Consider the following 68,823-nt stretch of genomic DNA (forward strand, 5'->3'; position numbering starts at 1 on the left):
GCAAAGAAGGCCGGACAGTGGCAAAGAAGGGGCGGAGAAGTGCGGAGAACACAGGACAAGGGCAAAGAGGGGCGGACAAGAGCAAAGAGGGGTGGGCAAGGGCAAAGAGGGGCGGACAAGCGCAAAGATGGGCGGACAAGGGCAAAGAGCGGCGGACAACTGCGAAGAAGTTTGGACAAGAGCAAAAGGGTCGGACAAGCGCAAAGAGGGTCAGACAAGGGCAAAGAGGTGCGGAGAAGTGCGGAGAATACGGGACAAGGGAAAAGAAGGGCGGACTAAGGTAAAGAGGGGCGGACAAGGGCAAAGAGGTGCGGACCAGGGCGGAGAATACGGGACAAGGGCAAAGAGGGGCGGACAATGGCAAATAGGGGCAGACAAGGGCAAAGAGGGGCGGACAAGGGCAAAGAGGGGCGGACCAGGGCGGAGAATACGGGACAAGGGCAAAGAGGGTCGGACAAGTGCAAAGAGGGGCGGACAAGGGCAAAGAGGGGCGGACAAGGGCAAAGAGGGGCGGACAAGGGCAAAGAGGGGCGGACAAGGGCAAAGAGGGGCGGACAAGGGCAAAGAGGGGCGGACAAAGGGAAAGAGGTGCGAACAAGTGCAAAGAGGGGCGGACAAGGGCAAAGAGAGGAGGACTACGGCAAAGAGGGGCGGATAAGGTCGAAGAGGTTTAGACAAGGGTAAAGAGGGTCGGACAAGGGCAAAGAGGGTCAGACAAGGGCAAAGAGGGTCGGAGAATTGCGGAGAATACGGGACAAGGGCAAAGAGGGGCGGACAACGGCAAAGAGGGGCGGACAAGGGCAAAGAGATGCAAACAAGTGCAAAGAGGGGCGGACAAGGGCAAAGAAGGGCGGATAAGGGTAAAGAGGTGCGGACAAGGGCAAAAAGTTTTGGAAAATAGCAAAGAGGGGCGGACAAGTGCGGAGAATATGGGACAAGGGGAAAAAGGGGTGGACAAGGGCAAAGAGGGGTGGACAATGGCAAAGAGGGACGGACAAGGACAAAGAGGGACGGACAAGGGAAAGAGGGCAGACAAGTGCAAAGAGGGGCGGACAAGGGCTAAGAGGTGCGGAAAGGGGCAAAGAGGGGCGGAGAAGTGCGGAGAATACGGGACAAGAGCAAAGAGGGGCGGACAAGTGCGTTAAATTCGGTAAAACGGCAAAGAGTGGCGGACAAGGGCAAAGAGGGGCAGACAAGGGCAAAGAGGGGCTGACAAAGGCAAAGAGGGGCGGACAAGAGTAAAGAGGTGCGGACAAGTGTGGAGAATACGGGACAAGTGCAAAGAGGGGCGGACAAGGGCAAAGAGGCGTGGAGAATTCCGGAGAATATGGGACAAGGGGAAAGTGGGGTGGACAAGGTCAAAGTGGGGCGGAGAAGGGCAAAGAGGGGCAGAGAAGTGCGGAGAATACGGGACAAGGGCAAAGAGGGGCGGAGAAGTGCAGAGAATACGTTCCAACTGCAAAGAGGGGCGGAAAAGGGCAAAGAGGGGCGGACAAGGGCAAAGAGTGGTGGACAAGGGTAAAGAGGGTTGGATAAGGGCTAAGAGGGGCGGAGAATTGCAAAGAGGGGCGGACCAAGGCAAAGAGGGTCAGACAAGGGCAAAGAAGGGCTGACAAGGGCAAAGAGGGGAGGACAAGGGCGTAGAATGCGGAACAAGTGCAAAGAGGGGAGGACAAGGGGAAATTGGGGCGGAGAATGGCAAATAGGGGCGGACAAGGGCAAAGAGGTGCGGAGACTTGCGGAGAATACGGAACAACGGCAAAGAGGGGCAGACAAGGGCAAAGAGGGTTGGACAAGATCAAAGAGCCACGGACAAGGGCAAAGAGGGGTGGAAAATCCGGAGAATACGGGACAAGGGCAAAGAGGGGCGGACAAGGGCAAAGAGGGGCGGACAAGGGCAAAGAGGTGCGGAGAAGAGCGGAGAATACAGGACAAGGAGAAAGACTTGCAGACAAGAGCAAAGAAGGGTGGACAAGAGCAAAGAGGGTCGGACAAGGGCAGAGTGGGGTGGACAAGGGCAAAGAGGGGCGGACAAGGGGAAAGAGGGGCGCACAAGGGCAAAGAGATGCGGACAAGTGTAAGGAGGTGTGAACCAGGGCAAAGAGGGGCGGACAAGGGCAAAAAGGGGCGGAGAATTGCAAAGAGGGTCGGACAAGGGTAAAGAGATGCGGACAAAGGCAGAGAACAAGGGAAAGGGTCAAAGAGGGTCGGACAAATGAAAAGAGGTCGGACAAGTGCAAAGAGGGGCGGAGAACGGCAAAGAGGGGCGGAAAAGGGCAAGAGGGGCGGAAAAGGGCAAAGAGGGGCGGAAAAGGGCAAAGAGGGGCGGAAAAGGGCAAAGAGGGGCGGACAAAGGCAAAGAGGGGCGGACAAAGGCAAAGAGGGGCGGACAAGTGAAAGGACGGGCTGACAATGGCAAAGAGTGACGGAGAAGTACGGAGAATACGGGACAAGGGCAAAGAGGGGCGGATAAGGGCAAAGACGGACGGACAAGTTCAAAGAGGGGCGGACAAGGGGAAAGACGGGTGGACAAGGGAAAAGATGGGCGGCCAAGGGCAAAGACGGGCGGACAAGTGCAAAGAGTGATGGAGAATTGCGGAGAATACGGGACAAGGGCAAAGAGGGTCAGACAAGGGCAAAGAGGGGCGGACAAGGGAAAAGAGGGGCGGAGAATTGAGGAGAATACGGGACAAGGGCAAAGACGGGCGGAGAATGGCAAAGAGGGGCGGAGAAAGGCAAAGAGGAGTGGACAAGTTCAAAGAGTGGTAGACAAGAGCAAAGAAGGGCGGAAAAGGGCAGAGAGGGTCGGAAACAGCAAAGAGCGGCGGACCAGGGCAAAGAGAGGCGGACAATGGCAAAGACGGGCGGACTAGGGCAAAGAGGGGCGGACAAGGGCAAAGACGGTCGGACAAGGGCAAAGACGGTCGGACAAGGGCAAAGAGGGGCGGAGAAGTGCGGAGAGTACGGGACAAGGTCAAAGAGGGGCGCACAAAGGCAAAGAGGGGCAGAAAATGACAAAGAGGGGCGGACAAGGACAAAGAGGGGCGGACAAGGGCAAAGAGGCGCGGAAAAGGCCAAAGAGGGGCAGACAAGGGCAAAGAGGGCAGACAAGGGCAAAGAGGGGCAGACAAGGGCAAAGAGGGGCAGACAAGGGCAAACAGGGGCAGACAAGGGCAAAGAGGGGCAGACAAGGGCAAAGAGGGGCAGACAAGGGCAAAGAGGGTTGGACAAGGGCAAAGAGGCGCAGAAAAGGCCAAAGAGCGGCGGAGAAGGGCAAAGAGGGGCGGACAATGGCAAAGAGGGGCGGACGAAGGCATAGGGCTCATATAAGGTCAAAGAGGGGTGAACAAGTGCAAAGAGGGGCGGACAAGGGCAAAGAGGAGAGAACAAGGGCAAAGAAGGGCGGACAGTGGCAAAGAAGGGGCGGAGAAGTGCGGAGAACACAGGACAAGGGCAAAGAGGGGCGGACAAGGGCAAAGAGGGGGGGACAAGGGCAAAGAGGGGCGGACAAGTGCGGAGAATACGGGAGAAGGGCAAAGAGGGGCGGACAAGAGCAAAGAGTGGCGGAAAATACGGGACAAGAGCAAAGAGGGGCGGACAAGCTCAAAGAGGGGAGGAGAAGGTCACAGAGGTTCGGAGAAGGGCAAATAGGGGCGCACAAGGGCAAAGAGCGTCGGAAATGGGCAAAGAGGGGCGGACAAGTGCAAAGAGTTTCGGACAAGAGCAAAGAGGCGCGGACAAGGGCAAAGGGGGTGGACAAGGGCAAAGAGGGGCGGAGAAGTGCAGAGAACATGGGACAAGGGCAAAGTGGGGCAGACAAGTGCAAAGAGGGGCGGACGAGGGCAAAGAGTGGAGGAGAATACGGGACAAGGGCAAAGAGGGTCGGACAAGGGCAAAGAGGGTCTGACAAGGTCAAAGAGGGCAAGAGAAGGGCAAAGAGGGGCAGAGAACGGCAAAGAGGGGCGCACTAGGGCAAAGAGGGGTGGAGAAGTGCAAAGAGTGGTGGAAAAGGGCAAAGACGGGCAGACAAGTGCAAAGAGGGTCGGAGAAGGGCAAAGAGGGGCGGACAAGGGGAAAAAATGGACAGACAAGGGCAAAGATGGGCGGAGAAGTGCGGAGAATACGGGACAAGGGCAAAGAGGGGCGGAGAATTGCGGAGAATACGGGACAAGGTCAAAGAGTGGGGACAATGGCAAAAAGGGCGTACAAGGGCAAAGAGGGGCGGAGAAGGTCAAAGAGGGGGGGAATAGGGTGGAGAATACAGGAGAAGGGCAAAGAGTGTCGGAGAAGTGCAAAGAACATGGGACAACGGCAAAGTGGGTCGGACAATGGCAAAGAGGGGTGGAAAATGCGGAGAATACGGAACGAGGGCAAAGAGGGGCGGAGAAGTGCGGAGAATACGGGACAAGGGCAAAGAGGGGAGGAGAATTGCGGAGAATACGGGACAAGGGCAAAGAGGGGCGGACAAGTTCAAAGAGGGGCGGACTAGTGTGGAGAATACAGGAGAAGGGCAAAGAGTGTCGGAGAAGTGCAAAGAACATGGGACAACAGCAAAGTGGTGCGGACAAGGGCAAAGAGGGGTGGACAAGATCAAAGAGTCGCGGACAAGGGCAAAGAGGGGTGGAAAATGCGGAGAATACGGAACGAGGGCAAAGAGGGGCGGAGAAGTGCGGAGAATAAGGGACAAGGGCTAAGAGGGGCGGACAATGGCAAAGAGGGGTGGGCAAGGGCAAAGAGGGGCGGACAAGCGCAAAGATGGGCGGACAAGGGCAAAGAGGGGCGGACAAGGGCAAAGAGGGGCGGACAAGGGCAAAGAGGGGAGGAGAAGGCCAAAGAGGTTCGGAGAAGGGCAAATAGGGGCGGACAAGATCGGAGAATACGGGACAAGGGCAAAGAGGGGCGGACAATGGCAAAGAGGGGCGGACAAGTGCAAAGAGGGGCGGACATGTGGAAATAGTGGCGGAAAAGGGCAAAGAGGGGCGGACAAGGGCCAAGAGGGGCGGACAAGCGCAAAGAGTGCCGGACAAGGGCAAAGAGATGCAAACAAGTGCAAAGAGGGGCGGACAAGGGCAAAGAAGGGCGGATAAGGGTAAAGATGTGCGGACAAGAGCAAAGAGGGGTGGAAAGGGGCAAAGAGGGGCGGACAAGTGCGGAGAGTATGGGACAAGGTCAAAGAGTCGTTTAGAACTGCGGAGAATACGGTACAAGGACAAAGAGGGGCAGAGAATTGCGGAGAATTCGGGACAAGGGGAAAAAGGGGTGGACAAGGGCAAAGAGGGGTGGACAATGGCAAAGAGGGACGGACAAGGACAAAGAGGGACGGACAAGGGAAAGAGGGGCAGACAAGTGCAAAGAGGGGCGGAGAAGTGCAAAGAGGGGCGGACAAGTGCAAAGAGGGGCGGACAAGGGCTAAGAGGTGCGGAAAGGGGCAAAGAGGGTTGGAGAAGTGCGGAGAATACGGGACAAGAGCAAAGAGGGGCAGACAAGTGCGGTAAATACGGTAAAACGGCAAAGAGTGGCAGACAAGGGAAAAGAGGGGCAGACAAGGGCAAAGAGGGGCTGACAAAGGCAAAGAGGGGCGGACAAGGGTAAAGAGGTGCGGACAAGTGTGGAGAATACGGGACAAGTGCAAAGAGGGGCGGACAAGGGCAAAGAGGGGCGGACAAAGGCAAAGAGTGGTGGACAAGGGTAAAGAGGGTTGGATAAGGGCTAAGAGGGGCGGAGAATTGCAAAGAGGGGCGGACAAGTGCAAAGAGGGTTGGACCAGGGCAAAGAGGGTCAGACAAGGGCAAAGAACGGCTGACAAGGGCAAAGAAGGGCTGACAAGGGCGTAGAATACGGGACAAGTGCAAAGAGGGGAGGACAAGGGGAAATTGGGGCGGAGAATGGCAAATAGGGGCGGACAAGTGCAAAGAGGTGCGGAGAATTGCGGAGAATACGGAACAAGAGCAAAGAGGGGCAGACAAGGGCAAAGAGGGTTGGACAAGGTCAAAGAGCCACGGACAAGGGCAAAGAGGGGTGGAAAATCCGGAGAATACGGGACAAGGGCAAAGAGGGGCGGACAAGGGCAAAGAGGGGCGGACAAGGGCAAAGAGGGGCGGACTAAGGTAAAGAGGAGCGGACAAGGGCAAAGAGGTGCGGACCAGGGCGGAGAATATGGGACAAGGGCAAAGAATGTCGGAGAATTGCGGAGAATACGGGACAAGGTCAAAGAGGGGCGGACAATGGCAAAGAGAGGCAGACCAGGGCGGAGAATATGGGACAAGGGCAAAGAGGGTCGGACAAGTGCAAAGAGGGGCGGACAAGGGCAAAGAAGGCCGGATAAGGGCCAAGAGGGGCGGACAAGGGCAAAAAGTTTTGGAAAATAGCAAAGAGGGGCGGAGAAGTGCGGAGAATACGGGAGAAGGTCAAAGAGTGGCTTAGAACTGCGGAGAATACCGGAGAAGGGCAAACAGGGGCAGAGAAGTGCGGAGAATACGGGACAAGGGTAAAGAGGGGTGGACAATGGGAAATAGGGGCGGACAAGGGCAAAGAGGGGCGGACAAGGGCAAAGAGGGGCGGACCAGGTCGGAGAATATGGGACAAGGGCAAAGAGTGTCGGACAAGGGCAAAGAGGGGCGGACAAGTGCAAAGAGGAGCGGACAAGGGCAAAGAGGGACGGATAAGTGCAAAGAGGGACGGAGAAGTGCAAAGAGGGGTGGACAATGCAAAGAGGGGCGGACAAAGGGAAAGAGCGTCGGACAAGTTCAAAGAGGGGCGGAAAAGGGCAAAGAGGGGAGGACATGGGCAAAGAGGGGCGGAGAAGTGCGGAGAATACGGGAAAACGGCAAAGTGGGGCGGACAATTGCAAAGTGGGGCGGAAAAGAGCAAAGAGGGGCGGAGAACACGGGACGAGGGCAAAGATGGGCGGACCAGGTCAAAGATGGCAGAGACGGGCAAAGTGGGTCGGAGAAGGGTAAAGAGGGACGCACAAGGGCAAAGAGGGGCGGAAAAGGGCGAAGAGGGGCGGACTAGGGCAAAGAGTGGCGGAGAAGTGCAGAGAATACGGGACAAGGGCAAAGAGGGGCAGACAAGGGCAAAGAGGGGCGGACAAAGGGCAAAGAGGGGCGAACAAAAGGCAAAGAGGGGCGGACTGGTGCAAAAAGGGGCAGACAAGGGAAAAGAGGGGCGGACAAGGGGAAAGAAGGGCGGAAAAGGGCAAAGAGGGATGGACAAGGGCAAAGAGGGGCAGAGAAGAGCAAAGAGGTGCGGACAAGGGCACAGAGGAGCGGACAATTGCGGAGAATATGGGACAAGGGCAAAGAGGGGCGGGCAAGGGCAAAGAGGGTTGGAGAAGTACGGAGAATACTGGACAAGTGCAAAGAGGAGCGGAGAAGTGCGGAGAACACGGGAAAAGCACAAAGAGGTGTGGACAAGGGCAAAGAGTGGCAGAAAAGGGCAAAGAGGGGCGGAGAATACGGAGCAAGGGCAAATAGGGGCGGACAAGGGCAAAAGGGCGGAGAAGGGCAAAGAGATTCAGAGAAGTGTGGAGAATACGGGACAAGTGCAAAGAGGTGCGGACAAGGGCAAAGAGGGGCGGACAAGGGCAAAGAAGGGGCGCACAAGTGCAAAGAGGGGCGCAGAAGTGCAAAGAGGGGCGCAGAAGTGCAAAGAGGGGCGCAGAAGCTCAAAGAGGGGTGCACAAGGGCCAAGAGTGGCGGACAAGGGCAAAGAGGGGCGGACAAGGGAAAAGAGGGGCGCATAGGGGCAAAGGGGGCGGACAAGGGCAAAGAGGTGTGGACAAGGGCAAAGAGGGGCGGACAAGGGTAAAGAGGGGCGGACAAGTGTAAAGAGGGGCGGACAAGGGCAAAGAGGTGTGGACAAGGGCAAAGAGGGGCGGATAAGGGCACAGAATACGGGACAAGGTAAAAGAGGGTCGGACAAGGGCAAAGAGGGTTGGAGAAGTGCAGAGAACATGGGACAAGTTGAAAGAGTGTCGGACAAGGGAAAAGAGGTGCGGACATTGGCAAAGAGGTTCGGACAAGGGCAAAGAGGCGCGGACAAGGGCAAAGAGGGGCGGAGAATTGCGGAGAATAGGGGACAAGGGCAAAGAGGGGCAGAGAGGTGCGGAGAATATGGGACAATTGCAAAGACGGTCGGACAAGGGCAAAGAGGGGCGGACAACGGCAAATTGGGGCGGAGAATACGGGACAAGGGCAAAGAGGGGCGGACAACGGCAAATTGGGGCGGACAAGGGCAAAGAGGGGCGGACAAGGGCAAAGAGGGGCGGACAAGGGCAAAGAGGGGCGGACAAGGGCAAAGAGGGGCGGACAAGTGGAAAGAGGGGCGGACAAGGGCAAAGAGGGATGGACAATGGCAAAGAGGGGCGGACAATTGTGGAGAACACGGGACAAGGGCAAAGAGGGGCGGACAAGGGCAAAGAGGTGCGGAGAAGAGCGGAGAATACAGGACAAGGAGAAAGAGTTGCGGACAAGAGCAAAGGAGGGTGGACAAGAGCAAAGAGGGTCGGACAAGGGCAGAGAGGGGTGGACAAGGGCAAAGAGGGGCGGACAAGGGGAAAGAGGGGCGCACAAGGGCAAAGAGATGCGGACAAGTGTAAGGAGGTGTGGACCAGGGCAAAGAGGGGCGGACAAGGGCAAAAAGGGGCGGAGAAGTGCAAAGAGGAGCGGACCAGGGTAACTGGGGGTGGACAAGTGCAAATAGGGGCGGACAAGCGCAAAGAGGGTCGGACAAGGGTAAAGAGATGCAGACAAAGGCAGAGAACAAGGGAAAGGGTCAAAGAGGGTCGGACAAATGTAAAGAGGGTCGGACAAGTGCAAAGAGGGGCGGAAAAATGGCAAAGGTGTGCGGACAAGAGCAAAGAGGGGCGGACAAGGGCAAAGAGGGGCGGACAAGGGCAAAGAGGGGCGGACAAGGGCAAAGAGGGGCGGACAAGGGCAAAGAGGGGCGGACAAGGGCAAAGAGGGGCGGACAAGGGCAAAGAGGGGCGGACAAGTGAAAGGACGGGCTGACAATGGCAAAGAGTGACGGAGAAGTACGGAGAATACGGGACAAGGGCAAAGAGGGGCGGATAAGGGCAAAGACGGGCGGACAAGTTCAAAGAGGGGCGGACAAGGGGAAAGACGGGTGGACAAGGGAAAAGATGGGCGGCCAAGGGCAAAGACGGGCGGACAAGTGCAAAGAGTGATGGAGAATTGCGGAGAATACGGGACAAGGGCAAAGAGGGTCAGACAAGGGGAAAGAGGGATGGACAAGGGAAAAGAGGGGCGGAGAATTGAGGAGAATACGGGACAAGGGCAAAGAGGGGCGGAGAATGGCAAAGAGGGGCGGAGAAAGACAAAGAGGAGTGGACAAGTTCAAAAAGTGGTAGACAAGAGCAAAGAAGGGCGGAAAAGGGCAGAGAGGGTCGGAAACAGCAAAGAGCGGCGGACCAGGGCAAAGAGAGGCGGACAAGGGCAAAGAGGGGCGGACAAGGGCAAAGAGGGGCGGATTAGGGCAAAGAGGGGCGGACTAGGGCAAAGAGGGGCGGACTAGGGCAAAGAGGGGCGGACAAGGGCAAAGAGGGGCGGACAAGGGCAAAGAGGGGCGGACAAGGGCAAAGAGGTCAGACAAGTGCAAAGAGGGGCGGAGAAGTGCGGAGAGTACGGGACAAGGTCAAAGAGGGGCGCACAAAGGCAAAGGGGGCGGACAAGTGCAAAGAGGGGCGGACAAGGGGAAAGAGGGGTGGAAAATGCGGAGAATACGGAACGAGGGCAAAGAGGGGCTGAGAATTGCGGAGAATACGGGACAATTGCAAAGAGGGGCGGACAAGTTCAAAGAGGGGCGGACTAGTGTGGAGAATACAGGAGAAGGGCAAAGAGTGGTGGAGAATTGCAAAGAACATGGGACAACAGCAAAGTGGTGCGGACAAGGGCAAAGAGGGGTGGACAAGATCAAAGAGTCGCGGACAAGGGCAAAGACGGGTGGAAATGCGGAGAATACGGAACGAGGGCAAAGAGGGGCGGAGAAGTGCGGAGAATAAGGGACAAGGGCTAAGAGGGGCGGATATTGGCAAAGAGGGGTGGGCAAGGGCAAAGAGGGGCGGACAAGCGCAAAGATGGGCGGACAAGGGCAAAGAGGGGCGGACAACTGCGAAGAAGTTTGGACAAGAGCAAAAGGGTTGGACAAGCGCAAAGAGGGTCAGACAAGGGCAAAGAGGGGCGGACAAGGGCAAAGAGGGGCGGACAAGGGCAAAGAGGGGCGGACAAGTGCAAAGAGGCGCGGACAAGGGCAAAGGGGGTGGACAAGGGCAAAGAGGGGCGGAGAAGTGCAGAGAACATGGGACAAGGGCAAAGTGGGGCAGACAAGTGCAAAGAGGGGCAGACGAGGGCAAAGAGGGCCAAAGAAGGGCAAAGACGGCCAGAGAAGGGCAAAGAGGGCCAAAGAAGGGCAAAGAGGGGCGCACAAGGCCAAAGAGGGGTGGAGAAGCGCAAAGAGTGGCGGAAAAGGGCAAAGACTTGCGGACAAGTGCAAAGAGGGTCGGAGAAGGGCAAAGAGGGGCGGACAAGTGGAAAAAATGGACAGACAAGGGCAAAGATGGGCGGAGAAGTGCGGAGAATACGGGACAAGGGCAAAGAGGGGCGGACAATTGCGGAGAATACGGGACAAGGTCAAAGAGGGGGGACAATGGCAAAAAGGGCGTACAAGGGCAAAGAGGGGCGGAGAAGGTCAAAGAGGGGGGGAATAGGGTGGAGAATACAGGAGAAGGGCAAAGAGTGACGGAGAAGTGCAAAGAACATGGGACAACGGCAAAGTGGGTCGGACAATGGCAAAGAGGGGTGGAAAATGCGGAGAATACGGAACGAGGGCAAAGAGGGGCGGAGAAGTGCGGAGAATACGGGACAAGGGCAAAGAGGGGCGGAGAATTGCGGAGAATACGGGACAAGGGCAAAGAGGGGCGGACAAGTTCAAAGAGGGGCGGACTAGTGTGGAGAATACAGGAGAAGGGCAAAGAGTGTCGGAGAAGTGCAAAGAACATGGGACAACAGCAAAGTGGTGCGGACAAGGGCAAAGAGGGGTGGACAAGATCAAAGAGTCGCGGACAAGGGCAAAGAGGGGTGGAAAATGCGGAGAATACGGAACGAGGGCAAAGAGGGGCGGAGAAGTGCGGAGAATAAGGGACAAGGGCTAAGAGGGGCGGACAATGGCAAAGAGGGGTGGGCAAGGGCAAAGAGGGGCGGACAAGCGCAAAGATGGGCGTACAAGGGCAAAGAGGGGCGGACAACTGCGAAGAAGTTTGGACAAGAGCAAAAGGGTCGGACAAGCGCAAAGAGGGTCAGACAAGGGCAAAGAGGGGCGGACAAGGGCAAAGAGGGTCAGACAAGGGCAAAGAGGGTTGGACAAGGGCAAAGAGGCGCAGAAATGGCCAAAGAGCGGCGGAGAAGGGCAAAGAGGGGCGGACAAGGGCAAAGAGGGGCGGACGAAGGCATAAGGCTCATATAAGGTCAAAGAGGGGTGAACAAGTGCAAAGAGGGGCGGACAAGGGCAAAGAGGAGAGGACAAGGGCAAAGAAGGGCGGACAGTGGCAAAGAAGGGGCGGAGAAGTGCGGAGAACACAGGACAAGGGCAAAGAGGGGCGGACAAGGGCAAAGAGTGGGGGACAAGGGCAAAGAGGGGCGGACAAGTGCGGAGAATACGGGAGAAGGGCAAAGAGGGGCGGAGAAGAGAAAAGAGGGGCGGAAAATACGGGACAAGAGCAAAGAGGGGCGGACAAGCTCAAAGAGGGGAGGAGAAGGTCAAAGAGGTTCGGAGAAGGGCAAATAGGGGCGCACAAGGGCAAAGAGGGTCGGAAAAGGGCAAAGAGGGGCGGAAAAGGGCAAAGAGGGGCGGACAAGTTCAAAGTGTTTCGGACAAGTGCAAAGAGGCGCGGACAAGGGCAAAGGGGGTGGACAAGGGCAAAGAGGGGCGGAGAAGTGCAGAGAACATGGGACAAGGGCAAAGTGGGGCAGACAAGTGCAAAGAGGGGCGGACGAGGGCAAAGAGTGGACGAGAATACGGGACAAGGGCAAAGAGGGTCTGACAAGGTCAAAGAGGGCCAGAGAAGGGCAAAGAGGGGCAGAGAAGAGCAAAGAGGGGCGCACAAGGGCAAAGAGGGGTGGAGAAGAGCAAAGAGTGGCGGAAAAGTGCAAAGACAGGCGGACAAGTGCAAAGAGGGTCGGAGAAGGGCAAAGAGGGGCGGAGAAGGGGAAAAAATGGACAGACAAGGGCAAAAATGGGCGGAGAAGTGCGGAGAATACGGGACAAGGGCAAAGAGGGGGGACAATGGCAAAAAGGGCGTACAAGGGCAAAGAGGGGCGGAGAAGGTCAAAGAGGGGGGGAATAGGGTGGAGAATACAGGAGAAGGGCAAAGAGGGGCGGAGAAGTGCAAAGAACATGGGACAACGGCAAAGTGGGTCGGACAATGGCAAAGAGGGGTGGAAAATGCGGAGAATACGGAACGAGGGCAAAGAGGGGCGGAGAAGTGCGGAGAATACGGGACAAGGGCAAAGAGGGGCGGAGAATTGCGGAGAATACGGGACAAGGGCAAAGAGGGGCGGACAAGTTCAAAGAGGGGCGGACTAGTGTGGAGAATACAGGAGAAGGGCAAAGAGTGTCGGAGAAGTGCAAAGAACATGGGACAACAGCAAAGTGGTGCGGACAAGGGCAAAGAGGGGTGGACAAGATCAAAGAGTCGCGGACAAGGGCAAAGACGGGTGGAAAATGCGGAGAATACGGAACGAGGGCAAAGAGGAGCGGAGAAGTGCGGAGAATAAGGGACAAGGGCTAAGAGGGGCGGACAATGGCAAAGAGGGGTGGGCAAGGGCAAAGAGGGGCGGACAAGCGCAAAGATGGGCGGACAAGGGCAAAGAGGGGCGGACAACTGCGAAGAAGTTTGGACAAGAGCAAAAGGGTTGGACAAGCGCAAAGAGGGTCAGACAAGGGCAAAGAGGGGCGGACAAGGGCAAAGAGGGTCAGACAAGGGCAAAGAGGTTTGGACAAGGGCAAAGAGGCGCAGAAATGGCCAAAGATCGGCGGAGAAGGGCAAAGAGGGGCGGACAAGGGCAAAGAGGAGAGGACAAGGGCAAAGAAGGGCGGACAGTGGCAAAGAAGGGGCGGAGAAGTGCGGAGAACACAGGACAAGGGCAAAGAGGGGCGGACAAGGGCAAAGAGGGGCGGAAAATACGGGACAAGAGCAAAGAGGGGCGGACAAGCTCAAAGAGGGGAGGAGAAGGTCAAAGAGGTTCGGAGAAGGGCAAATAGGGGCGCACAAGGGCAAAGAGGGTCGGAAAAGGGCAAAGAGGGGCGGACAAGTGCAAAGTGTTTCGGACAAGAGCAAAGAGGCGCGGACAAGGGCAAAGGGGGTGGACAAGGGCAAAGAGGGGCGGAGAAGTGCAGAGAACATGGGACAAGGGAAAGTGGGGCAGACAAGTGCAAAGAGGGGCGGACGAGGGCAAAGAGTGGACGAGAATACGGGACAAGGGCAAAGAGGGTCTGACAAGGTCAAAGAGGGCCAGAGAAGGGCAAAGAGGGGCAGAGAAGAGCAAAGAGGGGCGCACAAGGGCAAAGAGGGTTGGAGAAGAGCAAAGAGTGGCGGAAAAGGGCAAAGACGGGCGGACAAGTGCAAAGAGGGTCGGAGAAGGGCAAAGAGGGGCGGACAAGGGGAAAAAATGGACAGACAAGGGCAAAAATGGGCGGAGAAGTGCGGAGAATACGGGACAAGGGCAAAGAGGAGCGGACAATTGCGGAGAATACAGGACAAGGTCAAAGAGGGGGGACAATGGCAAAAAGGGCGTACAAGGGCAAAGAGGGGCGGAGAAGGTCAAAGAGGGGGGGAATAGGGTGGAGAATACAGGAGAAGGGCAAAGAGGGGCGGAGAAGTGCAAAGAACATGGGACAAAGGCAAAGTGGGTCGGACAATGGCAAAGAGGGGTGGAAAATGCGGAGAATACAGAACGAGGGCAAAGAGGGGCGGAGAAGTGCGGAGAATACGGGACAAGGGCAAAGAGGGGCGGAGAATTGCGGAGAATACGGGACAAGGGCAAAGAGCGGCGGACAAGTTCAAAGAGGGGCGGACTAGTGTGGAGAATACAGGAGAAGGGCAAAGAGTGTCGGAGAAGTGCAAAGAACATGGGACAACAGCAAAGTGGTGCGGACAAGGGCAAAGAGGGGTGGACAAGATCAAAGAGTCGCGGACAAGGGCAAAGACGGGTGGAAAATGCGGAGAATACGGAACGAGGGCAAAGAGGAGCGGAGAAGTGCGGAGAATAAGGGACAAGGGCTAAGAGGGGCGGACAATGGCAAAGAGGGGTGGGCAAGGGCAAAGAGGGGCGGACAAGCGCAAAGATGGGCGGACAAGGGCAAAGAGGGGCGGACAACTGCGAAGAAGTTTGGACAAGAGCAAAAGGGTTGGACAAGCGCAAAGAGGGTCAGACAAGGGCAAAGAGGTGCGGAGAAGTGCGGAGAATACGGGACAAGGGAAAAGAAGGGCGGACTAAGGTAAAGAGGGGAGGACAAGGGCAAAGAGGGGCGGACAAGGGCAAAGAGTGCCGGACAAGTGCAAAGAGATGCAAACAAGTGCAAAGAGATGCAAACAAGTGCAAAGAGGGGCGGACAAGGGCAAAGAAGGGCGGATAAGTGTAAAGAGGTGCGGACAAGGGCAAAGAGGGGTGGAAAGGGGCAAAGAGGGGCGGACAAGTGCGGAGAATATGGGACAAGTTCAAAGAGTCGTTTAGAACTGCGGAGAATATGGTACAAGGACAAAGAGGGGCAGAGAATTGCGGAGAATTCGGGACAAGGGGAAAAAGGGGTGGACAAGGGCAAAGAGGGGTGGACAATGGCAAAGAGGGACGGACAAGGACAAAGAGGGACGGACAAGGGAAAGAGGGGCAGACAAGTGCAAAGAGGGGCGGACAAGGGCTAAGAGGTGCGGAAAGGGGCAAAGAGGGGCGGAGAAGTGCGGAGAATACGGGACAAGAGCAAAGAGGGGCGGACAAGTGAGGTAAATACGGTAAAACGGCAAAGAGTGGCAGACAAGGGCAAAGAGGGGCAGACAAGGGCAAAGGGGGGCTGACAAAGGCAAAGAGGGGCGGACAAGGGTAAAGAGGTGCGGACAAGTGTGGAGAATACGGGACAAGTGCAAAGAGGGGCGGACAAGGGCAAAGAGGGGCGGACAAGGGCAAAGAGTGGTGGACAAGGGTAAAGAGGATTGGATAAGGGCTAAGAGGGGCGGAGAATTGCAAAGAGGGGCAGACAAGTGCAAAGAGGGGTGGACCAGGGCAAAGAGGGTCAGACAAGGGCAAAGAAGGGCTGACAAGGGCAAAGAAGGGCTGACAAGGGCGTAGAATACGGGACAAGTGCAAAGAGGGGAGGACAAGGGGAAATTGAGGCGGAGAATGGCAAATAGGGGCGGACAAGTGCAAAGAGGTGCGGAGAATTGCGGAGAATACGGAACAACAGCAAAGAGGGGCAGACAAGGCCAAAGAGGGTTGGACAAGGTCAAAGAGCCACGGACAAGGGCAAAGAGGGGTGGAAAATCCGGAGAATACGGGACAAGGGCAAAGAGGAGCGGACAAGGGCAAAGAGGGGCGGACAAGGGCAAAGAGGGGCGGACTAAGGTAAAGAGGGACGGACAAGGGCAAAGAGGGGCGGACCAGGGTGGAGAATATGGGACAAGGGCAAAGAATGTCGGAGAATTGCGGAGAATACGGGACAAGGTCAAAGAGGGGCGGACAATGGCAAAGAGAGGCAGACAAAGGCAAAGAGGGGCGGACAAGGGCAAAGAGGGGCAGACCAGGGCGGAGAATATGGGACAAGGGCAAAGAGGGTCGGACAAGTGCAAAGAGGGGCGGACAAGGGCAAAGAAGTCCGGATAAGGGCCAAGAGGGGCGGACAAGGGCAAAAAGTTTTGGAAAATAGCAAAGAGGGGCGGAGAAGTGCGGAGAATACGGGACAAGGTCAAAGAGTGTCTTAGAACTGTGGAGAATACCAGAGAAGGGCAAACAGGGGCAGAGAAGTGCGGAGAATACGGGACAAGGGTAAAGAGGGGTGGACAATGGGAAATAGGGGCGGACAAGGGCAAAGAGGGGCGGACAAGGGCAAAGAGGGGCGGACCAGGTCGGAGAATATGGGACAAGGGCAAAGAGGGTCGGACAAGGGCAAAGAGGGGTGGACAAGTGCAAAGAGGAGCGGACAAGGGCAAAGAGGGACGGACAAGTGCAAAGAGGGGTGGACAATGCAAAGAGGGGCGGACAAGGGCAAAGAGGGGCGGACCAGGTCGGAGAATATGGGACAAGGGCAAAGAGGGTCGGACAAGGGCAAAGAGCGTCGGACAAGTTCAAAGAGGGGCGGAAAAGGGCAAAGAGGGGAGGACATGGGCAAAGAGGGGCGGAGAAGTGCGGAGAATACGGGAAAACGGCAAAGTGGGGCGGACAATTGCAAAGTGGGGCGGAAAAGAGCAAAGAGGGGTGGAGAACACGGGACGAGGGCAAAGATGGGCGGACCAGGTCAAAGATGGCAAAGACGGGCAAAGAGGGTCGGAGAAGGGTAAAGAGGGACGCACAAGGGCAAAGAGGGGCGGAAAAGGGCGAAGAGGGGCGGACAAGTGCAAAGAGGGGCGGACAAGTGCAAAGAGGGGCGGACTAGGGCAAAGAGTGGCGGAGAAGTGCAGAGAATACGGGACAAGGGCAAAGAGGGGCAGACAAGGGCAAAGAGGGGCGGACAAAGGGCAAAGAGGGGCGAACAAAGAGCAAAGAGGGGCGGACTGGTGCAAAAAGGGGCAGACAAGGGAAAAGAGGGGCGGACAAGGGGAAAGAAGGGCGGAAAAGGGCAAAGAGGGATGGACAAGGGCAAAGAGGGGCAGAGAAGAGCAAAGAGGTGCGGACAAGGGCACAGAGGAGCGGACAATTGCGGAGAATATGGGACAAGGGCAAAGAGGGGCGGACAAGGGCAAAGAGGGTTGGAGAAGTACGGAGAATACTGGACAAGTGCAAAGAGGAGCGGAGAAGTGCGGAGAACACGGGAAAAGCACAAAGAGGTGTGGACAAGGGCAAAGAGTGGCAGAGAAGGGCAAAGAGGGGCGGAGAATACGGAGCAAGGGCAAATAGGGGCGGACAAGGGCAAAAGGGCGGAGAAGGGCAAAGAGTTTCAGAGAAGTGTGGAGAATACGGGACAAGTGCAAAGAGGTGCGGACAAGGGCAAAGAGGGGCGGACAAGGGCAAAGAGGTGCGGACAAGGGCAAAGAGGGGCGGACAAGGGCAAAGAGATTCAGAGAAGTGTGGAGAATACGGGACAAGTGCAAAGAGGTGCGGACAAGGGCAAAGAGGGGCGGACAAGGGCAAAGAGGGGCGGACAAGGGCAAAGAGGGGCGGACAAGGGCAAAGAGGGGCGGACAAGGGCAAAGAGGGGCGGACAAAGGCAAAGAGGGGCGCAGAAGCTCAAAGAGGGGTGCACAAGGGCCAAGAGTGGCGGACAAGGGCAAAGAGGGGTGGACAAGGGCAAAGAGGGGCGGACAAGGGAAAAGAGGGGCGCATAGGGGCAAAGGGGGCGGACAAGGGCAAAGAGGTGTGGACAAGGGCAAAGAGGGGCGGACAAGGGCAAAGAGGGGCGGACAAGGGCAAAGAGGTGTGGACAAGGGCAAAGAGGTGTGGACAAGGGCAAAGAGGGGCGGATAAGGGCACAGAATACGGGACAAGGTAAAAGAGGGGCGGACAATGGCAAAGAGGGTTGGAGAAGTGCAGAGAACATGGGACAAGTTGAAAGAGTGTTGGACAAGGGAAAAGAGGTGCGGACATTGGCAAAGAGGTTCGGACAAGGGCAAAGAGGCGCGGACAAGGGCAAAGAGGGGCGGAGAATTGCGGAGAATAGGGGACAAGGGCAAAGAGGAGCAGAGAGGTGCGGAGAATATGGGACAATTGTAAAGACGGTCGGACAAGGGCAAAGAGGGGCGGACAACGGCAAATTGGGGCAGAGAATACAGGACAAGGGCAAAGAGGGGCGGAGAAGTGCGGAGAATACGGGACAAGGTCAAAGAGGGGGGACAATGGCAAAAAGGGCGTACAAGGGCAAAGAGGGGCGGAGAAGGTCAAAGAGGGGGGGAATAGGGTGGAGAATACAGGAGAAGGGCAAAGAGTGTCGGAGAAGTGCAAAGAACATGGGACAACGGCAAAGTGGGTCGGACAATGGCAAAGAGGGGTGGAAAATGCGGAGAATACGGAACGAGGGCAAAGAGGGGCGGAGAAGTGCGGAGAATACGGGACAAGGGCAAAGAGGGGAGGAGAATTGCGGAGAATACGGGACAAGGGCAAAGAGGGGCGGACAAGTTCAAAGAGGGGCGGACTAGTGTGGAGAATACAGGAGAAGGGCAAAGAGTGTCGGAGAAGTGCAAAGAACATGGGACAACAGCAAAGTGGTGCGGACAAGGGCAAAGAGGGGTGGACAAGATCAAAGAGTCGCGGACAAGGGCAAAGAGGGGTGGAAAATGCGGAGAATACGGAACGAGGGCAAAGAGGGGCGGAGAAGTGCGGAGAATAAGGGACAAGGGCTAAGAGGGGCGGACAATGGCAAAGAGGGGTGGGCAAGGGCAAAGAGGGGCGGACAAGTGCAAAGATGGGCGGACAAGGGCAAAGAGGGGCGGACAACTGCGAAGAAGTTTGGACAAGAGCAAAAGGGTCGGACAAGCGCAAAGAGGGGAGGAGAAGGCCAAAGAGGTTCGGAGAAGGGCAAATAGGGGCGGACAAGATCGGAGAATACGGGACAAAGGCAAAGAGGGGCGGAGAAGTGCAAAGAGGGACGAACAAGGGCAAAGAGGGGCGGACAAGTTCAAAGAGGGGCGGACAAGGGCAAAAAGGTTTGGACAAGGGTATAGAGGGTCGGAGAAGGCCAAAGAGGGTTAGACAAGGGCAAAGAAGGTCGGAGAAGTGCGGAGAATACAGGACAAGGGCAAAGATGGGCGGACAACGGCAAAGAGGGTCGGAGAAGTGCAAAGAGGGGCGGACAAGTGGAAAGAGGAGCGGAAAAGGGCAAAGAGGGGCGGACAAGGGCAAAGAGGTGCGAAAAAGTGCAAAGAGGGGCGGACAAGTGCAAAGAAGGGTGGATAAGGGTAAAGAGGGGCGGACAAGGGCAAAGAGTTGTGGAAAAGGGCAAAGAAGGGCGGACAAGTGCGTAGAATACGGGACAAGGTCAAAGAGTCGTTTAGAACTGCGGAGAATACGGGACAAGGGCAAAGAGGGGCAGAGAATTGCAGAGAATACGGGACAAGAGCAAAGAGGGGCGGACAAGTGCGGCGAATACGGAAGAAAGGCAAAGAGGGGCGGACAAGGGCAAAGAGGGGATGACAATGGCAAAGAGGGGCTGACAAGGGCAAAGAGGGGCTGACAAGTGTAGAGAATACGGGAGAAGTGCAAAGAGGGGCGGACAAGGGCAAAGAGGTGTGGAGAATTGCGGAGAATATGGGACAAGGGGAAAGTGGGGTGGACAAGGTAAAAGTGGGGCAGAGAAGGGCAAAGAGGGGCAGACAAGTGCGGAGAATACGGGACAAGGGCAAAGAGGGGCGGAGAATTGCGGAGAATACGTTCCAAGTTCAAAGAGGGGCGGACAAGGGCAAAGAGGGGCGGACAAAGTCAAAGAGCCGCGGTCAAGGGCAAAGAGGTGTGGAAACTGCGGAGAATACGGAACAAGGGCAAAGAGGGTCGGAGAAGTGCGGAGAATTCGGGACAAGGGCAAAGAGGGGCGGACAAGGGCAAAGAGGGGCAGACAAGGGCAAAGAGTGGCAGACAAGGGCAAAGAGGGGCAGACAAGCGCAAAGAGGGGCGGACAAGGGCAAAGAGGGGCGGACAAGGGCAAAGAGGGGCGGACAAGGGCAAAGAGGGGCGGACAAGGGCAAAGAGGGGCGGACAAGGGCAAAAGGTTCGGACAAGGGCAAAGAGGGTCAGACAAGGGCAAAGAGGTGCGGAGAAGTGCGGAGAATACGGGACAAGGGCAAAGAGGGGCGGACTAAGGTAAAGAGGGGCGGACAAGGGTAAAGAGGTGTGGACCAGGGCGGAGAATACGGGACAAGGGCAAAGAGGGCCGGAGAATTGCGGAGAATAAGGGACAAGGTCAAAGAGTGGCGGACAATGGCAAAGAGGGGCAGACCAGGGCAAAGAGGGGTGGACAAGTGCAAAGAGGGGCGGACCAGGGCGGAGAATACGGGACAAGGGCAAAGAGTTTCGGACAAGTGCAAAGAGGGGCGGACAAGTGCAAAGAGGGGCGGACAATGCAAAGAGGGGCGGACAATGCAAAGAGGGGCGGACAAAGGGAAAGAGGTGCGAACAAGTGCAAAGAGGGGCGGACAAGGGCAAAGAAGGCCGGATAAGTGCCAATAGGGGCGGACAAGGGCAAAACGGTTTGGAAAATAGCAAAGAGGGGCGGAGAAGTGAGGAGAATACGGGACAAGGTCAAAGAGTGGCTAAGAACTGCGGAGAATACGGGAGAAGGTCAAAGAGGGGCAGAGAAGTGCGGAGAATATGGGACAAGGGTAAAGAAAGGTTGACAATGGCAAAGAAGGGCGGACAAGGGCAAAGAGGGGCGGACAAGGGCAAAGAGGTGTGGAGAAGGGCAAAGAGGGGCGGAGAATTGCGGAGAATACGGGACAAGGACAAAGAGGTGCGGAGAAGAGCAAAGACGGGTGGACAAGGGCAAAGAGGGTCGGACAAGGGCAAAGAGGGGCGGACAAGGGCAAAGAGGGGCGGAGAAGTGCAGAAAATACTGGACAAGGGCAAAGAGGGGCGGACAAGATCAAAGAGGGTCGGAGACGGGCAAGGAGGGTCGGACAAGGGCAAAGATTGGCGGACAAGGGCAAAGAAGGGCGGACAAGTGTTAAGAGGTGCGGATAAGTGCGGAAAATACAGCACAAGGGCAAAGAGAAGCGGACAAGTGCAAAGAGGGGCGGACTAGGCGAAAGAGGGGCGGAGAAGTGCGGACAATACGGGACAAAGGCAAAGGGGGCAGACAAGGGCAAAGAGGTTCGGACAAGGGCAAAGAGGGGCGGACAAGTGCAAAGAGGGGCGGACAAGTGCGGAGAATACGTGACAAGGTCAAAGAGGGGCGGATAATTGCGGAGAATACGGGACAAGGGCAAAGAGGGTCGGAGAAGATTGGAGAACACGGGACAAGGGCAAAAAGGGGCAGAGAAGGGCGGAGAATACGGGAGAAGGGAAAAGAAGGGTGGACAAGTGCGGAGAACACGGGACAAGTGCAAAGAGGGGCAGACAAGGGCAAAGAGGGTTGGACAAGGGCGAAAAGGGGCGGAAAAGGGCAAAGAGGGGCGGACAAGTGCAAAGAGGGGCAGACAAGGCCAAAGAGGAGAGGACAAGGGCAAAGAAGGAAGGAGAGTGGCAAAGAAGGGGCGGAGAAGTGCGACGAACACGGGACAAGGGCAAAGAGTGGTGGACAAGGGAAAAGAGGGGCGGACAATGGCAAAGAGTTGCGGACAAGTGCGGAGAATACGGGAGAAGTGCAAAGAGGGGCGGACAAGGGCAAAGAGGGTCGGAGAAGAGCGGAAAATACGGGACAAGGACAACGCGGTGCGGACAAGTGCAAAGACGGGTGGACAAGAGCAAACAGGGTCGGACAAGGGCAGAGAGGGGCGGACAAGTGCAAAGAGGGTCGGACAAGGGCAAAGAGGGGCGGAGAAATATAAAGAGGAGTGGATAAGGGCAAGGAGGGGCGGACAAGTGCAATGAGGGGCGGACAAGTGCAAAGAGGGGCGGACATGGGCAAAGAGGGGTGGAGAATTGCGGAGAATATGGGACAAGGGAAAAGAGGGGCGGAGAAGTGCCGAGAATATGGGACAAGTGCAAAGAGGGGCGGACAAGTGCAAAGAGGGGCGGACAAGTGCAAAGAGGGGCGGACAAGGGCAAAGAGGGTGGACAAGGGCAAAGAGGGGCGGACAAAGGCAAAGAGGGGCGGACAAAGGAAAAGAGGGGCGGACAAAGGAAAAGAGGGGCGGACAAGGGCAAAGAGGGGCGGACAAGGGCAAAGAGGGGCGGACAAGGGCAAAGAGGGGCGGGCAAGGACAAAGAGGGGCGGGCAAGGACAAAGAGGGGCGGGCAAGGGCAAAGAGGGGCGGGCAAGGACAGAGAACATGGGACAAGTGTAAAGAAGGACCCACAAGTGCAAAGAGGGGCGGAGAAGTGAGTAGAATAAGGGAGAAGGGCAAAAAGGGGCGGACAAGGGCAAACAGGGGAGGAGAATTGGAGAGAGGGGCGCACAAGTGCAAAGAGATTCGCAAAAGTGCAAAGAGGGGCGGACAAGGGCAAAGAGGGGCGGACAGGCAAAAAGTGTCGGAGAAGTGCAGAGAATACGGGCAAGGGCAAAGAGGGGCGGGCAAGGGCAAAAAGGGGTGGACAAGGGCAAAGAGCGGCGGACAAGGGCAAAGAGCGGCGGACAAGGTTAAAGTGGGGCGAACAAGTGCAGAGAATACAGGACAAGAGAAAGGGGGCGGAGAAGTGTGGAGAATAAGGGACAAGTTCAAAGAGGAGCTGACAAGGGCAAAGAGGGGCGGACAAGAGTAAAGAGGGGCAGACAAGGGAAAGAGGGGCGGACAAGGGCAAAGAGGTGCGGACAAGGGCAAAGAGGGGCGGACAAGGGCAAAGAGGGGCGGACAAGGGCAAAGAGGGGCGGACAAGGGCAAAGAGGGGCGGACAAGGGCAAAGAGGGGCGGAGAATTGCGGAGAATACGGGACAGGGGCAAAGAGGGTCGGACAACGGCAAAGAGGGACGGACAAGGGGAAAGAGGGGCGGTCAAGGGCAAAGAGGGATGGACAAGGGCACAGAGGGGCGGACAATTGTGGACAATACTTTACAAGGAGAAAGAGGTGTGGAGAAGAGCAAAGACGGGTGGACAAGAGCAAAGAGGGTCGGACAAGGGCAAAGAAGGGGCGGAGAAGTGCGGAAAATACGGCACAAGGGCTAAGAGGGTGGGACAAGTGTAAATAGAGGTGGACAAGGGCAAAAAGTGTCGGACAAAGTCATAGAGGGGGGGAGAATTGCAAAGAGGTTGGACAAGGGCAAAGAGGGGTAGACAACATCAAAGAGGTGCGGACAAGGGCAAAGAGGGGTGGACAATTGCAAAGAGGGGCGGACAAGGGGAAAAAACCGGCAGATAATGGCAAATACTGGCGGAGAATGGCGGAAAATATGAGACAAGGGCAAAGAGGTTCGGACAAGGGAAACGAGGAGCGGACAATGGCAAGGAGGGGCAGACAAGGTCAAAGAGGGGCGGACAAGGTCCAAGAGGGGTGGACAAGGGCAAAGAATGAAGGACAATGGCAAAGAGGGGCGGACAAGTGCAAAGAGGGTCCGACAAGGGCAAATAGGGGCGGACAATTGCGGAGAATACGGGACAAGGGCAAAGAGTTGCGGAGAAGGGCAAAGAGTTGTGGAGAAGGGCAAAGAGTTGCGGAGAAGGGCAAAGAGGGGCGGAGAATAGCGAAGAGGTGCGGACAAAGTGCAAAGAGGGACGGACTAGTGCAAAAAGGGGCGGAAAATGGAAAAGACGGGCGGACAGGGGCAAAGAGGGGCGGAGAAGGGCAAAAAGGGGCGGACTAGGGCAAAGAGTGGCGGAGAAGTGCAGAGAATACGGGACAAGGGCAAAGAGGGGCAGACAAGGGCAAAGAGGGGCGGACAAGGGCAAAGAGGGGCGGACAAGGGCAAAGAGGGGCGGACAAGGGCAAAGAGGGGCGGACAAGGGAAAGAGGGGAGGACAAGGGCAAAGAGGGATGGACAAGTGGAAAGAGGGGCGGACAAGGGCAAAGAGGGATGGACAATGGCAAAGAGGGGCAGACAAGAGCAAAGAGGGGCAGACAAGGGCACAGAGGGGCGGACAATTGTGGAGAACACGGGACAAGGGCAAAGAGGGGCGGAAAAGGGCAAAGAGGTGCGGAGAAGAGCGGAGAATACAGGACAAGGAGAAAGAGTTGCGGACAAGAGCAAAGAAGGGTGGACAAGAGCAAAGAGGGTCGGACAAGGGCAGAGTGGGGTGGACAAGGGCAAAGAGGGGCGGACAAGGGGAAAGATGGGCGCACAAGGGCAAAGAGATGCGGACAAGTGTAAGGAGGTGTGGACCAGGGCAAAGAGGGGCGGACAAGGGCAAAAAGGGGCGGAGAAGTGCAAAGAGGAGCGGACCAAGGTAACGAGGGGTGGACAAGTGCAAATAGGGGCGGACAAGCGCAAAGAGGGTCGGACAAGGGTAAAGAGATGCGGACAAAGGCAGAGAACAAGGGAAAGTGTCAAAGAGGGTCGGACAAATGTAAAGAGGGTCGGACAAGTGCAAAGAGGGGCGGAAAAATGGCAAAGGTGTGCGGACAAGAGCAAAGAGGGGCGGAAAAGGGCAAAGAGGGGCGGACAAGGGCAAAGAGGGGCGGACAAGGGCAAAGAGGGGCGGACAAGTGAAAGGACGGGCTGACAATGGCAAAGAGTGACGGAGAAGTACGGAGGATACGGGACAAGGGCAAAGAGGGGCGGATAAGGGCAAAGACGGGCGGACAAGTTCAAAGAGGGGCGGACAAGGGGAAAGACGGGTGGACAAGGGAAAAGATGGGCGTCCAAGGGCAAAGATGGGCGGACAAGTGCAAAGAGTGATGGAGAACTGCGGAGAATACGGGACAAGGGCAAAGAGGGTCAGACAAGGGCAAAGAGGGGCGGACAAGGGAAAAGAGGGGCGGAGAATTGAGGAGAATACGGGACAAGGGCAAAGACGGGCGTAGAATGGCAAAGAGGGGCGGAGAAAGGCAAAGAGGAGTGGACAAGTTCAAAGAGTGGTAGACAAGAGCAAAGAAGGGCGGAAAAGGGCAGAGAGGGTCGGAAACAGCAAAGAGCGGCGGACCAGGGCAAAGAGAGGCGGACAAGGGCAAAGAGGGGCGGACAAGGGCAAAGAGGGGCGGACAAGGGCAAAGAGGGGCGGACAATGGCAAAGAGGGGCGGACTAGGGCAAAGAGGGGCGGACAAGGGCAAAGAGGGGCGGACAAGGGCAAAGAGGGGCGGACAAGGGCAAAGAGGGGCGCACAAAGGCAAAGAGGGGCGGACAAGGGCAAAGAGGGGCGGACAAGGGCAAAGAGGGGCGGACAAGGGCAAAGAGGGGCGGACAAGGGCAAAGAGGGGCGGACAAGGGCAAAGAGTGGCGGACAAGGGCAAAGAGGGGCGGACAAGGATAAAGAGGCGCAGAAAAGGGCAAAGAGTGGCGGACAAGGGGAAAAAGGGGCGGACAAGGGGAAAAAGGAGCAGAAAAGTGCAAAAAGGGGCGGACAAGGGCAAAGAGGGGCGGACAAGGGCAAAGAGGGGCGGACAAGGGCAAAGACGGGCGGACAAGGGCAAAGACGGGCGGACAAGGGCAAAGAGAGGCCGACCAGGGCAAAGAGGGGCGGACAAGGGCAAATATGGGCGGACAAGTGCAAAGAGTGTCGGACAAGGGCAAAGGTGTGCGGACAAGAGCAAAGAGGGGCGGAGAAGGGCGGAGAACACGGGACAGGGTCAAAGAGGGTCGGACAAGGGCAAAGATGTGCGGACAAGGGCAAAGATGAGCGGACAAGGGCAAAGAGGGTCGGACAAGGGCAAAGAGGGGCGGAGAAGTGCAAAGAGGGGCGGAGAAGAGCAAAGACGGGCGGTCAAGGGCAAAGAGGGGCGGACAAGGGCAAAGAGGGGCGGACAAGGGCAAAGAGGGGCGGAGAAGTGCGGAGAATAAGGGAAAAGGGCAAAGAGGTGCGGACAAGTTTGGAGAATACAGGACAGGGGCAAAAAGGGGCAGACAATGTCGCAGAATACGGGACAAGGGAAAAGAAGGGTGGACAAGGGCGGAGAATACGGGACAAGGGCAAAGAGGGTCAGACAAGGGCAAAGAGGGGCGGACAAGGGAAAAGAGGGGCAGAGAATTGAGGAGAATACGGGACAAGGGCAAAGACGGGCGGAGAATGGCAAAGAGGGGCGGATAAAGGCAAAGAGGAGTGGACAAGTTCAAAGAGTGGTAGACAAGAGCAAAGAAGGGCGGAAAAGGGCAGAGAGGGTCGGAAACAGCAAAGAGGGGCGGACCAGGGCAAAGAGAGGCGGACCAGGGCAAAGAGGGGCGGACAAGGGCAAAGAGGGGCGGACAAGGGCAAAGACGGGCGGACTAGTGCAAAGAGGGGCGGACAAGGGCAAAGACGGGCGGACAAGGGCAAAGACGGGCGGACAAGTGCAAAGAGGGGCGGACAAGGGCAAAGAGGTCAGACAAGTGCAAAGAGGGGCGGAGAAGTGCGGAGAGTACGGGACAAGGTCAAAGAGGGGCGCACAAATGCAAAGAGGGGCGGACAAGGGGAAAGAGGGGCGGACAAGGGCAAAGAGGTGCGGACAAGGGCAAAGAGTGGCGGACAAGGGCAAAGAGGGGCGGACAAGGGCAAAGAGGGGCGGACAAGGGCAAAGAGGGGCGGACAAGGGCAAAGAGGGGCGGACAAGGGCAAAGAGGGGCGGACAAGGATAAAGAGGCGCAGAAAAGTGCAAAGAGTGGCGGACAAGGGGAAAAAGGGGCGGACAAGGGGAAAAAGGAGCGGAAAAGTGCAAAGAGGGGCGGACAAGGGCAAAGAGGGGCTGACAAGGGCAAAGACGGGCGGACAAGGGAAAAGAGGGGCGGACAAGGGCAAAGACGGGCGGACAAGGGCAAAGAGGGTCGGACAAGGGCAAAGAGAGGCAGACCATGGCAAAGAGGGGCGGACAAGGGCAAATATGGGCGGACAAGTGCAAAGAGTGTCGGACAAGGGCAAAGGTGTGCGGATAAGAGCAAAGTGGGGCGGAGAAGGGCGGAGAACACGGGACAGGGTCAAAGAGGGTCGGACAAGGGCAAAGATGTGCGGACAAGGGCAAAGAGGGTCGGACAAGGGCAAAGAGGGGCGGAGAAGTGCAAAGAGGGGCGGACAAGGGCAAAGAGGGGCGGACAAGGGCAAAGAGGGGCGGACAAGGGCAAAGAGGGGCGGACAAGGGCAAAGAGGGGCGGACAAGGGCAAAGAGGGGCGGACAAGGGCAAAGAGGGGCGGAGAAGTGCGGAGAATAAGGGAAAAGGGCAAAGAGGTGCGGACAAGTCTGGAGAATACAGGACAGGGGCAAAAAGGGGCGGACAAGGTCGCAGAATACGGGACAAGGGAAAAGAGGGGTGGACAAGGGCGGAGAATACGGGACAAGGGCAAAGAGGTGTGGACAAGGGCAAAGAGGGTCGGTCAAGGGAAAGAGGGGCGGAGAAGGGCAAAGAGGGGCGGACAAGGGCAAAGAGGGGCAGACAAGCGCAAAGAGGGTCGGACAAGGGCAAAGAGGGTCGGACAAGGGCAAAGAGGGGCGGAGAAGTGGAAAGAGGTGCGGACAAGGGCAAAGAGGGGTGGACAAGGGCATAGAGGGGAGGGCAAGTGCAGAGAATACGGGACAAGGTCAAAGAGGGTTGGACAAGGTCAAAGAGGGTTGGACAAGGGCAAAGAGGGGCGGACAAGGGCAAAGAGGGGCGGACAAGGGCAAAGAGGGGCGGACAAGGGCAAAGAGGTCAAACAAGTGCAAAGAGGGGCGGAGAAGTGCGGAGAGTACGGGACAAGGTCAAAGAGGGGCGCACAAAGGCAAAGAGGGGCGGAAAAGGGCAAAGAGGGGCGGACAAGGGCAAAGAGGGGCGGACAAGGGCAAAGAGGGGCGGACAAGGGCAAAGAGGGGCGGACAAGGGCAAAGAGGGGAGGACAAGGGCAAAGAGAGGCAGACAAGGGCAAAGAGGGGCAGACCAGGGCAAAGAGGGGCAAACCAGGGCAAAGAGGGGCGGACAAGGGCAAAGAGGGTCGGACAAGGGCAAATATGGGCGGACAAGTGCAAAGAGTGTCGGACAAGGGCAAAGGCGTGCGGACAAGAGCAAAGAGGGGCGGAGAAGGGCAAAGATGTGCGGACAAGGGCAAAGAGGGTCGGAAAAGGGCAAAGAGGGGTGGAGAAGTGCAATGAGGGGCGGAGAAGAGCAAAGAGGGGCGGACAAGGGCAAAGAGGGGCGGACAAGGGCAAAGAGAGGCGGACAAGGGCAAAGAAGGGCGGAGAAGTACGGAGAATAAGGGAAAAGGGCAAAGAGGTGCGGACAAGTTTGGAGAATACGGGACAGGGGCAAAAAGGGGCGGACAAGGTCGCAGAATACGGGACAAGGGAAAAGAGTGGTGGACAAGGGCGGAGAATACGGGACAAGGGCAAAGAGGTGTGGACAAGGGCAAAGAGGGTCGGTCAAGGGCAAAGAGGTGCGGAGAAGAGCAGAGAATACAGGACAAGGAGAAAGAGTTGCGGACAAGAGCAAAGAAGTGTGGACAAGAGCAAAGAGGGTCGGACAAGGGCAGAGTGGGGTGGACAAGGGCAAAGAGGGGCGGACAAGGGGAAATATGGGCGCACAAGGGCAAAGAGATGCGGACAAGTGTAAGGAGGTGTGGACCAGGGCAAAGAGGGGCGGACAAGGGCAAAAAGGGGCGGAGAAGTGCAAAGAGGAGCGGACCAGGGTAACGAGGGGTGGACAAGTGCAAATAGGGGCGGACAAGCGCAAAGAGGGTCGGACAAGGGTAAAGAGATGCGGACAAAGGCAGAGAACAAGGGAAAGGGTCAAAGAGGGTCGGACAAGTGCAAAGAGGGGCGGAAAAATGGCAAAGGTGTGCGGACAAGAGCAAAGAGGGGAGGAAAAGAGCAAAGAGGGGCGGAAAAGGGCAAAGAGGGGCGGAAAAGGGCAAAGAGGGCGGAAAAGGGCAAAGAGGGGCGGAAAAGGGCAAAGAGGGGCGGAAAAGGGCAAAGAGGGGCGGACAAGGGCAAAGAGGGGCGGACAATGGCAAAGAGTGACGGAGAAGTACGGAGAATACGGGACAAGGGCAAAGAGGGGCGGATAAGGGCAAAGACGGGCGGACAAGTTCAAAGAGGGGCAGACAAGGGGAAAGACGGGTGGACAAGGGAAAAGATGGGCGGCCAAGGGCAAAGACGGGCGGACAAGTGCAAAGAGTGATGGAGAATTGCGGAGAATACGGGACAAGGGCAAAGAGGGTCAGACAAGGGCAAAGAGGGGCGGACAAGGGAAAAGAGGGGCGGAGAATTGAGGAGAATACGGGACAAGGGCAAAGACGGGCGGAGAACGGCAAAGAGGGGCGGAGAAAGGCAAAGAGGAGTGGACAAGTTCAAAGAGTGGTAGACAAGAGCAAAGAAGGGCGGAAAAGGGCAGAGAGGGTCGGAAACAGCAAAGAGCGGCGGACCAGGGCAAAGAGAGGCGGACAAGGGCAAAGAGGGGCGGACAAGGGCAAAGAGGGGCGGACAAGGGCAAAGAGGGGCGGACAAGGGCAAAGACGGTCAGACAAGGGCAAAGACGGTCGGACAAGGGCAAAGACGGTCGGACAAGGGCAAAGAGGGGCGGACAAGGGCAAAGAGGGGCGGACAAGGGCAAAGAGGGGCGGACAAGGGCAAAGAGGTCAGACAAGTGCAAAGAGGGGCGGAGAAGTGCGGAGAGAACGGGACAAGGACAAAGAGGGGCGCACAAAGGCAAAGAGGGGCGGAGAAGGGCAAAGAGGGGCGGACAAGGGCAAAGAGGGGAGGACAAGTGCAAAGAGGCGCGGAAAAGGCCAAAGAGCGGCGGAGAAGGGCAAAGAGGGGCAGACAAGGGCAAAGAGGGGCAGACAAGGGCAAAGAGGGGCAGACAAGGGCAAAGAGCGGCGGAGAAATGCAAATAGGGGCGGACAAGGGCAAAGAGGGGACGACGAAGGCATAGGGCTAATATACGGTCAAAGAGGGTTGAACAAGTGCAAAGAGGGGCGGACAAGGGCAAAGAGGAGAGGACAAGGGCAAAGAAGGGTGGACAGTGGCAAAGAAGGGGCGGAGAAGTGAGGAGAACACAGGACAAGGGCAAAGAGGGGCGGACAAGGGCAAAGAGGGGGGGACAAGGGCAAAGAGGGGCGGACAAGGATAAAGAGGCGCAGAAAAGCGCAAAGAGTGGCGGACAAGGGGAAAAAGGGGCGGACAAGGGGAAAAAGGAGCGGAAAAGTGCAAAGAGGGGTGGACAAGGGCAAAGAGGGGTGGACAAGGGCAAAGACGGGCGGACAAGGGCAAAGAGGGGCGGACAAGGGCAAAGAGGGGCGGAAATGGCAAAGACGGGCGGACAAGGGCCAAGAGGGTCGGACAAGGGCAAAGAGAGGCAGACCAGGGCAAAGAGGGGCGGACAAGGGCAAATATGGGCGGACAAGTGCAAAGAGTGTCGGACAAGGGCAAAGGTGTGCGGACAAGAGCAAAGAGGGGCGGAGAAGGGCGGAGAACACGGGACAGGGTCAAAGAGTGTCGGACAAGGGCAAAGATGTGCGGACAAGGGCAAAGAGGGTCGGACAAGGGCAAAGAGGGGCGGAGAAGAGCAAAGAGGGGCGGACAAGGGCAAAGAGGGGCGGACAAGGGCAAAGAGGGGCGGACAAGGGCAAAGAGGGGCGGACAAGGGCAAAGAGGGGCGGACAAGGGGAAAGACGGGTGGACAAGGGAAAAGATGGGCGGCCAAGGGCAAAGACGGGCGGACAAGTGCAAAGAGTGATGGAGAATTGCGGAGAATACGGGACAAGGGCAAAGAGGGTCAGACAAGGGCAAAGAGGGGCGGACAAGGGAAAAGAGGGGCGGAGAATTGAGGAGAATACGGGACAAGGGCAAAGACGGGCGGAGAACGGCAAAGAGGGGCGGAGAAAGGCAAAGAGGAGTGGACAAGTTCAAAGAGTGGTAGACAAGAGCAAAGAAGGGCGGAAAAGGGCAGAGAGGGTCGGAAACAGCAAAGAGCGGCGGACCAGGGCAAAGAGAGGCGGACAAGGGCAAAGAGGGGCGGACAAGGGCAAAGAGGGGCGGACAATGGCAAAGACGGGCGGACAAGGGCAAAGACGGTCGGACAAGGGCAAAGACGGTCGGACAAGGGCAAAGAGGGGCGGACAAGGGCAAAGAGGTCAGACAAGTGCAAAGAGGGGCGGAGAAGTGCGGAGAGTACGGGACAAGGACAAAGAGGGGCGCACAAAGGCAAAGAGGGGCGGACAAAGGCAAAGAGGGGCGGACAAGGGCAAAGAGGGGCGGACAAGTGCAAAGAGGCGCGGAAAAGGCCAAAGAGCGGCGGAGAAGGGCAAAGAGGGGCAGACAAGGGCAAAGAGGGGCAGACAAGGGCAAAGAGGGGCAGACAAGGGCAAAGATGGGCAGACAAGGGCAAAGAGCGGCGGAGAAGTGCAAATAGGGGCGGACAAAGGCAAAGAGGGGCGGACGAAGGCATAGGGCTAATATACGGTCAAAGAGGGTTGAACAAGTGCAAAGAGGGGCGGACAAGGGCAAAGAGGAGAGGACAAGGGCAAAGAAGGGTGGACAGTGGCAAAGAAGGGGCGGAGAAGTGCGGAGAACACAGGACAAGGGCAAAGAGGGGCGGACAAGGGCAAAGAGGGGGGGACAAGGGCAAAGAGGGGCGGACAAGGATAAAGAGGCGCAGAAAAGCGCAAAGAGTGGCGGACAAGGGGAAAAAGGGGCGGACAAGGGGAAAAAGGAGCGGAAAAGTGCAAAGAGGGGTGGACAAGGGCAAAGAGGGGTGGACAAGGGCAAAGACGGGCAGACAAGGGCAAAGAGGGGCGGACAAGGGCAAAGAGGGGCGGAAATGGCAAAGACGGGCGGACAAGGGCCAAGAGGGTCGGACAAGGGCAAAGAGAGGCAGACCAGGGCAAAGAGGGGCGGACAAGGGCAAATATGGGCGGACAAGTGCAAAGAGTGTCGGACAAGGGCAAAGGTGTGCGGACAAGAGCAAAGAGGGGCGGAGAAGGGCGGAGAACACGGGACAGGGTCAAAGAGTGTCGGACAAGGGCAAAGATGTGCGGACAAGGGCAAAGAGGGTCGGACAAGGGCAAAGAGGGGCGGAGAAGAGCAAAGAGGGGCGGACAAGGGCAAAGAGGGGCGGACAAGGGCAAAGAGGGGCGGACAAGGGCAAAGAGGGGCGGACAAGGGCAAAGAGGGGCGGAGAAGTGCGGAGAATAAGGGAAAAGGGAAAAGAGGTGCGGACAAGTTTGGAGAATACAGGACAGGGGGAAAAAGGGGCGGACAAGGTCGCAGAATACGGGACAAGGGAAAAGAGGGGTGGACAAGGGCGGAGAATACGGGACAAGGGCAAAGACGGGCGGAGAATGGCAAAGAGGGGCGGAGAAAGGCAAAGAGGAGTGGACAAGTTCAAAGAGTGGTAGACAAGAGCAAAGAAGGGCGGAAAAGGGCAGAGAGGGTCGGAAACAGCAAAGAGGGGCGGACCAGGGCAAAGAGGGGCGGACCAGGGCAAAGAGGGGCGGACCAGGGCAAAGAGGGGCGGACAAGGGCAAAGAGGGGCGAACAAGGGCAAAGACGGGCGGACTAGGGCAAAGAGGGGCGGACTAGGGCAAAGAGGGGCGGACTAGGGCAAAGAGGGGCGGACAAGGGCAAAGAGGGGCGGACAAGGGCAAAGAGGTCAGACAAGTGCAAAGAGGGGCGGAGAAGTGCGGAGAGTACGGGACAAGGTCAAAGAGGGGCGGACAAGGGCAAAGAGGGGCGGACAAGGGCAAAGAGGGGCGGACAAGGGCAAAGAGGGGCGGACAAGGGCAAAGAGGGGCAGACAAGGGCAAAGAGGGGCAGACAAGGGCAAAGAGGGGCGGACAAGGGCAAAGAGGGGCGGACAAGGATAAAGAAGCGCAGAAAAGTGCAAAGAGTGGCGGACAAGGGGAAAAAGGGGCGGACAAGGGGAAAAAGGAGCGGAAAAGTGCAAAGAGGGGCGGACAAGGGCAAAGACGGGCGGACAAGGGCAAAGACGGGCGGACAAGGGCAAAGACGGGCGGACAAGGGCAAAGACGGGCGGAAATGGCAAAGACGGGCGGACAAGGGCCAAGAGGGTCGGACAAGGGCAAAGAGAGGCAGACCAGGGCAAAGAGGGGCGGACAAGGGAAAATATGGGCGGACAAGAGCAAAGAGTGTCGGACAAGGGCAAAGATGTGCGGACAAGGACAAAGAGGGTCAGACAAGGGCAAAGAGGGGCGGAGAAGTGCAAAGAGGGGCGGAGAAGAGCAAAGAGGGCGGAGAAGAGCAAAGGGGGCGGACAAGGGCAAAGAGGGGCAGACAAGGGCAAAGAGGGGCGGAGAAGTGCGGAGAATAAGGGAAAAGGGCAAAGAGGTGCGGAAAAGTTTGGAGAATACAGGACAGTGGCAAAAAGGGGCTGACAAGGTCGCAGAATACGGGACAAGGGAAAAGAGGGTTGGACAAGGGCGGAGAATACGGGACAAGGGCAAAGAGGTGTGGACAAGGGCAAAGAGGGTCGGTCAAGGGCAAAGAGGGGCGGAGAAGGGCAAAGAGGGGCGGACAAGGGCAAAGAGTGTCGGACAAGGGCAAAGAGGGGCGGAGAAGTGGAAAGAGGTGCGGACAAGGGCAAAGAGGGGTGGACAAGGGCATAGAGGGGAGGGCAAGTGCAGAGAATACGGGACAAGGGCTATGAGGGACGGACAAGTGCAAAGAGGGTTGGCCAAGGGCAAAGAGGGTCGGACAAGGGGAAAGAGGTCAAACAAGTGCAAAGAGGGGCGGAGAAGTGCGGAGAGTACGGGACAAGGTCAAAGAGGGGCGCACAAAGGCAAAGAGGGGCGCACAAAGGCAAAGAGGGGCGAACAAGGGGAAAGAGGTGCGGACAAGGGCAAAGAGTGGCGGACCAGGGCAAAGAGGGGCGGAGAAGGATAAAGAGGCGCAGAAAAGGGCAAAGAGTGGCGGACAAGGGGAAAAAGGGGCGGACAAGGGGAAAAAGGTGCGGACAAGGGCAAAGAGGGGCGGACAAGGGCAAAGAGGGGCGGACAAGGGCAAAGAGGGGCGGACAAGGGCAAAGAGGGGCGGACAAGGGCAAAGAGGGGCGGACAAGGGCAAAGAGGGGCGGACAAGGGCAAAGAGGGGCGGACAAGGGCAAAGAGGGGCGGACAAGGGCAAAGAGGGGCGGACAAGGGCAAAGAGGGGCGGACAAGGGCAAAGAGGGGCGGACAAGGGCAAAGAGGGGCGGACAAGGGCAAAGAGGGGCGGACAAGGGCAAAGAGGGGCGGACAAGGGCAAAGAGGGGCGGACAAGGGCAAAGAGGGGCAGACAAGGGCAAAGAGGGGCAGACAAGGGCAAAGAGGGGCAGACCAGGGCAAAGAGTGTCGGACAATGGCAAAGGTGTGCGGACAAGAGCAAAGAGGGGCGGAGAAGTGCAAAGATGTGTGGACAAGGGCAAAGAGGGTCGGACAAGGGCAAAGAGGGGCGGAGAAGTGCAAAGAGGGGCGGAGAAGAGCAAAGAGGGGCGGACAAGGGCAAAGAGGGGCAGACAAGGGCAAAGAGGGGCGGAGAAGTGCGGAGAATAAGGGAAAAGGGCAAAGAGGTGCGGACAAGATTGGAGAATACGGGACAGGGGCAAAAAGGGGCGGACAAGGTCGCAGAATACGGGACAAGGGAAAAGAGTGTTGGACAAGGGCGGAGAATACGGGACAAGGGCAAAGAGGTGTGGACAAGGGCAAAGAGGGTCGGTCAAGGGCAAAGAGGGGCGGACAAGTGCAAAGAGGGGCGGACAAGTGGAAAGAGTGGCAGATAAGGGCAAAGAGGTGCGGACAAGGGCAAAGATGGGTGGACAAGGGCATAGAGGGGAGGGCAAGTGCAAAGAGGGATGGACAAGGGCAAAGAGGGGAGGAAAAGTGCAAAGAGGGGCGGACAAGGGCAAAGCGGGGCAGATGAGTTCAAAGAGGGGCGGACAAGGGCAAAGAGGGGCGTACAAGGGCAAAGAGGGTCGGACAAGAGCAATGAGGGGGGGACAAGTGCATAGAATACTGGAAAACGGTAAAGAGGGGTGGAGAAGGGTGGACATGTGGGACAATGGCAATGAGGGGCGCAAAAGGGCAAAGAGATGCGGACAAGTGTAAGGAGGTTTGGACCAGGGCAAAGAGGGGCGGACAAGGGCAAAAAGGGGCGGAGAAGTGCAAAGAGGAGCGGACCAGGGTAACGAGGGGTGGACAAGTGCAAATAGGGGCGGACAAGAGCAAAGAGGGTCGGACAAGGGTAAAGAGATGCGGACAAAGGCAGAGAACAAGGGAAAGGGTCAAAGAGGGTCGGACAAGGGCAAAGAGGGTCGGACAAGGGCAAAGAGGGTCGGACAAGGGCAAAGAGGGGCGGACAAGGGCAAAGAGGGGCGGACAAGGGCAAAGAGGGGCGGACAAGTGAAAGGACGGGCTGACAATGGCAAGAGTGACGGAGAAGTACGGAGAATACGGGACAAGGGCAAAGAGGGTCGGACAAGGGTAAAGAGGGGCGGACAAGAGCAAAGAGGGGCGGACAAGAGCAAAGAGGGGCGGACAAGAGCAAAGAGGGGCGGACAAGGGCAAATATGGGCGCACAATTGCAACGAGTGTCGGACAAGGGCAAAGGTGTGCGGACAAGAGCAAAGAGGGGCGGAGAAGGGCGGAGAACACGGGACAGGGTCAAAGAGGGTCGGACAATGGCAAAGATGTGCGGACAAGGGCAAAGAGGGTCGGAAAAGGCAAAGAGAGGCGGAGAAGGGCAAAGAGGGGCGGAAAAGGGCAAAGAGGGTCGGACAAGGGCACAGAGGGGCGGAGAAGTGGAAAGAGGTGCGGACAAGGGCAAAGAGGGGTGGACAAGGGCATAGAGGGGGGGCAAGTGCAGAGAATACGGGACAAGGGCAAAGAGGGACGGACAAGTGCAAAGAGGGTTGGACAAGGGCAAAGAGGTGCGGACAAGGGCAAAGAGGTCAAACAAGTGCAAAGAGGGGCGGAGAAGTGCGGAGAGTACGGGACAAGGTCAAAGAGGGGCGCACAAAGGCAAAGAGGGGCGGACAAGGGCAAAGAGGGGCGGAGAAGGGGAAAGAGGTGCGGACAAAGGGCAAAGAGGGGCGGACAAGGATAAAGAGGCGCAGAAAGGGGCAAAGAGTGGCGGACAAGGGGAAAAAAGGAGCGGAAAAGTGCAAAGAGGGGCGGACAAGGGCAAAGAGGGGCGGACAAAGGCCAAGAGGGGCGGACAAAGGCCAAGAGGGGCGGACAAAGGCCAAGAGGGGCGGACAAAGGCAAAGAGGGGCGGACAAGGGCAAAGAGGGGCGGACAAGGGCAAAGAGGGGCGGACAAGGGCAAAGAGGGGCGGACAAGGGCAAAGAGGGGCGGACAAGGGCAAAGAGGGGCGGACAAGGGCAAAGAGGGGCGGACAAGGGCAAAGAGGGGCGGACAAGGGCAAAGAGGGGCGGACAAGGGCAAAGAGGGGCAGACAAGGGCAAAGAGGGGCGGACAAGGGCAAAGAGGGGCGGACAAGGGCAAAGAGGGGCGGACAAGGGCAAAGAGGGGCGGACAAGGGCAAAGAGGGGCGGACAAGGGCAAAGAGGGGCGTACAAGTGCAAAGAGTGTCGGACAAGGGAAAAGGTGTGCGGACAAGAGCAAAGAGGGGCGGAGAACTGCGGAGAACACGGGACAGGGTCAAAGAGGGTCGGACAAGGGCAAAGAAGTGCGGACAAGGGCAAAGAGGGTCGGACAAGGGCAAAGAGGGGCGGAGAAGTGCAAAGAGGGGCGGAGAAGAGCAAAGAGGGGCGGACAAGGGCAAAGAGGGGCAGACAAGGGCAAAGAGGGGAGGGCAAGTGCAGAGAATTCGGGACAAAGGCAAAGAGGGACGGACAACGGCAAAGAGGGACAAACAAGGGAAAAGAGGGGAGGAAAAGTGCAAAGAGGGGCGGACAAGGGCAAAGCTGGGCAGATGAGTTCAAAGAGGGGCCTACAAGGGCAATGAGGGGGGGACAAGTGCATAGAATACTGGAAAAGGGTAAAGAGGGGCGGAGAAGGGTGGACAATGTGGGACAATGGCAAAGAGGGGCGCAAAAGGGCAAAGAGATGCGGACAAGTGTAAGGAGGTGTGGACCAGGGCAAAGAGGGGCAGACAAGGGCAAAAAGGGGCGGAGAAGTGCAAAGAGGAGCGGACCAGGGTAACGAGGGGTGGACAAGTGCAAATAGGGGCGGACAAGCGCAAAGAGGGTCGGACAAGGGTAAAGAGATGCGGACAAAGGCAGAGAACAAGGGAAAGGGTCAAAGAGGGTCGGACAAATGTAAAGAGGGTCGGACAAGTGCAAAGAGGGGCGGAAAAATGGCAAAGGTGTGCGGACAAGAGCAAAGAGGGTCAGACAAGGGCAAAGAGGGGCGGACAAGGGCAAAGAGGGGCGGACTAGGGCAAAGAGGGGCGGACAAGGGCAAAGAGGGTCGGACAAGGGCAAAGAGGGTCGGACAAGGGCAAAGAAGGGCGGACAAGGGCAAAGAAGGGCGGACAAGGGCAAAGAGGGGAGGACAAGGGCAAAGAGGGGCGGAGAAGTGCGGAGAGTACGGGACAAGGTCAAAGAGGGGCGCACAAAGGCAAAGAGGGGCAGACAAGGGCAAAGAGGGGCGGACAAGGGCAAAAAGGGGCGGACAAGGGCAAAGAGGGGCGGACAAGGGCAAAGAGGGGCGGACAAGGGCAAAGAGGGGCGGACAAGGGGAAAGAGGGGCGGACAAGGATAAAGAGGCGCAGAAAAGGGCAAAGAGTGGCGGACAAGGGGAAAAAGGGGCGGACAAGGGGAAAAAGGAGAGGAAAAGTGCAAAGAGGGGCGGACAAGGGCAAAGAGGTGCGGACAAAGGCAAAGAGGGGCGGACAAGGGCAGAGAGGGGCGGACAAGGGCAAAGAGGGGCGGACAAGGGCAAAGAGGGGCGGACAAGGGCAAAGAGGGGCGGACAAGGGCAAAGAGGGGCGGACAAGGGCAAAGAGGGGCGGACAAGGGCAAAGAGGGGCGGACAAGGGCAAAGAGGGGCGGACAAGGGCAAAGAGGGGCAGACAAGGGCAAAGAGGGGCAGACAAGGGCAAAGAGGGGCAGACCAGTGCAAAGAGGGACGGACAAGGGCAAAGAGGGGCGGACAAGTGCAAAGAGTGTCGGACAAGGGCAAACGTGTGCGGACAAGAGCAAAGAGGGACGGAGAAGGGCAAAGATGTATGGACAAGGGCAAAGAGGGTCGGACAAGGGCAAAGAGGGGCGGAGATGTGCAAAGAGGGGCGGAGAAGAGCCAAGAGGGGCGGAGAAGAGCAAAGAGGGGCGGACAAGGGCAAAGAGGGGCAGACAAGGGCAAAGAGGGGCGGAGAAGTGCGGAGAATAAGGGAAAAGGGCAAAGAGGTCCGGACAAGCTTGGAGAATACGGGACAGGGGCAAAAAGGGGCGGACAAGGTCGCAGAATACGGGACAAGGGAAAAGAGTGTTGGACAAGGGCAAAGAGGGTCGGTCAAGGGCAAAGAGGGGCGGAGAAGGGCAAAGAGGGGCGGACAAGTGCAAAGAGGGACGGACAAGTGCAAAGAGTGGCAGATAAGGGCAAAGAGGTGTGGACAAGGGCAAAGAGGGGTGGACAAGGGCATAGAGGGGAGGGCAAGTGCAGAGAATTCGGGACAAGGGCAAAGCGGGACGGACAACGGCAAAGAGGGACAAACAAGTGCAAAGAGGGGAGGACAAGGGCAAAGAGGGGCGGACAAGGGATAAGAGGGGCGGAAAAGCGCAAAGAGGGGCGGACAAGTGCAAAGAGGGGAGGAAAAGTGCAAAGAGGGGCGGACAAGGGCAAAGCGGCGCAGATGAGTTCAAAGAGGGGCGGACAAGGGCAAAGAGGGGCGTAAAAGGGCAAAGAGGGTCAGACAAGAGCAAAGAGGGGCCTACAAGGGCAATGAGGGGGGGACAAGTGCATAGAATACTGGAAAAGGGTAAAGAGGGGTGGAGAAGGGTGGACAATGTGGGACAATGGCAAAGAGGGGCGCAAAAGGGCAAAGAGATGCGGACAAGTGTAAGGAGGTGTGGACCAGGGCAAAGAGGGGCGGACAAGGGCAAAAAGGGGCGGAGAAGTGCAAAGAGGAGCGGACCAGGGTAACGAGGGGTGGACAAGTGCAAATAGGGGCGGACAAGGGTAAAGAGATGCGGACAAAGGCAGAGAACAAGGGAAAGGGTCAAAGAGGGTCGGACAAATGTAAAGAGGGTCGGACAAGTGCAAAGAGGGGCGGAAAAATGGCAAAGGTGTGCGGACAAGAGCAAAGAGGGGCGTAGAAGGGCAAAGAGGGGCGGACAAGGGCAAAGAGGGGCGGACAAGGGCAAAGAGGGGCGGACAAGGGCAAAGAGGGGCGGACAAGGGCAAAGAGGGGCGGACAAGGGCAAAGAGGGGCGGACAATGGCAAAGAGTGACGGAGAAGTGCGGAGAATACGGGACAAGGGCAAAGAGGGGCGGATAAGGGCAAAGACGGGCGGACAAGTTCAAAGAGGGGCGGACAAGGGGAAAGACGGGTGGACAAGGGAAAAGATGGGCGGCCAAGGGCAAAGACGGGCGGACAAGTGCAAAGAGTGATGGAGAATTGCAGAGAATACGGGACAAGGGCAAAGAGGGTCAGACAAGGGCAAAGAGGGGCGGACAAGGGCAAAGAGGGGCGGAGAATTGAGGAGAATACGGGACAAGGGCAAAGAGGGGCGGAGAAAGGCAAAGAGGAGTGGACAAGTTCAAAGAGGGGTAAACAAGAGCAAAGAAGGGCGGAAAAGGGCAGAGAGGGTCGGAAACAGCAAAGAGGGGCGGACCAGGGCAAAGAGAGGCGGACAAGGGCAAAGAGGGGCGCACAAAGGCAAAGAGGGGCGGACAAGGGCAAAGAGGGGCGGACAAGGGCAAAGAGGGGCGGACAAGGGCAAAGAGGTGCAGACAAGGGCAAAGAGTGGCGGACAAGGGCAAAGAGGGGCGGACAAGGATAAAGAGGCGCAGAAAAGGGCAAAGAATGGCGGACAAGGGGAAAAAGGGGCGGACAAGGGGAAAAAGGAGCGGAAAAGTGCAAAGAGGGGCGGACAAGGCCAAAGAGGGGCGGACAAGGCCAAAGAGGGGCGGACAAGGCCAAAGAGGGGCGGACAAGGGCAAAGACGGGCGGACAAGGGCAAAGACGGGCGGACAAGGGCAAAGACGGGCGGACAAGGGCCAAGAGGGTCGGACAAGGGCCAAGAGGGTCGGACAAGGGCCAAGAGGGTCGGACAAGGGCAAAGAGGGTCGGACAAGGGTAAAGAGGGGCGGACAAGAGCAAAGAGGGGCGGACAAGGGCAAATATGGGTGCACAAGTGCAAAGAGGGTCGGACAAGGGCAAAGGTGTGCGGACAAGAGCAAAGAGGAGCGGACAAGGGCGGAGAACACGGGACAGGGTCAAAGAGGGTCGGACAAGGGCAAAGATGTGCGGACAAGGGCAAAGAATGTCGGACAAAGGCAAAGAGGGGCGGAGAAGTGCAAAGAGGGGCGGAGAAGAGCAAAGAGGGGCGGAGAAGAGCAAAGAGGTGCGGACAAGGGCAAAGAGGGGCGGACAAGGGCAAAGAGGGGTGGACAAGGGCATAGAGGGGCGGAGAAGTGCGGAGAGTACGGGACAAGGTCAAAGAAGGGCGGACAAGGGCAAAGAGGGGCGGACAAGGGGAAAGAGGTGCGGACAAGGGCAAAGAGGTGCGGACAAGGTCAAAGAGTGGCGGACAAGGGCAAAGAGTGGCGGACAAGGGCAAAGAGGGGCGGACAAGGGCAAAGAGGGGCGGACAAGGATAAAGAGGCGCAGAAAAGGGCAAAGAGTGGCGGACAAGGGGAAAAAGGGGCGGACAAGGGGAAAAAAGAGCGGAAAAGTGCAAAGAGTGGCGGACAAGGGAAAAGGTGTGCGGACAAGAGCAAAGAGGGGCGGAGAACTGCGGAGAACACGGGACAGGGTCAAAGAGGGTCGGACAAGGGCAAAGAAGTGCGGACAAGGGCAAAGAGGGTCGGACAAGGGCAAAGAGGGGCGGACAAGGGCAAAGAGGGGCGGACAAGGGCAAAGAGGGGCGGACAAGGGCAAAGAGGGGCGGAGAAGTGCGGAGAATAAGGGAAAAGGGCAAAGAGGTGCAGACAAGATTGGAGAATACGGGACAGGGGCAAAAAGGGGCGGACAAGGTCGCAGAATACGGGACACGGGAAAAGAGGGGTGGACAAGGGAGGAGAATACGGGTGGACAAGGGAGGAGAATACGGGACAAGGGCAAAGAAGTGTGGACAAGGGCAAAGAGGGTCGGTCAAGGGCAAAGAGGGGCGGAGAAGGGCAAAGAGGGGCGGAGAAGGGCAAAGAGGGGCGGAGAAGGGCAAAGAGGGGCGGAGAAGGGCAAAGAGGGGCGGAGAAGGGCAAAGAGGGGCGGAGAAGGGCAAAGAGGGGCGGAGAAGGGCAAAGAGGGGCGGGTAAGGGCAAAGAGGGGCGGGTAAGGGCAAAGAGGGGCGGGTAAGGGCAAAGAGGGGCGGACAAGGGCAAAGAGGGGCGGACAAGGGCAAAGAGGGGCGGACAAGTTCAAAGAGGGGCGGACAAGGGCAAAGAGGGGTGGACAAGGGCATAGAGGGGAGGGCAAGTGCAGAGAATTCGGGACAAGGGCAAAGAGGGACGGACAACGACAAAGAGGGACAAACAAGGGCAAAGAGGGGTGGACAAGGGCAAAAAGTGTCGCACAAGTGCAAAGAGGTTCGGACAAGGGCAAGGAGGGGAGGACAAGGGCAAGGAGGGGAGGACAAGGGCAAAGAGGGACGTACAAGGGATAAGAGGGGCGGAAAAGCGCAAAGAGGGGCGGACAAGTGCAAAGAGGGGTGGACAAGGGCAAAGAGGGGAGGAAAAGTGCAAAGAGGGGCGGACAAGGGCAAAGCAGGGCAGATGAGTTCAAAGAGGGGCGGACAAGGGCAAAGAGGGGCGTACAAGGGGAAAGAGGGTCGGACAAGAGCAAAGAGGGTCGGACAAGAGCAATGAGGGGGGGACAAGTGCATAGAATACTGGAAAAGGGTAAATAGGGGCGGAGAAGGGTGGACAATGTGGGACAATGGCAAAGAGGGGCGCAAAAGGGCAAAGAGATGCGGACAAGTGTAAGGAGGTGTGGACCAGGGCAAAGAGGGGCAGACAAGGGCAAAAAGGGGCGGAGAAGTGCAAAGAGGAGCGGACCAGGGTAAAGAGGGGTGGACAAGTGCAAATAGGGGCGGACAAGCGCAAAGAGGGTCGGACAAGGGTAAAGAGATGCGGACAAAGGCAGAGAACAAGGGAAAGGGTCAAAGAGGGTCGGACAAATGTAAAGAGGGTCGGACAAGTGCAAAGAGGGGCGGAAAAATGGCAAAGGTGTGACGGACAAGAGCAAAGAGGGGCGGAGAAGGGCAAAGAGGGGCGGACAAGGGCAAAGAGGGGCGGACAAGGGCAAAGAGGGGCAGAAAAACATAGAGGGGCGGAGAAGCGCGGAAAAAAAGGGACAAGTACAAAGAGGGGCGGACGAGGGCAAAGAGGTTCGGACATGGGCAAATAGGGGCAGAGAAGTGCTAAGAGGGTCGGAGAAGGGTAAAGAGTGTCAGACAAGGGCGGAGAATACGGGACAAGATCAAAGATGGTCGGAAAATGACAAAGAGGGGCGGACAATGGCATAGAGGGGGGGACAAGTGCAAAGAGGGGCGGACAAGGACAATGAGGGTCAGACAAGGACAAAGAGGGTCAGACAAGGGCAAAGAGGGTCAGACAAGGGCAAAGAGGGTCAGACAAGGGCAAAGAGGGTCAGACAAGGGCAAAGAGGGTTGGACAAAGGCAAAGAGGGGCGGAGAAGTTCAGAGAATACGGGACAAGGGCAAAGAGGGGCAAAGAAGTGCAGAGAATACAGGACAAGGGCAAAGGGGGCGGACAAGGGGAAAGAGGTGCGGACAAGTGCAAAGAGTGTCAGACCAGGGCAAAGAGGGGCGGACAAGGGCAAAGAAGGGTGGACAAGGGAAAAGAGGGGCAGACAAGTGCGGAGAATACGGGACAAGTACAAAGGGGTGCGGAAAAGTGCAAACAGGGGGGGACAAGGGCAAATAGGGGCGAACAAGTGCAAAGAGGGGCGGAGAAAAGCATAGAATATGGGAAAAGGGCAAAGAGGGTCGGACAAGGGCAAAGAGGGTCGGACAAAGGCAAAGAGGTTCGGACAAGGGCAAACAGCGACGAACAAGTGCAAAGAGGGGCGGACAAGGGCAAAGAGGGGTGGAGAAGGGCAAAGAAGGGGCGGAGAAGTGCGGAGAATACAGGACAAGGGCAAAGATGTGTGGACAAGTGAAAAGAGGGGCGGAGAAGAGCAAAGAGAGGCGGACAAGGGCAAAAAGTGTCAGAGAATTGCGGAGAATACAGGACAAGGGCAAAGAGAGACGGACAAGGGCAAACAGGAGCAGACAAGGGCAAAGACGGGCGGACAATGGCAAAGACAGGCGGACTAGGGCAAAGAGGGGCGGACAAGGGCAAAGAGGGGCGGACAAGGGCAAAGAGGGGCGGACAAGGGCAAAGGGGGTCAGACAAGTGCAAAGAGGGGCGGAGAAGTGCGGAGAGTACGAGACAAGGTCAAAGAGGGGCGCACAAAGGCAAAGAGGGGCGGACAAGGGCAAAGAGGGGCAGAAAAGGGCAAAGAGTGGCAGACAAGGGCAAAGACGGGCGGACAAGGGCAAAGACGGGCGGACAAGGGCAAAGAGAGTCAGAAAAGGGCAAAGAGGGGCGGAAATGGCAAAGACGGGCGGACAAGGGCCAAGAGGGTCGGACAAGGGCAAAGAGAGGCAGAACAGGGCAAAGAAAGGCGGACAAGGGCAAATATGGGCAGACAAGTGCAAAGAGTGTCGGACAAGGGCAAAGGTATGCGGACAAGAGCAAAGAGGGGCGGAGAAGGGCGGAGAACACGGGACAGTGTCAAAGAGGGTCGGACAAGGGCAAAGATGTGCGGACAAGGGCAAAGAGGGTCGGACAAGGGCAAAGAGGGGCGGAGAAGGGCAAAGAGGGGCGGAGAAGGGCAAAGAGGGGCGGAGAAGAGCAAAGAGGGGCGGAGAAGAGCAAAGAGGGGCGGAGAAGAGCAAAGAGGGGCGGACAAGGGCAAAGAGGGGCGGACAAGGGCAAAGAGGGGCGGACAAGGGCAAAGAGGGGCGGACAAGGGCAAAGAGGGGCGGACAAGGGCAAAGAGGGGCGGACAAGGGCAAAGAGGGGCGGACAAGGGCAAAGAGGGGCGGACAAGGGCAAAGAGGGGCGGACAAGGGCAAAGAGGGGCAGACAAGTGCGGAGAATACGGGACAAGTGCAAAGGGGGGCGGAAAAGTGCAAACAGGGGCGGACAAGGGCAAACAGGGGCGGACAAGGGCAAACAGGGGCGGACAAGTGCAAAGAGGGGCGGAGAATTGTAAAGAAAACGGGACAAGGGCAAAGCGGGTCGGACAAGGGCAAAGAATGGTGGACAAGGGCAAAGAGGGGCGGACAAGGGCAAAGAGGTGCGGAGAAGTTGGTAGAATAAAGGACAAGGGCAAAGAGGGGCGGACAAGGGCAAAGAGGGGCGGACAAGGGCAAAGAGGGGCGGACAAGGGCAAAGAGGGGCAGACAAGGGCAAAGAGGGGCGGACAAGGGCAAAGAGGGGCGGACAAGGCCAAAGAGGGGCGCAAAAGTGCAAAGAGGGGCGCAAAAGTGCAAAGAGGGGTAGACAAGGGCAAAGGGGGTGGAAAAGGGCTAAGAAAGGCGGACAAGGGCAAAGAGGGGCAGATAAGGGCAAAGAGGGTCTGACAAGGGCAAAGAGGGTCGGACAAGGGCAAAGAGGGTCGGACAAGGGCAAAGAGGGGCAGACAAGGGCAAACAGGGACAAACAAGTGCAAAGAGGGGCGGAGAAGGGCAGAGAGTGCCGGAGAAGGGCAAAGAAGGGGCGGAGAAGTGCGGAGAATACTGGACTAGGGCAAAGATGTGTGGACAAGTGCAAAGAGGGGCGGAGAAGAGCAAAGAGGGGCGGACAAGGGCAAAGAGGGGCGGACAAGGGCAAAGACGGGCGGACAAGGGCAAAGACGGGCGGACAAGGGCAAAGACGGGCGGACAAGGGCAAAGACGGGCGGACAAGGGCAAAGACGGGCGGACAAGGGCAAAGAGGGGCAGACAAGTGCAAAGAGGGGCGGAAATGGCAAAGACGGACGGACAAGGGCCAAGAGGGTCGGACAAGGGCAAAGAGAGGCCGACCAGGGCAAAGAGGGGCGGACAAGGGCAAATATGGGCGGACAAGTGCAAAGAGTGTCGGACAAGGGCAAAGGTGTGCGGACAAGAGCAAAGAGGGGCGGAGAAGGGCGGAGAATAAGGGAAAAGGGCAATGAGGTGCGGACAAGTTTGGAGAATACAGGACAGGGGCAAAAAGGGGCGGACAAGGTCGCAGAATACGGGACAAGGGAAAAGAGGGTCGGTCAAGGGAAAAGAGGGTCGGAGAAGGGCAAAGAGGGGCGGAGAAGGGCAAAGAGGGTCGGTAAAGGGCAAAGAGGGGCGGACAAGGGCAAAGAGGGGCGGACAAGGGCAAAGAGGGGCGGACAAGGGCAAAGAGGGGCGGACAAGGGCAAAGAGGGGCGGACAAGGGCAAAGAGGTGTGGACAAGGGCATAGAGGGGAGGGCAAGTGCAGAGAATACGGGACAAGGGCAAAGAGGGACGGACAAGTGCAAAGAGGGTTGGACAAGGGCAAAGAGGGGCGGAGAAGGGCAGAGAATACAGGACAGGGGCAAAGAGTTGCGGACAAGTGCAAAGAGGGTCGGAAAAGTGCAAAGAGGGGCGGACAAGGGAAAAGAGTAGAGGACAACGGCAAAGAGAGGCGGACAAGGTCATAGAGGGGCGGATAAGAGGAAAGTGGGGCGGAGAAGTGCGGAAAATAAGGGACAAAGGCAAAGAGGGTCGGAGAAGTGCGAAGAGTGTCGGACAAGGGCAATAAGGGGCGGAAAAGTGCAAAGAGGGGTGGACAAGGGCAAAGAGGTTCGGACAAGGGCAAATAGGGGCGGAGAAGTGCTAAGAGGGGTGGAGAATGGTAAAGAGTGTCAGACAAGGGCGGAGAACACGGGACAAGATCAAAGATGGTTGGAAAAGGACAAAGAGGGGCGGACAATGGCATACAGGAGGGGACAAGGGCAAATAGGGGCGGACAAGAGCAAAGAGTGTCTAACAAGGGCAAAGAGTGTCAGACAAGGGAAAGAGTGTCAGACAAGGGAAAGAGTGTCAGACAAGGGAAAGAGTGTCAGACAAGGGGAAAGAGGGTTGGACAAAGGCAAAGAGGGGCAGACAAGTGCAAAGAGTCTCGGACAAGGGCAAAGAGGGACGGACAAGGGCAAAGAGGGGCGGACAAGGGCATAGAGAGGGGGACAAGTGCAAAGAGGGGCGGACAAGGACAAAGAGGGTCAGACAAGGGCAAAGAGGGTCAGACAAGGGCAAAGAGGGTCAAACAAGGGCAAAGAGGGTTGGACAAAGGCAAAGAGGGGCGGAGAAGTTCAGAGAATACGGGACAAGGGCAAAGAGGGTCGGACAAGGGCAAAGAGGGGCGGAGAAGGGCAAAGAGTGCCGGAGAAGGGCAAAGAAGGGGCGGAGAAGTGCGGAGAATACTGGACTAGGGCAAAGATGTGTGGACAAGTGCAAAGAGGGGCGGAGAAGAGCAAAGAGGGGCGGACAAGGGCAAAGAGGGGCGGACAAGGGCAAAGACGGGCGGACAAGGGCAAAGACGGGCGGACAAGGGCAAAGACGGGCGGACAAGGGCAAAGAGGGGCAGACAAGTGCAAAGAGGGGCGGAAATGGCAAAGACGGACGGACAAGGGCCAAGAGGGTCGGACAAGGGCAAAGAGAGGCCGACCAGGGCAAAGAGGGGCGGACAAGGGCAAATATGGGCGGACAAGTGCAAAGAGTGTCGGACAAGGGCAAAGGTGTGCGGACAAGAGCAAAGAGGGGCGTAGAAGGGCGGAGAACACGGGACAGGGTCAAAGAGGTTCGGACAAGGACAAAGATGTGCGGACAAGGGCAAAGAGGGTCGGACAAAGGCAAAGAGGGGCGGAGAAGTGCAAAGAGGGGCGGAGAAGAGCAAAGAGGGGCGGAGAAGGGCAAAGAGGGGCGGAGAAGTGCGGAGAATAAGGGAAAAGGGCAATGAGGTGCGGACAAGTTTGGAGAATACAGGACAGGGGCAATAAGGGGCGGACAAGGTCGCAGAATACGGGACAAGGGAAAAGAGGGGTGGACAAGGGCGGAGAATACGGGACAAGGGCAAAGAGGTGTGGACAAGGGCAAAGAGGGTCGGTCAAGGGCAAAGAGGTGTGGACAAGGGCATAGAGGGTAGGGCAAGTGCAGAGAATACGGGACAAGGGCAAAGAGGGACGGACAAGTGCTAAGAGGGTTGGACAAGGGCAAAGAGGGGCGGAGAAGGGCAGAGAATACAGGACAGGGGCAAAGAGTTGCGGACAAGTGCAAAGAGGGTCGGAAAAGTGCAAAGAGGGGCGGACAAGGGAAAAGAGGAGAGGACAACGGCAAAGAGAGTCGGACAAGGTCATAGAGGGGCGGAGAAGAGGAAAGTGGGGCGGAGAAGTGCGGAAAATAAGGGACAAAGGCAAAGAGGGTCGGAGAAGTGCGAAGAGTGTCGGACAAGGGCAATAAGTGGCGGACATGGGCAAAGAGGGTCGGAGAAGTGCAAAGAGTGTCGGACAAGGGCAATAAGGGGCGGAAAAGTGCAAAGAGGGGTGGACAAGGGCAAAGAGGTTCGGACAAGGGCAAATAGGGGCGGAGAAGTGCTAAGAGGGGTGGAGAATGGTAAAGAGTGTCAGACAAGGGCGGAGAACACGGGACAAGATCAAAGATGGCTGGAAAAGGACAAAGAGGGGCGGACAATGGCATGGGGGGGGACAAGGGCAAAGAGGGGCGGACAAGAGCAAAGAGTGTCAGACAAGGGCAAAGAGTGTCAGACAAGGGAAAGAGTGTCAGACAAGGGAAAGAGTGTCAGACAAGGGAAAGAGTGTCAGACAAGGGAAAGAGTGTCAGACAAGGGAAAGAGTGTCAGACAAGGGAAAGAGTGTCAGACAAGGGGAAAGAGGGTTGGAAAAAGGCAAAGAGGGGCAGACAAGTGCAAAGAGGGTCGGACAAGGGCAAAGAGGGGCGGAGAAGTGCGGAGAATACGGGACAAGGGCAAAGAGGGGCTAAGAAGTGCGGAGAATACGGGACAAGGGCAAAGAGGGGCGGACAAGGGGAAAGAAGGGTGGACAAAGGCGAAGAGGGGCAGACAAGTGCGGAGAATACGGGACAAGTGCAAAGGGGGGCGGAAAAGTGCAAACAGGGGTGGACAAGTGCAAAGAGGGGCGGAGAATTGCAAAGAAAACGGGACAAGGGCAAAGCGGGTCGGACAAGGGCAAAGAATGGTGGACAAGGGCAAAGAGGGGCGGACAAGGGCAAAGAGGTGCGGAGAAGTTGGTAGAATAAAGGACAAGGGCAAAGAGGGGCGGACAAGGGCAAAGAGGGTCGGACAAAGGGAAAGAGGGGCGCACAAGGCCAAAGAGGGGCGCAAAAGTGCAAAGAGGGGCACACAACTGCAAAGAGGGGTAGACAAGGGCAAAGGGCGTGGAAAAGGGCTAAGAAAGGCGGACAAGGGCAAAGAGGGGCAGATAAGGGCAAAGAGGGTCTGATAAGGGCAAAGAGGGTCGGACAAGGGCAAAGAGGGTCGGACAAGGGCAAAGAGGGTCGGACAAGGGCAAAGAGGGTCGGACAAGGGCAAAGAGGGACGAACAAGTGCAAAGAGGGGCGGAGAAGGGCAAAGAGGGGCGGAGAAGGGCAAAGAAGGGGCGGAGAAGTGCGGAGAATACTGGACTAGGGCAAAGATGTGTGGACAAGTGCAAAGAGAGGCGGACAAGGGCAAAAAGGGTCGGAGAAGTGCGGAGAATTTGGGACAAGGGCAAAGAGAGACGGACAAGGGCAAACAGGATCAGACAAGGGCAAAGAGGGGATGGCAGGGGCAAGGATGGGCGGACAAGTGCAAAGAGGGGCTGACAAGGGCAAAGAGGGACGGACAAGGGCAAAGAGGGACGGACAACGGCAAAGAGGGACGGACAACGGCAAAGAGGGACGGACAACGGCAAAGAGGGGGGGACCAAGGCAAAGAGGGTCGGACAAGGGAAATGACGGGCGGACAATTGCAAAGAGTGACGGAGAAGTACGGAGAAAACGGGACAAGTGCAAAGAGGGGCGGACAAGCGAAAAGAGGGGCGGAGAATTGAGGAGAATACGGGACAAGGGCAAAGAGGGGCGGAGAAGGGCAAAGAGGGGCAGAAAAAGCATAGAGGGGCGGAGAAGCGCGGAAAAAATGGGACAAGTACAAAGAGGGGCGGACAAGGGCAAAGAGGTACGGACATGCGCAAATAGGGGCAGAGAAGTGCTAAGAGGGTCGGAGAAGGGTAAAGAGTGTCAGACAAGGGCGGAGAATACGGGACAAGATCAAAGATGGTCGGAAAATGACAAAGAGGGGCGGACAATGGCATAGAGGTGGGGACAAGGGCAAAGAGGGGCGGACAAGGGCAAAGAGGGTCAGACAAGGGCAAAGAGGGTCAGACAAGGGCAAAGAGGGTCAGACAAGGGCAAAGAGGGTTGGACAAAGGCAAAGAGGGGCGGACAAAGGCAAAGAGGGTCGGACAAGGGCAAAGAGAGACGGAAAAGGGCAAAGAGGGGCGGAGAAGTGCAGAGAATACGGGACAAGGGCAAAGAGGGGCAAAGAAGTGCGGAGAATACGGGACAAGGGCAAAGAGGGGCGGACAAGGGGAAAGAGGTGCGGACAAGTGCAAAGAGTGTCAGACCAGGGCAAAGAGGGGCGGACAAGAGCAAAGAGCGTAAGACCAGGGCAAAGAGGGGAGGACAAGGGCAAAGAAGGGTGGACAAGGGAAAAGAGGGGCAGAAAAGTGCGGAGAATACGGGACAAGTACAAAGGGGTGCGGAAACGTGCAAACAGGGGCGGACAAGGGCAAATAGGGGCGAACAAGTGCAAAGAGGGGCGGAGAAAAGCATAGAATATGGGACAAGGGCAAAGAGGGGCAGATAAGGGCAAAGAGGGGCAGATAAGGGCAAAGAGGGGCAGATAAGGGCAAAGAGGGTCGGACAAGGGCAAAGAGGGTCGGACAAGGGCAAAGAGGGTCGGACAAGGGCAAAGAGGGTCGGACTAGGGCAAAGAGGGTCGGACAAGGGCAAAGAGGGTCGGACAAGGGCAAACAGCGACGAACAAGTGCAAAGAGGGGCGGACAAGGGCAAAGAGGGGTGGAGAAGGGCAAAGAAGGGGCGGAGAAGTGCGGAGAATACTGGACAAGGGCAAAGATGTGTGGACAAGTGCAAAGCGGGGCGGACAAGGGGAAAGAGAGGCGGACAAGGGCAAAAAGACTCAGAGAAGTGTGGAGAACAAAGGACAAGGGCAAAGAGAGATGGACAAGGGCAAACAGGAGCAGACAAGGGCAAAGACGGGCGGACAATGGCAAAGACGGGCGGACTAGGGCAAAGAGGGGCGGACAAGGGCAAACACGGTCGGACAAGGGCAAAGGGGGTCAGACAAGTGCAAAGAGGGGCGGAGAAGTGCGGAGAGTACGGGACAAGGTCAAAGAGGGGCGCACAAAGGCAAAGAGGGGCGGACAAGGGCAAAGAGGGGCGGACAAGGGCAAAGAGGCGCAGAAAAGGGCAAAGAGTGGCGGACAAGGGGAAAAAGGGGCGGACAAGGGGAAAAAGGAGCGGAAAAGTGCAAAGAGGGGCGGACAAGGGCAAAGAGGGGCGGACAAGGGCAAAGAGGGGCGGACAAGGGCAAAGAGGGGCGGACAAGGGCAAAGAGGGGCGGACAAGGGCAAAGGGGGACCGAAATGGCAAAGATGGGCGGACAAGGGCCAAGAGGGTCGGACAAGGGCAAAGAGAGGCAGACCAGGGCAAAGAAAGGCGTACAAGGGCAAATATGGTCGGACAAGTGCAAAGAGTGTCGGACAAGGGCAAAGGTGTGCGGACAAGAGCAAAGAGGGGCGGAAAAGGGCGGAGAACACGGGACAGGGTCAAAGAGGGTCGGACAAGGGCAAAGATGTGCGGACAAGGGCAAAGAGGGTCGGACAAGGGCAAAGAGGGGCGGAGAAGTGCAAAGAGGGGCGGAGAAGAGCAAAGAGGGGCGGAGAAGAGCAAAGAGGGGCGGAGAAGAGCAAGGAGGGGCGGACAAGGGCAAAGAGGGGCGGAGAAGTGCGGAGAATAAGGGAAAAGTGCAAAGAGGTGCGGACAAGCTTGGAGAATACGGGACAGGGGCAAAAAGGGGCGGACAAGGTCGCAGAATACGGGACAAGGGAAAAGAGGGGTGGACAAGGGCGGAGAATACGGGACAAGGGCAAAGTGGTGTGGACAAGGGCAAAGAGGGTCGGTCAAGGGCAAAGAGGGTCGGTCAAGGGCAAAGAGGGGCGGACAACTGCAAAGAGGGGCGGATAAGGGCAAAGAGGTGCAGACAAGGGCAAAGAGGGGTGGACAAGGGCATAGAGGGGAGGGCAAGTGCAGAGAATACGGGACAAGGGCAAAGAGGGACGGACAACGGCAAAGAGGGACAAACAAGGGCAAAGAGGGGTGGACAAGGGCAAAAAGTTTCGCACAAGTGCAAAGAGGTTCCGACAAGGGCAAGGAGGGGAGGACAAGGGCAAAGAGGGGCGGACAAGGGATAAGAGGGGCGGACAAGGGATAAGAGGGGCGGACAAGGACAAAGAGGGGCGGACAAGTGCAAAGAGGGGAGGAAAAGTGCAAAGAGTGGCGGACAAGGGCAAAGCGGGGCAGATGAGTTCAAAGAGTGGCGGACAAGGGCAAAGAGGGGCGTACAAGGGCAAAGAGGGTCGGACAAGAGCAAAGAGGGGCCTAAAAGGGCAATGAGGGGGGGACAAGTGCATAGAATACTGGAAAAGGGTAAAGAGGGGCGGAGAAGGGTGGACAATGTGGGACAATGGCAAAGAGGGGCGCAAAAGGGCAAAGAGATGCGGACAAGTGTAAGGAGGTGTGGACCAGGGCAAAGAGGGGCGGACAAGGGCAAAAAGGGGCGGAGAAGTGCAAAGAGGAGCGGACCAGGGTAACGAGGGGTGGACAAGTGCAAAGAGGGGCGGACAAGGGCAAAGAGGGGCGGACAAGGGCAAAGAGGGACGGACAACGGCAAAGAGGGACGGACAACGGCAAAGAGGGACGGACAACAGCAAAGAGGGACGGACAACGGCAAAGAGGGGCGGACGAGGGCAAAGAGGGTCGGACAAGGCAAAGGACGGACGGACAATGGCAAAGAGTGACGGAGAAGTACGGAGAATACGGGACAAGAGCAAAGAAGGGCGGACAAGTTAAAAGAGGGGCGGAGAATTGAGGAGAATACGGGACAAGGGCAAAGAGGGGGCGGAGAAGGGCAAAGAGGGGCGGAGAAGGGCAAAGAGGGGCGGAGAAGGGCAAAGAGGGGCGGACAATGGCAAAGAGGGGCTGACAAGGGCAAAGAGGGACGGACAAGGGCAAAGGGGGACGGACAAGTTCAAAGAGGGGCGGAGAAGTGCGGAAAATACGGGACAAGTGCAAAGAATGGCGGACAAAGGCAAAGAGGGTCAGACAAGTTCAAAGAGGGGCGGACAAGATCAAAGAGGGTCGGAAATGGCAAAGAGGGGCGGACAAGGGCCAAGAGGGCCGGACAGGGGCCAAGAGAGGCGGACCAGGGCAAAGAGGGGTGGACAAGCGCAAATATGGGCGGACAAGTGCAAAAAGTGTCGGACAAGGGCAAAGGTGTGCGGACAATTGCGGAGAATATGGGACAAGGGGAAAGATGGGTGGAGAAGTGCGGAGAATAGGGGACAAGGGCAAAGAGTGGGGGAGAAGTGCGGAGAATATGGGACAAGGCCAAAGAGGAACGGACAAGGGCAAAGAGGGGCGGACCAGGGCAAAGAGGGGCGGAGAAGTGCGGAGAATACGGGACAAAGGCAAAGAGGGGCGGACAAAGGCAAAGAGGGTCTGACAAAGGCAAAGAGGGGCGGAAAAGGGCAAAGAGGGGCGGAGAAGTGCGGAGAATACGGGATAAGGGAAAAGAAGGGTAGACAAGGGCGGAGAATACGGGACAAGTGCAAAGAGGGGCAGACAAGGGCAAAGAGGGTTGGAAAAGGGCAAAGAGGGGCGGACAAGGGCAAAGAGGGGCGGACAAGGGCAAAGAGGGGCGGACAAGGGCAAAGAGGGGCGGACAAGGGCAAAGAGGGGCGGACAAGGGCAAAGGGGTCGTATAAGGTCAAAGAGGGGTGGACAAGTGCAAAGAGGGGCGGACAAGGGCAAAGAGGAGAGGACAAGGGCAAAGAAGGGGCGGAGAAGTGCGGAGAACACGGGACAAGGGCAAAGAGGGGGGGACAAGGGCAAAGAGGGGGGGACAAGGGCAAAGAGGGGGGGACAAGGGCAAAGAGGGGGGGACAAGAGCGGAGAATACGGGAGAAGGGCAAAGAGGGGCGGACAAGATCAAAGAGGGGCGGAAAATACGGGACAAGTGCAAAGAGGGGCGGACAAGCTCAAAGAGGGGAGGAGAAGGTCAAAGAGGTTCGGAGAAGGGCAAAGAGGGGCGCACAAGGGTAAAGAGGGTCGGACAAGGGCAAAGAGGGTCAGACAAGGGCAAAGAGGGTCGGAGAATTGCAGAGAACACGGGACATGGGCAAAGAGGGGTGGACAACGGCAAAGAGGGGCGGACAACGGCAAAGAGGGGCGGACAACGGCAAAGAGGGGCGGACAACGGCAAAGAGGGGCGGACAACGGCAAAGAGGGGCGGACAAGTGCAAAGAGGGGCGGAAAAGGGCAAAGAGGGGCGGACAAGGGCAAAGAGTGGTGGAAAATGTCAAAGAGGGGCGGACAAGTGCGGAGAATACGGGACAGGGTCAAAGAGTTGTTTAGAACTGCGGAGAATACGGGACAAGGGCAAAGAGGGGCAGAGAATTGCGGAGAATTCGGGACAAGGGGAAAAAGGGGTGGACAAGGGCAAAGAGGGGTGGACAATGGCAAAGAGGGGCGGACAACGGCAAAGAGGGGCGGACAAGTGCAAAGAGGGGCGGAAAAGGGCAAAGAGGGGCGGACAAGGGCAAAGAGTGGTGGAAAATGTCAAAGAGGGGCGGACAAGTGCGGAGAATACGGGACAAGGTCAAAGAGTTGTTTAGAACTGCGGAGAATACGGGACAAGGGCAAAGAGGGGCAGAGAATTGCGGAGAATACGGGACAAGGGGAAAAAGGGGTGGACAAGGGCAAAGAGGGGTGGACAATGGCAAAGAGGGGCGGACAAGGCCAAAGAGGGGCGGAGAAGGGCAAAGAGGGGCGGAGAAGGGCAAAGAGGGGCGGAGAAGGGCAAAGAGGGGCGGAGAAGGGCAAAGAGGGGCGGAGAAGGGCAAAGAGGGGCGGAGAAGGGCAAAGAGGAGCGGACAAGGGCAAAGAGGGGCGGACAAATGCAAAGAGGGATGGACAAGGGCAAAGAGGGGCGGACAAAGGCAAAGGGGGCGTATAAGGGCAAAGAGGGACGGACAAGGGCAAAGAGGGGCAGACAACTGCAAAGAGGGTCAGAAAAAGGCAAAGAAGGGCGGACAGGGTCAAAGAAGGGGCGGAGAATTTCGCTGAATACGGGACAAGGGGAAAGAGGGGCGGACAAGTGGAAAGAGGGGCGGACAAGAGCAAAGAGGTTCCGACAAAGGCAAAAATGGGCGGACAATTGCGGAGAATACGGGACAAGGGGAAAGATGGGTGGAGAAGTGCGGAGAATAGGGGACAAGGGCAAAGAGTGGGGGAGAAGTGCGGAGAATATGGGACAAGGCCAAAGAGGAACGGACAAGGGCAAAGAGGGGCGGACCAGGGCAAAGAGGGGCGGAGAAGTGCGGAGAATACGGGACAAAGGCAAAGAGGGGCGGACAAAGGCAAAGAGGGTCTGACAAAGGCAAAGAGGGGCGGAAAAGGGCAAAGAGGGGCGGAGAAGTGTGGAGAATACGGGATAAGGGAAAAGAAGGGTAGACAAGGGCGGAGAATACGGGACAAGTGCAAAGAGGGGCAGACAAGGGCAAAGAGGGTTGGAAAAGGGCAAAGAGGGGCGGACAAGGGCAAAGAGGGGCGGACAAGGGCAAAGGGGTCGTATAAGGGCAAAGAGGGGTGGACAAGTGCAAAGAGGGGCAGACAAGTGCAAAGAGAAGAGGACAAGGGCAAAGAAGGGGCGGAGAAGTGCGGAGAACACGGGACAAGGGCAAAGAGGGGCGGACAAGGGCAAAGAGGGAGGGACAAGGGTAAAGAGGGGGGGACAAGGGCAAAGAGGGGGGGACAAGGGCAAAGAGGGGGGGACAAGGGCAAAGAGGGGGGGACAAGAGCGGAGAATACGGGAGAAGGGCAAAGAGGGGCGGACAAGATCAAAGAGGGGCGGAAAATACGGGACAAGTGCAAAGAGGGGCGGACAAGCTCAAAGAGGGGAGGAGAAGGTCAAAGAGGTTCGGAGAAGGGCAAAGAGGGGCGCACAAGGGTAAAGAGGGTCGGAAAAGGGCAAAAAGGTTCGGACAAGTGCAAAGAGTGTCGGACAAGTGCAAAGAAGAGCGGACAAGGGCAAAGAGAGGTGGACAAGGGCAAAGAGGGGAGGAGAAGTGCAGAGAACATGCGACAAGGGCATAGTGGGGCAGACAAGTGCAAAGAGGGGCGGACGAGGGCAAAGAGGGGTGGAGAATACGGGACAAGGGCAAAGAGGGTCTGACAAGGGCAAAGAGGGTCTGACAAGGGCAAAGAGGGTCTGACAAGGGCAAAGAGGGCCAGAGAATGGCAAAGAGGGGCGCACAAGGGCAAAGAGGGGTGGAAAAGTGCAAAGAGTGGCGGAAAAGGGCAAAGACGGGCGGACAAGTGCAAAGAGGGTCGGAGAAGGGCAAAGAGGGGCGGACAAGGGGAAAAAATGGACAGACAAGGGCAAAGATGGGCGGAGAAGTGCGGAGAATATGGGAAAAGGGCAAAGAGGGGCGGAGAATTGCGGAGAATACGGGACAAGGTCAAAGAGTGGCGGACAATGGCAAAGAGGGGCGGAGAAGTTCAAAGAGGGGGGGAGTAGGGTGGAGAATACAGGAGAAGAGCAAAGAGTGTCGGAGAAGTGCAAAGAACATGGGACAACGGCAAAGAGGGGTGGACAAGGGCAAAGACGGGTGGACAAGGTCAAAGAGCCGCGGACAAGGGCAAAGAGGGGTGGAAACTGCGGAGAATACGGAACGAGGACAAAGAGGTTCGGAGAAGTGCGGAGAATACGGGACAAGGGCAAAGAAGGGCGGACAAGGGCAAAGAGGGGCGGACAAGGGCAAAGAGGGGCGAACAAGCGCAAAGAGGGGCGAACAAGCGCAAAGAGGGGCGAACAAGCGCAAAGAGGGGCGAACAAGCGCAAAGAGGGGCGAACAAGCGCAAAGAGGGGCGAACAAGCGCAAAGAGGTTTGGACAAGGGCAAAAGGGTCGGACAAGCGTAAAGAGGGTCAGACAAGGGCTAAGAGGTGCCTAGAAGTGCGGAGAATACAGGACAAGGGAAAAGAGGGGCGGAGTATTGCGGAGAATACGGGACAAGGTCAAAGAGGGGCGGACAATGGCAAAGAGGGGCAGACAAGGGCAAAGGGGGTCGGACAAGTGCAAAGAGGGGCGGACAAGAGCAAAGAGATGCGGACAAGGGCAAAGAGGGGAGGATTAAGGAAAAGAGGGGCGGAGAAGGGCGAAGAGGTTTGAACAAGTGTAAAGAGGGTCGGACAAGGGCAAAGAGGGTCAGACAAGGGCAAAGAGGGTCGGAGAATTGCAGAGAACACGGGACATGGGCAAAGAGGGGTGGACAACGGCAAAGAGGGGCGGACAACAGCAAAGAGGGGCGGACAACGGCAAAGAGGGGCGGACAAGTGCAAAGAGGGGCGGACAAGTGCAAAGAGGGGCGGAAAAGGGCAAAGAGGGGCGGACAAGGGCAAAGAGTGGTGGAAAATGTCAAAGAGGGGCGGACAAGTGCGGAGAATACGGGACAAGGTCAAAGAGTTGTTTAGAACTGCGGAGAATACGGGACAAGGGCAAAGAGGGGAAGAGAATTGCGGAGAATACGGGACAAGGGGAAAAAGGGGTGGACAAGGGCAAAGAGGGGTGGACAATGGCAAAGAGGGGCGGACAAGGGCAAAGAGGGGCGGACAAGGGCAAAGAGGGGCGGACAAGGGCAAAGAGGGGTGGACAAGGGCAAAGAGGGGCGGACAAGGGCAAAGAGGGGCGGACAAAGGCAAAGAGGGGCGGACAAAGGCAAAGAGGGGCAGACAAGTGCAAAGAGGGGCGGACAAGGGCTAAGAGGTGCAGACAAGGGCTAAGAGGGGCGGAGAAGTGCTGAGAATACGGGACAAGAGTAAAGAGGGGCGGACAAGTGCGGCGAATACGGGAAAAGGGCAAAGAGTGGCGGACAAGGGCAAAGAGGGGCAGACAAGGGCAAAGAGGGGCTGACAAGGGCAAAGAGGGGCGGACAAGGGAAAAGAGGGGCGGACAAGGGAAAAGAGGGGCGGACAAGTGTGGAGAATACGGGACAAATGCAAAAAGGGGCGGACAAGGGCAAAGAGGTGTGGAGAATTGCGGAGAATATGGAACAAGGGGAAAGTGGGGTGGACAAGTTCAAAGTGGGGCGGAGAAGGGCAAAGAGGGGCAGAGAAGTGCGGAGAATACGGGACAAGGGCAAAGAGGGGCGGAAAAGTGCGGAGAATACGTTCCAAGTGCAAAGAGGGGCGGAAAAGGGCAAAGAGGGTCGGACAAGGTCAAAGAGTGCGGAGAAGTGCGGAGAATACGTTCCAAGTGCAAAGAGGGGCAGATAAGGGCAAAGAGGGGCGGACAAGGGCAAAGAGGGGCGGACAAGGGCAAAGAGGGGCGGACAAGGGCAAAGAGGGGTGGATAAGGGCAAAGAGGGGCAGACAAGTGCAAAGAAGGGCGGAGAAGGGAAAAGAGGGGAGGACAAGTGCGTAGAATACGGGACAAGTCCAAAGAGGAGAGGACAAGGGGAAATAGGGGCGGAGAATGGCAAGTAGGGGCGGACAAGGGCAAAGAGGGGCGGACAAGTGCAAAGGGGGGCGGACAACTGAAAGAGGGGCGGACAACTGAAAGAGGGGCGGACAACTGAAAGAGGGGCGGACAAGGGCAAAGAGGGGCGGAGAAGTGCGAAGAATACGGGACAAGGGCAAAGAGGGGCGGACAAGGGGATAGAGGGACGGAAAAGGGGAAAGAGGGACGGAAAAGGGGAAAGAGGGACGGAAAAGGGGAAAGAGGGACGGAAAAGGGGAAAGAGGGACGGAAAAGGGGAAAGAGGGACGGAAAAGGGGAAAGAGGGACGGAAAAGGGGAAAGAGGGACGGAAAAGGGGAAAGAGGGGCGCACAAGTGCAAAGGGGGATGGACAAGGCCAAAGTGGGGCGGACAAGAGCACAGAGGGGCGGACAATTACGGAGAATACGGGACAAGGGCAAAGAGGTGCGGACAAGAGAAAAGAAGGGTGGACAAGCGCAAAGAGGGGCGGACAACGGCAAAGAGGGGCGGAGAAGTGCGGAAAATACTGGACAAGGGCAAAGAGGGGCGGACAGGACCAAAGAGGGTCGGATAAGGGCAAGGAGGGGTGGACAAGGGCAAAGAGGGGCGGACAACTGCAAAGAAGGGCGGACAAGTGCAAAGAGGGGCGGAGAAGTGCGGAAAAGAAGGCACAAGGGCACAGAGGTGGGGGAAAAGTGTAAAGAGGCTCGGATAAGGGCAAAGAGGGGCGGACAAGGGCATAGAGGGGCGGACAAGGGCAAAGAGGGGCGGAGAAGAGCAAAGAGGGGCCAAAAAGGGCAAAAAGGGGCAGAGAAGTGCGGAGAATACGGGACAAGGGCAAAGAGGAGTGGACAAGGGCAAAGAGGGGCGGAGAAATGCAGAGAACATGGGACAAGGTCAAAGTGGGGCAGATGGGGCAAAGAGGGGTGGAGAAGGGCAAAGAGGGGCGGACAAGCGCATAGAGGGACGGAGAATACGGGACAAGGGCAAAGAGGGGCTGACAAGGTCAAAGAGGGCCAGAGAAGGGCAAAGAGGGGCTGACAATGTCAAAGAGGGCCAGAGAAGGGCAAGGAGGAGCGGAGAAGGGCAAAGAGGGGCGCACAAGGGCAAAGAGGGGCGCACAATGGCAAAGAGGGGCGCCAAGGGCAAAGAGGGGCGCACAAGGGCAAAGAGGGGCGGAGAAGGGCAAAGAGGGGCGGAGAAGTGCGGAGAATACGCGACAAGGGCAAAGAGGGGCGGACAAGGGCAAAGAGGGGCGGACAAGGGCAAAGAGGGGCGGAGAAGGGCAAAGAGGGGCGGAGAAGGGCAAAGAGGGGCGGAGAAGGGCAAAGAGGGGCGGAGAAGGGCAAAGAGGGGCGGAGAAGGGCAAAGAGGGGCGGAGAAGGGCAAAGAGGGGCGGAGAAGGGCAAAGAGGGGCGGAGAAGGGCAAAGAGGGGCGGAGAAGGGCAAAGAGGGGCGGAGAAGGGCAAAGAGGGGCGGAGAAGGGCAAAGAGGGGCGGAGAAGGGCAAAGAGGGGCGGAGAAGGGCAAAGAGGGGCGGAGAAGGGCAAAGAGGGGCGGAGAAGGGCAAAGAGGGGCGGAGAAGGGCAAAGAGGGGCGGAGAAGGGCAAAGAGGGGCGGAGAAGGGCAAAGAGGGGCGGAGAAGTGCGGAGAATACGGGACAAGGGCAAAGAGGGGTGGACAAGGGCAAAGAGGGACGGAGAAGGGGAAAGAGAGGAGGACCAGGGCAAAGAGTGATGTACAAGGGCAAAGAGGGTCGGACAAAGTAAAGAGGTGCGGATAAGGGCAAACAGGGTCGGACAGGTGCAAAGAGGGTGGGACAAGGGCAAAAAGGGCGGACAAGTGCAATGAAGGGGCGGAGCTGTGCGGAGAATACTGGACAAGGGCAAAGAGGTGCGGAGAAGGGCAAAGAGGGGCGGAGAAGTTTAAACAGGTGTGGACAATGGCAAAGAGGAGTGGACAAGGGCAAAGAGCAGCGGACAGGCAAAAAGGGTCGGAGGATTGCGGAGAATACATGGCAAGGGCAAAGGGGGGGACAAGGGCAAAGAAGGGCAGACAAAGGCAAAGAGGGGCGGAGAAGTGCGGAAAATACGGCACAAGGGCAAAGAGGGGGGTAGAAGGGTAAAGAGGGGCGGACAAGGGCATAGAGGGGCGGACAAGGGCATAGAGGGGCTGACAAGGGAAAAGACGGGCGGACAAGGGCAAAGACGGGCGGACAAGGGCAAAGACGGGCGGACAAGGGCAAGGAAAGGCGGACCAGGGCAAGGAAAGGCGGACAAGTGCAAAGAGGGGCGGACAAGTGCAAAGAGGGGCGGACAAGCGAAAGAGAGGCGGACAAGGGCAAAGAGGGGCGGACAAGGGCAAAGAGGGGCGGACAAGGGCAAAGAGGGTGGAGAAGTGTGCAGAATATGGGACAAGGTCAAAGAGGAGCGGACAAGGGAAATGAGGGGTGGACAAGTGTAAAGGGGGGGCGGACTAGTGCAAAAAGTGTCGGACAAGGGAAAAGACGGGCGGACAAGGGCAAAGAGGGGCGGACAAGGGCAAAGAGGGGCGGACAACTGCAAAGAAGGGCGGACAAGGGCAAAGAGGGGCAGAGAAGTGCGGAAAAGAAGTCACAAGGGCACAGAGAGGGGGGGACAGGTGTAAAGAGGGTCGGATAAGGGCAAACAGGGGCGGACAAGGGCATAGAGGGGCAGAGAAGAGCAAAGAGGGGCCAAAAAGGGCAAAAAGCGGCAGAGAAGTGCGGAGAATACGGGACAAGTGCAAAGAGGAGCGGACAAGGGCAAAGAGGGGCGGAGAAATGCAGAGAACATGGGACAAGGGCAAAGTGGGGCAGATGGGGCAAAGAGGGGTGGACAAGGACAAAGGGGGGCGGACAAGCGCATAGAGGGATGGAGAATACGGGACAAGGGCAAAGAGGGGCTGACAAGGTCAAAGAGGGCCAGAGAAGAGCAAAGAGGGCCAGAGAAGAGCAAAAAGGAGCGGAGAAGGGCAAAGAGGGGCGCACAAGGGCAAAGAGGGGCGCACAAGGGCAAAGAGGGGCGCACAAGGGCAAAGAGGGGCGCACAAGGGCAAAGAGGGGCGCACAAGGGCAAAGAGGCGTGGACAAGGGCAAAGAGTGGAGGACAAGTGCAGAGAATACGTGACAAGGGCAAAGGGGGCGGAGAAGTGTGGAGAATATGGGACAAGTTCAAAGAGGACCGGACAAGGGCAAAGAGGAGCGGACAAGGGTAAAGAGGGGCGGAGTAGTGTAAAAAGGGGCGGAAAATTGCAAAGAGGAGCGCACAAGGCAAAGAGGGACGGACAAGGGCAAAGAGGCGCGGTCAAGGGCAAAGAGGGGCGGAGAAGTGCGGAGAATACGCGACAAGGGCAAAGAGGGTCGGACAAGGGCAAAGAGGGTCGGACAAGGGCAAAGAGGGTCGGACAAGGGCAAAGAGGGTCAGACAAGGGCAAAGAGGGGCGGACAAGGGCAAAGAGGGGCGGACAAGGGCAAAGAGGGGCGGACAAGGGCAAAGAGGGGCGGACAAAGGGAAAGAGGGATGGACAAGGGCAAAGAGGGGCGGGCAAGAGCAAAGAAGGGCGGACAAGGGAACAGAGGGGCGGACAATTGTGGAGACTATGGGACAAGGGCAAAGAGGAGCGGAGAATTGCGGAGAATACGGCACAAGGACAAAGAGGTGCGGAGAAGAGCAAAGACGGGTGGACAAGAGCAAAGAGGGTCGGACAAGGGCAGAGAGGGGAGGAGAATGCGGAAAATACTGGACAAGGGCAAAGAGGTTCGGAGAAGGGCAAGGAGGTGGGGTCAAGGGCAAAGAGGGCCAACAAGGGCAAAGAAAGCGGACAAGGGCAAAGAGGGGCCGATAAGTGCGTAAAAGACGGCACAAGGCCAAAGAGCGGGGGACAAGGATAAATAGGGGTGGACAAGGGCAAGGAGGGTCGGATAAGGGCATAGAGGGGCGGACAATGGCAAAGAGGGTGGACAAGGGCAAAGAGGGTTAGACAAGTTCATAGAGGTGCGGACAAGGGCAAAGAGGGGCGGACAAGGGCAAAGAGGGGCGGAATAAGGTGGAGAATACGGGACAAAGGCAAAGAGGGTCGGACAAGGGCAAAGAGGGGTGGACAAGTGCAAAGAGGGGCGGAAAAGGGCAAAGAGGGGCGGACAAGTGCGGATAATATGGGACAAGGTCAAAGAGTAGTTTAGAACTGCGGAGAATACGGGACAAGGACAAAGAGGGGCAGAGAATGCGGAGAATACGGGACAAGGACAAAGAGGGGCAGAGAATGCGGAGAATACGGGACAAGGTGAAAAAGGGGTGGACAAGGGCAAAGAAGGGTGGACAAAGGCAAAGAGGGGCGGACAAGGACAAAGAGGGACGGACAAGGGAAAGAGGGGCAGACAAGTGCAAAGAGGGGCGGACAAGGGCTAAGAGGTTCGGAAAGGGGCAAAGAGGGCGGAGAAGTGCGGAGAATACGGGACAAGAGCAAAGAGGGGCGGACAAGTGCGGTAAATATGGTAAAACGGCAAAGAGTGGCGGACAAGGGCAAAGAGGGGCGGACTAAGGTGGAGAATACGGGACAAAGGCAAAGAGGGTCGGACAAGGGCAAAGAGGGGCGGACAAGTGCAAAGAGGGGCGGAAAAGGGCAAAGAGGGGCGGACAAGTGCGGGTAATATGGGACAAGTTCAAAGAGCCGTTTAGAACTGCGGAGAATACGGGACAAGGACAAAGAGGGGCAGAGAATTGCGGAGAACACGGTACAAGGTGAAAAAGGGGTGGACAAGGGCAAAGAGGGGTGGACAAAGGCAAAGAGGGCCGGACAAGGACAAAGAGGGACGGACAAGGGAAAGAGGGACGGACAAGTGCAAAGAGGGGCGGACAAGGGCTAAGAGGTGCGGAAACGGGCAAAGAGGGCGGAGAAGTGCGGAGAATACGGGACAAGAGCAAAGAGGGGCGGACAAGTGCGGTAAATACAGTAAAACGGCAAAGAGTGGCGGACAAGGTCAAAGAGGGGCAGACAAGGGCAAAGAGTGGCTGACAAGGGTAAAGAGGTGCGGACAAGTGTGGAGAATACGGGACAAGTGCAAAGAGGGCGGACAACGGCAAAGAGGTGTGGAGAATTGCGGAGAATATGGGACAAGGGGAAAGTGGGGTGGACAAGGTCAAAGTGCGGCGGAGAACGGCAAAGAGGGGCAGAGAAGTGCGGAGAATACGGGACAAGGGCAAAGAGGGGCGGACAAGGGCAAAGAGGGGCGGACAAGGGCAAAGAGGGGCGGACAAGGGCAAAGAGGGGCGGACAAGGGCAAAAGGGTCGGACAAGGGCAAAGAGGTGCGGAGAAGTGCAGAGAATACGGGAAAACGGCAAAGTGGGGCGGACAGTTGCAAAGTGGGGTGGAAAAGGGCAAAGAGGGGCGGAGAACACGGGACAAGGGCAAAGAGGGGCGGACCAGATCAAAGATGGCAGAGACGGGCAAATAGGGTCGGAGAAGGGTAAAGAGGGACCCACAAGGGCAAAGAGGGGCGGAAAAGGGCGAACAGGGGCGGACTAAGGTAAAGAGGGTTGGACAAGGGCGAAAAGGGGCGGAAAAGGGCAAAGAGGGGCGGACAAGTGCAAAGAGGGGCAGAAAAGGCGAAAGAGGAGAGGACAAGGGCAAAGAAGGACGGAGAGTGGCAAAGAAGGGGCGGAGAAGTGCGACGAACACGGGACAAGGGCAAAGAGTGGTGGACAAGGGAAAAGAGGGGAGGACAATGGCAAAGAGTTGCGGACAAGTGCGGAGAATACGGGAGAAGGGCAAAGAGGGGCGGACAAGGGCAAAGAGGGTCGGAGAAGTGCGGAAAATACGGGACAAGGACAACGCGGTGCGGACAAGTGAAAAGACGGGTGGACAAGAGCAAACAGGGTCGGACAAGGGCAGAGAGGGGCGGACAAGTGCAAAGAGGGTCGGACAAGGGCAAAGAGGGGCGGAGAAATATAAAGAGGAGCAGACAAGTGCAAGGAGGGGCGGACAAGTGCAATGAGGGGCGGACAAGTGCAAAGAGGGGCGGACAAGTGCAAAGAGGGGCGGAGAATTGCGGAGAATACGGGACAAGGGAAGAGAGGGGCGGAGAAGTGCCGAGAATATGGGACAAGTGCAAAGAGGGGCGGACAAGTGCAAAGAGGGTGGACAAGGGCAAAAAGTGGCGGACAAGGGCAAATAGGGGCGGACAAGGCCAAAGAGGGGTGGAGAAGTGCAAAGAGGGGTTGAGAAGTGCAAAGAGGGGCGGACAAGGGCTAAGAGGGGCGGACAAGGGCGGAGAACAAGGGACAAGTGTAAAGAAGGGCCCACAAGTGCAAAGAGGGGCGGAGAAGGGCAAACTGGGGAGGAGAAGTGGAGAGAGGGGCGCACAAGTGCAAAGAGGGGCGCAAAAGGGCAAAGAGTGGCGGACAAGGGCAAAGAGGGGCGGACAGGCAAAAAGTGTCGGAGAAGTGCAGAGAATACGGGCAAGGGCAAAGAGGGGCGGACAAGGGCAAAGAGGGGAGGACAAGGTTAAAGTGGGGCGGACAAGTCCAGAGAATACAGGACAAGAGAAAGGGGGCGGAGAAGTGTGGAGAATATGGGACAAGTTCAAAGAGGAGCTGACAAGGGCAAAGAGGGGCGGACAAGAGTAAAGAGGGGCGGACTAGAGCAAAAAGGGGCGGACACGGGAAAAGACGGGCGGACAAGTCCAAAGAAGGGCGGAGAAGTCCAAAGAGGGTCGGACCAGGGCAAAGAGGGTCGGACCAGGGCAAAGAGGGTCGGACCAGGGCAAAGAGGGTCGGACCAGTGCGGAGAATACAGGACAAGGAGAAAGAGGTGCGGAGAAGAGCAAAGACGGGTGGACAAGAGCAAAGAGGGTCGGACAAGGGCAAAGAAGGGGCGGAGAAGTGCGGAAAATACGGCACAAGAGCAAAGAGGGTGGGACAAGTGTAAATAGAGGCCGACAAGGGCAAAAAGTCTCGGACAAGGTCATAGAGGGGGTGAGAATTGCAAAGAGGTTGGACAAGGGCAAAGAGGGGTAGACAAGATCAAAGAGCTGTGGACAAGGGCAAAGAGGGGTGGACAATGGCAAAGAGGGGCGGGCAAGGGCAAAGAGGTCCCGACAAGGGAAACGAGGAGCGGACAATGGCAAGGAGGGGCAGACAATGTCAAAGAGGGGCAGACAAGGTCAAAGAGGGGCAGACAAGGTCAAAGAGGGGCAGACAAGGTCAAAGAATGGAGGACAATGGCAAAGAGGGGCGGACAAGTGCAAAGATGGTCCGACAAGGGCAAATAGGGGCGGACAATTGCGGAGAATACGGGACAAGGGCAAAGAGTTGCGGAGAAGGGCAAAGAGTTGCGGAGAAGGGCAAAGAGTTGCGGAGAAGGGCAAAGAGTTGCGGAGAAGGGCAAAGAGGTGCGGACAAAGAGCAAAGAGGGGCGGACTAGTGCAAAAAGGGGCGGAGAAGGGCAAAGAGGGGCGGAGAAGGACAAAGAGGGGCGGACAAGGACAAAGAGGGATGGACAAGTGGAAAGAGGGGCGGACAAGGGCAAAGAGGGGCGGACAAGGGCAAAGAGGGGCGGACAAGGGCAAAGAGGGGCGGACAAGGGCAAAGAGGGGCGGACAAGGGCAAAGAGGGGCGGACAAGGGCAAAGAGGGGCGGACAAGGGCAAAGAGGGGCGGACAAGTGCAAAGAGGGGCGGACAAGGGCAAAGAGGGATGGACAATGGCAAAGAGGGGCAGACAAGAGCAAAGAGGGGGGGACAAGGGCACAGAGGGGCGGACAATTGTGGAGAACATGGGACAAGGGCAAAGAGGGGCGGACAAGGGCAAAGAGGTGCGGAGAAGTGCGGAGAATACAGGACAAGGAGAAAGAGTTGCGGACAAGTGCAAAGAAGGGTGGACAAGAGCAAAGAGTGTCGGACAAGGGCAGAGTGGGGTGGACAAGGGCAAAGAGGGGCGGACAAGGGCAAAGAGGGGCGGACAAAGGCAAAGAGGGGCGGACAAAGGCAAAGAGGGGCGGACAAAGGCAAAGAGGGGCGGACAAAGGCAAAGAGGGGCGGACCAGGGCGGAGAATATGGGACAAGGGCAAAGAGGGTCGGACAAGTGCAAAGAGGGGCGGACAAGTGCAAAGAGGGGCGGACAAGTGCAAAGAGGGGCGGACAAGGGCAAAGAGGGGCGGACAAGGGCAAAGAGGGGCGGACAAGGGCAAAGAGGGGCGGACAAGGGCAAAGAGGGGCGGACAAGGGCAAAGAGGGGCGGACAAGGGCAAAGAGGGGCGGACAAGGGCAAAGAGGGGCGGACAAGGGCAAAAAGTTTTGGAAAATAGCAAAGAGGGGCGGAGAAGTGCGGAGAATACGCGACAAGGTCAAAGAGTGGCTTTGAACTGCGGAGAATACCGGAGAAGGGCAAAGAGGGGCAGAGAAGTGCGGAGAATACGGGACAAGGGTAAAGAGGGGTGGACAATGGCAAATAGGGGCGGACAAGGGCAAAGAGGGGCGGACAAGGGCAAAAAGGGGCGGACAAGGGCAAAGAGTGGTGGACAAGGGCAAAGAGGGGTGGATAAGGGCATAGAGGGGTGGAGAATGGCAAATAAGGGCGGACAAGGGCAAAGAGTGGTGGAGAATTGCGGAGAATATGGGACAAGGGCAAAGAGGGGCGGAAAAGGGCAAAGACAGGCAGACAAGTGCAAAGAGGGTCGTACAAGGGCAAAGAGGGGCGGACAAGGTCAAAGAGGGACGGACTAGGGTGGAGAATACAGGAGAAGGGCAAAGAGCGGCGGAGAAGTGCAAAGAACATGGGACAACGGCAAATAGGGGCGGACAATGCAAAGAGGGGTGGACAAGGTCAAAGAGCCGCGGACAAGGGCAAAGAGGGGTGGAAACTTCGGAGAATATGGAACAAGGGCAAAGAGGGGCGGACAAGGGCAAAGAGGGGCGGACAAGGGCAAAGAGGGGCGGACAAGGGCAAAGAGGGGCGGACAAGGGCAAAGAGGGGCGGACAAGGGCAAAGAGGGCCGGACAAGGGCAAAGAGGGGCGGACAAGGGCAAAGAGGGGCGGACAAAGGGAAAGAGGTTCGAACAAGTGCTAAGAGGGGCGGACAAGGGCAAAGAAGTCCGGATAAGTGCCAAGAGGGGCGGACAAGGGCAAAACGGTTTGGAAAACAGCAAAGAGGGGCGGAGAAGTGAGGAGAATACGGGACAAGGTCAAAGAGTGGCTAAGAACTGCGTAGAATACGGGAGAAGGGCAAAGAGGGGCAGAGAAGTGCGGAGATTACGGGACAAGGGTAAAGAAAGGTGGACAACAGCAAAGAGGGGTGGACAAGGGCAAAGAGCGGCGGACAAGGGAAAGAGGGTCGGACAAGTTCAAAGAGGGGCGGACAAGGGCAAAGAGGTGTGGAGAAGGGCAAAGAGGGGCGGAGAATTGCGTAGAATACGGGACAAGGACAAAGAGGTGGGGAGAAGAGCAAAGACGTGTGGACAAGAGCAAAGAGGGTCGGACAAGGGCAGAGAGGGTTGGACAAGGGCAAAGAGGAGCGGAAAAGTGCAAAGAGGGGCGGACAAGGGCAAAGAGGGGCGGAGAAGTGCAGAAAATACTGGACAGGGGCAAAGAGGGGCGGACAAGATCAAAGAGGGTCGGAGAAGGGTAAGGAGGGGCGGACAAGGGCAAAGATTGGCGGACAAGGGCAAAGAAGGGCGGACAAGTGTTAAGAGGCGCGGAGAAGTGCGGAAAAATCAGCACAAGGGCAAAGAGGAGCGGACAAGTGCAAAGAGGGGCGGACAAGGTGAAAGAGGGGCGGAGAAGTGCGGAGAATACGGGACAAAGGCAAAGAGGGGCAGACAAGGGCAAAGAGGGGCGGACAAGGGCAAAGAGGGGCGGACAAGGGCAAAGAGGGGCGGACAAGGGCAAAGAGGGGCGGAGAAGTGCGGAGAATACGTGACAAGGTCAAAGAGGGGCGGATAATTGCGGAGAATACGGGACAAGTGCAAAGAGGGTCGGAGAAGGTTGGAGAATATGGGACAAGGGCAAAAAGGGGCAGAGAAGGGCGGAGAATATGGTAGAAGGGAAAAGAAGGGTGGACAAGTGCGGAGAACACGGGACAAATGCACAAGGGCAAAGACGGGCGGACAAAGGACAAACAGGGGCGGAAAATAGCAAAGAGGGACGGACAAGGGCAAAGAGGGGCGGACAAGGGCAAAGAGGGTCGGACAAGAGCAAAGAGGGTCGGACAAGAGCAAAGAGGGTCGGACAAGGAAGAAGACGGGCGGACAAGGGCAATGACGGGCGGACAAGGGCAAAGAGGCTCGGACAAAGGCAAAGAGGTGCGGGCAAGAGCAAAGAGGGGCGGAGAAGTGCGGAGAATACTGGACAAGGGCAAAGAGGGGCAGACAACGGCAAAGAGGGACAAACAAGGGCAAAGAGGGGTGGACAAGGGCAAAAAGGGTCGCACAAGTGCAAAGAGGTTCGGACAAGGGTAAGGATGGGAGGACAAAGGCAAAGACGGGTGGACAAGTGATAAGAGGGGCGGACAAGGGATAAGAGGGGCGGACAAGGGATAAGAGGGGAGGAAAAGCGCAAAGAGGGGCGGACAAGGGCAAAGAGGGGAGGAAAAGTGCAAAGAGGGGCGGACAAGGGCAAAGAGGGGAGGAAAAGTGCAAAGAGGGGCGGACAAGGGCAAAGAGGGGCAGATGAGTTCAAAGAGGGGCGGACAAGGGCAAAGAGGGTCGGACAAGAGCAAGGAGGGGCCTACAAGGGCAATGAGGGGGGGACAAGTGCATAGAATACTGGAAAAGGGCAAAGAGGGGCGGAGAAGGGTGGACAATGTGGGACAATGGCAAAGAGGGGCGCAAAAGGGCAAAGAGGGGCGGACAAGTGTAAGGAGGTGTAGACCAGGGCAAAGAGGGGCGGACAAGGGCAAAAAGGGGCGGAGAAGTGCAAAGAGGAGCGGACCATGGTAAAGAGGGGT

The sequence above is a fragment of the Phaenicophaeus curvirostris genome, unplaced genomic scaffold, assembly GCF_032191515.1.
Source record: "Phaenicophaeus curvirostris isolate KB17595 unplaced genomic scaffold, BPBGC_Pcur_1.0 scaffold_67, whole genome shotgun sequence".
In the NCBI taxonomy this organism is placed as follows: domain Eukaryota; kingdom Metazoa; phylum Chordata; class Aves; order Cuculiformes; family Cuculidae; genus Phaenicophaeus; species Phaenicophaeus curvirostris.